This window comes from Macrosteles quadrilineatus, unplaced genomic scaffold, assembly GCF_028750875.1.
Source record: "Macrosteles quadrilineatus isolate MER2022 unplaced genomic scaffold, UCM_ALF_1.0 Scaffold_3__2_contigs__length_128488019, whole genome shotgun sequence".
Taxonomy (NCBI): domain Eukaryota; kingdom Metazoa; phylum Arthropoda; class Insecta; order Hemiptera; family Cicadellidae; genus Macrosteles; species Macrosteles quadrilineatus.
In genome coordinates, this window is record NW_026542596.1 from 125389135 (window position 1) to 125461223 (window position 72089).

Consider the following 72089-nt stretch of genomic DNA (forward strand, 5'->3'; position numbering starts at 1 on the left):
TTGATAGCAACAAGTCTAGACGTTGGACCGCTAAGTTACTCAACACAAAACGTAAAATATTTCAACTACCCAAAATACAGTATAGACGAATAAAAATACTATAAAAACATGTCTGAAGTGCATTTATATGTAAAAAAATTGCCACACCTAACGATAACTTTAAACTATCTACTGCTCTTATCTATAAGGATTATAACAAATCCATAAGAAATCGTATGTTTGGTATAAAATCACACTAAATTTAAACCAGATGTATTCTACAATAATTAAGTGTGTTTCCGATTTGAAACTAGTTGCTTTACCCATAGATAAAACAAAGGCCTACTACTCAAGCTTTTAGCTTACTAACTCTATAAAAGACCACCGATTATTAAAACTATAATCAAAGGTTCAAACTACTTTTCTATTTCACTCAACTACCAAGAGTCCTGAGTCCATAACATTTCGAATCGAATTTGAAATTTGATTTGAGGTTAAGTAAAAGTAAAAGTAAGATTGTTTCGTTTTGTTTTTATGGTACTTGGTGAAGTTGAAGTTAAGTTAACATTAAACTGTGACTAATAATTATAATTACATATCTATAGCGTTTTAAGTTAGCTGCAACACATTCTATAATGAAGGACATTCCCAAAGATTTTGCAACACCTGAGAAACAAGAAGCTCGAGCTTTCTTGCGAGAAAGATTCCTTAGAGTTATCACCGGTATAACAGGTGCGTACCATATTTAACCTAACACTTATGATTTCAACACCTCTAATTTTAGGTAAAAGGTTATCTAAGGCCTAAGTTAGTTATGAGTATTTCTTATAACGTTTCGGTACTTTGGTTTTATTATACGGAGGCTGGATTTACACTGTGTAGCAACTACAAACTAACTTAAAATGGTTTACAATACCTACATAGTAATCCCTTGTTGCTGATTTATGCAACTAGGCCTAGTTTCAGTTCTTCTTTTGAACCATCATCAGGTTCAGGCCTCAATGTGTCAGGTAATCACTTCATTCGAAGGTTGTTAACAAACAGAGTTCAATAAATAAATCATATACAAAACACGATAGGCCTAACACGGAACGGACACACATGACAAAACACACGAAGGGTCATCAACAATCGATTGTGGCCGGGCTGAGGTAAAGTCTAGACTATAGGTGAGTCTAGACTTTACCTCAGCCCGGGCAAGGGAGTATGTTTAAGCCCAGGCGCATATTGAGCTACGCGGCACGGTCCAGGCAGTGCAGCATAGCACAGGACAGAATTGGGCAAAAAGTCTGTGTTGCACAGTTGACATCGCATATTGGGAAGCAGTGTCATACAGTTCTCGTATAGGAGTGATAACAGTTTCTTGTGCGAATATGTTGTTAAATATTAGGATTTGAGTTTGAGTCAGATTCAGGCGCTGATCTAGATTTATTGTTACTTCTTCACCAGAGAACAAGAAAGAAAGGGCGTAAAAATTTGCAATGTTAAGTGATTTTTGTATTTTCTCCCAGATTTCATTCTTGTAATTACTCTTTATATATGTACCGTACTTAGGTACTATGACTGGTAATGTAAAATCTGGATAAAAACACACAATTTCTATTAATTTTCTTCTAGATTAGTCACAAAACACTAGTCAACCCGGCCCAGATGAGCAATGCGGCACAGACACATGCGGGACTGCACTGCACTGCCCTGCGCTGCGCCATATGCGCGTGTTCTAGCGAACATGTGGTTTACAAAACACTGCCCTCCGCTGCACTACGCTGCGCTGCTCCGACTGCGTCTCAATATGCACCTGTCCTAATCTATGGCTAGGCCCTAAATCGAATGAAAACTATCAGCATTTTCAATTGTATCAATCTATAACTTTTTCAGTTGAAACCTTAAGTTAGTTGTTCTGTTCAAAAATTTAGCAACCTCAATTGCATTTGCCTGGATATTAATACCTAAGTTTATCTAGGGTTCAGCCTAAGTTTAGGAGTTTGGATGTATAGTGCTTGAGAAGGCTATGTTGCACCTGGGATCAAAAGGTGACAACCCCCCGTGCTTGAGAAGGCTATGTTGCACCTGGGATCAAAAGGTGACAACCCCCCCCCCCCTTAACACAACCTTCTTAGTTGCCTTGTTCTCATAACTTAATCAGTATGATTCCCTTCTTTCCCTTTTTGTTTAGCCTATGTTTGTGTGTTCATCTAAACTTAAAATGCAACTCAAGTCAAAAATCATGTCATTGTCAATATGCGTGATTCGATCAACTCAATATCACGGACGATCAGTTAATATAAAATATCAGAAATGACAAAAATAAATGTGAACAAAAACCATCTTCTTTATTTCATTCCACACAACAACACACTAAAACTATTATTTGTTTTTAACAAAAACAATTGAAAAACATGTGACTGTTTATTTACATATATCAGGAAACAGTCTTTTAGCAAACAAATAAGAAAGATCTATTGAGGCGTTTTCTTTATCAATGATTGATCATCCTACGTCAATCACAACATTCAATCAACAAATAACCTTACTTAAACTTTGTATACTTACTTTATATAGGCCTACCTGTTACTCTGAATCCTTTTTGGTTGTCCGACACCTATTACTTTAAGCTAGCAGCCATTTTTGATTTGGCCTATCTATATGAGCCTTGAAAGACTGTGAGTGGATTGCATCTAGTGATCACATTGTGAGCCAGTCCACAACAATGAACAGCATTAGTAGATTTTTAAGTAGGCCTAACGGTACCTACAACTTCGCTTCCTTGGTTCCACACGTCCCAACATTCGTGCCGGCCACTCACCATAAATTGCTATCGTGCCAATATACAGCCACTTAGCTTAATTCTTTTTATGATTTTCTTGATAGGATTTTTTTCAGTGATGTCTCAATGACTACAAAATCAATTAGGAGTTTTTCTAGTAGGCCTACTTTGGTGTTATACGACAGCCGACAGCCACATTTATTTTAGGCCTACAGCACGCTGCGGTGGTCATGTTAGGTTGAGTTATCATATGTTTGTAGAACTTTTCTTGTTTCGTTATGAATCGAACGATACCAGATGAGTCATATCTTCTATTTATTATAACTCAACCTAACATATCCGCCGCAGCACGTATAAAGGAGCTCTCCGTATAATACCAAAGTAGGCCTACCGTTTTTATTGGTTGAATTAGCATACAAAAATTGATTCATCTAAACTTAGTGTCTGTTTGCTTATGTTTCCTCTAACAATGTAATATTCAATTTCAGACAAGGACTGCGAAATTCAACTCTTTGATAACACAACGGCGTCAGCTAAGTTTGGTGGCTGTGACTTGGATGCATTCCAGATTTTTGTTAAGGACTTGACCCAACCTTCTTCACAGACCGCTCCTCATGCACTAATAAGGACTACTGACATTCTAAGTATTGAGGTACCAAACGCAACATATCAGAAGTTGATAGACCCTACTAAAGAACAGAATGGAACAGCAATGGAAGTTGAAGCTGTGTGAATTGGAATAGAATACCTGAATGTCATTTATTTGAATTGTGAGCGTTCCTTTAGGTTATTGATGTTTAATGTGTAAATGTGATTCCAAAAATACAATCTTTTATATACTTAAAATATTTTACAGATTTTTTTCCATAAGATAATCTACTACACGAGATATGTTTGACAAAAAGTTTAAAATTCCGATACCAACAAGTCAACAGTCACACATTTAGGTTTGCTTATTCATTTTTTGTGTGTTTTTACGCCAGTGGTATTTTTTAATGTTTTGATAGGGAACGGTCTGAACCCTGGTCTTGTTTAACGTCGACCTTTGGTTAGATTGCATCATTAATTCATAGCCCAATGACAAATGTCATCTGGGTCTAGAAAGGCGAGCACTATAACCACTCGGCTACCCAGACAATTGACATGTATAGTTAAAAGAAAAGAACACCAAGACTTAGGATTATCAATAGGTCAGGTTTTGTTGCATAATATTTGACAGCGATTAACCCTTCTTTCGTGACATTTCTCACATTAAACCAACCCATATGTTATAAAATTAGAGTGGACACTCTGCTTGTGACACATGCCAAGACATCATCTGTGTATCGGACATGTGTTGTACAGAACCAATAGGTTGGTGTTTGGTCAGATGTCTTGTACATTTTGTTCATTTTCATTCTGAAATATTCTTCAATCATCTGTGATTGTTGGTTCGGTCGTTGGATTGTAACAAACTTGTTTGATGTGTGAGCTTTTACATTAGAGAATGGGTTAACCGTCAACCATCCTTAAAACCCTGCATCATCAACGTAGTTTTTCTGCCAAGGGAAATCCTAACAACATTTTGTACTCAATTGATTTACAGTAAAGTACATGTGAAATGTCTCAAACATGCAAAAGACATAAGACATGTCAATTTCATCAGACACCAACCAGGTCTTAAAACACAATGTCTACAACACCAGTGTGTAAACTGCCTTCATGTGTTTTATACATGGCTAAGTAGGTACAAAAGAGATTTTAAAACTTTAAGTCATATGTCTATTGTCTATTTGAGTTTCAAAAAAAGCAGGGAAAAAATAAAAATAAAATTATTACTAAACTTATTTAATTTTACGATTCTTGAACTACAGCTAAATACTAGTCTACATAAATCAACAAATATTTACAGATAATTATTTACAGGTTAACACAGTTATCTTAAGTACATTTTTAAAACAGTTAAATTATTGTACATGGAATGTGTCGAGATGGTTGTTAAAAACAAGTTTTTAATTTTGGTAATTGTTAATTATCTACAAATAGATGATAGATAGATAGATATGACCCTTTATTGTGATTTTAATATCCCAATAAAGAGTTTTTGCTATTTAGCCTTGAATGTCAAACTTCTAAAAAGTAGTAAAACCTACATGTAAAGGCAAATCCATTTTTTAAGTCCAGGTACAATCATACAAATACAGTAAAAAAAAATATCACAGTTACGCCTTTTCAGGCTTATCATTGGGTGGTAAAACTTCATGCTTTCCATTTACTGTTGAGTTTAATGAGTTTTTGTTTGAATCTTCCTCATCTTCGTACAGCTTCAGGTCTCCACCGAGATAGCACACCAACGCATCAAACAGGACCCCAATCAGTGTTAAACCTGAAAGTTAACAGTTATATTGTCTCTCATTGTCATATGTCAGATTTCAAACAGTGTGAATATTACAAATCACAAATTCAAACCCTAATTTTTTTAACCTTTTTAGGTGTACTATATTTTTCCAGCCATCGTTTAGAAACTTTGAAATAATCCAAGTTGTGAAAAAACTTTTAGGGAAATGCACTACTTGTATTGATGTCTCAGCAGAAACTCCAAGAAAAACCTGCAAAGGTAAAACCACTGGGCTAAGGCATTGAACTTCATATAGGCTAGTTACTGGGAAATCCACTAAGAAGACTCTTAAAAGGGCAATGATTGATTATGTGCTTTATAGTCTTGCACTAGACCGCTGCTGTATGGTGGATTGTCTGGATTGTCTGACCTTCCCCGTTTCATCTTCCAATTGCTACATACATCTGATGTCAGAATGGGGTTGAGCGGTGTCCACTGTATAGCGTGGTAGATTCATTCCACCCAAATAGTTAAAGGTTCACCCTTTCTTGTGTTACTAAGGCCAGGCGCACACAGGCGATTTTGAGTCGCGCAACAGTTGCCCGACTAATCGGGGGACTGTTGCGCGACTCACTCGGAGACTCTAAAGTCTAGCAACAGTTGAGCAAGAGTGCGCACACAGGCAACTTTTTAGTCGTGAATCTAATCTTGAGACGTGTTGGAAATACATTCGTTACAGCGTTCCGAATGGATTTCAATGATACAGCTGTAGTATGTGCTTTGTTGCTGAAGTTTCGCGCGCGAAAGAAAAAGAGAAGATACTGGGTTCATCGGTTCATCCCATATATAGTGAGCGACTTGTGAAAGGACAGTTCCATTTTGTACAATGACTTAAGAGAACACCCAGAGAAGTTTTTCAAATATTCAAGAATGAGTGTCGGGAGTTTTGATGAACTGTTAACACTTGTGAGACCAGCAATTTCGTATCAACCTCTTCTCAACTTCATCAATAAATTGTTCGACATCCTCATCACGCACACTCATACTTGTAATTTTCTAAAAACTTCACACACACAACAATTAAGTGAGCAAACACTAGTGACAGTTCTGGCCACGAGTAGTTGAACTCCTGGGGTGAGACTGAGCGGCACAGCGACTATTTAGTCGCATGTGTGCGCATCTACACTCGTTTCAATGGATACCAAACCTGGAGCGATAGTCCCGCAACAATTCAGTCGCAGAGCAGTCGCTGGCAAATTGGGTCCGGGAACATCGGTTGCAACAGTTGCGCGACTGTCCCCAGACTGTTTTCTTCGTGTGCGCACTCCAATTTAAAACAATGTTGAACATTTTAGTCGGGCAACTGTTGCGCGACTCAAAATCGCCTGTGTGCGCCTGGCCTAAAATGGTACATAATGCTGCATTTGATATAACTAATATAAATACACTAACAAAACATGGTTTTCAGAGAAAGAATTAAGTGCCACAGTTATTTTTCAATTGTTGAAACAATATTTTTAAAAAAGCCGTCCCACCTCCAAAGAGCGGATGAAATGCATCTTAATTTAACTCCAATGCATAACGGTTTGGAACACCACTGAAATTGATTTCAGAAACTGTAAAGATAAAACATGTCAATGCTACTCACAAGCTGAAGTCACGTTTAGTGAGTAACGTAGCCTGTATTTGTCGTAGAGCCAACAGTTGCCTCTTCTGCCACAAGTCTCGTCCCAAACCAGACAAGTAGAATCTGCAGCAATCATACATTGAGGGTGTCAGGAAATAGAATTTAGCTTAATACATTTTCACCACACTATGATTTTTTTAGCCATTTTACAAAACGCTTATTGGAGGCTGAAAGCTACGTATTGCTGTCGTGGTGATTTGGGGACCGAGCAGGTTTTTACATCCCTAGGGCCGAAAGTCAGCTGTTTGCTCACTTTCTTACACAATCAGTACTGTATCCATAAAATTGCAGCAGACTTGTTCTGATGATTTATTGATGTATTTCCCAGTGGCAAGAGCTAGAATATTTAATTATTGAACGTTTGTTACCTTATAGTCTTTGTTCTTGCAGAAAGATGTTAAAATCCTCCTACAGGTGTCCGTTGCACGTCCGCGCCCGCCCTCCCGTTCGCGAAGTCGCCGCGACGTAAACGTACGGTCTTGTGATGTGGGTATAAACTGTATATAAAATGTGTAAATAGTTCTTCTCGTCTTCCCGAGGATGCCACACACTGTGGCGAAATACATTGGAGGATTTTAACATCATTCTGCAAGAACAAAGGCTATAAGGTAACAAACGATCAATAATTAAAGACTTGTTTTATTGCCATCGCTGCTTAGCAAATATTTATTATTATTTTCTCTGATTCCTCAAATTATTTAAAAAAAAAAAACTTAAAGGTGTAGTTGTGTTGACTGTTAGTGTGTATTATTATTGTGGTGAATAGTGGTAATAGGGTATAGTGTGGTGAAAAATATCATACGTACCACAGACCAAAATGGTTTTGCAGCTCTCGATCTTTTAAGTTCTCGACTTCTTCTTGAACTTAAAAACTATCTCGAGCCGGCAAAACATTTTCGCCCCTAGATACGAAATATATTATTGAAGTAAACAACTTTTGTGGATTCAGTTTCTCATATTTTATTATTTCAAAAAATCATAAATGTATGGCAAATTTATAGGTGACAGAAACTACTGTGGCGTTATAAACTAACAAATTTAGTCCACACTTCATAAGGCCACTCACTATAATGCACTGTAAGGCCAATTTTGTCTGGTAATTAGGCTAATTTCCAGCAACTACACTCCTAATGCTTGTACAGTATTTTAAGTACTTTTAAAAGTCACAATCACCTATCATCGCTCCGTAAAGTATTGGGCCTGGGATGAAGGCGAACAGACTGACCATCAGCAGGCCGAGCCCTTGAGCGAAGGACTTGTCTACTGCAGCCACCGCTCTGAAACATAAGACAAATCAAACATTGTAAAAAAACAAATTAACTACATGAAAACAATGAATTGAAACTCATTAATGCTAAGCTTAAAAGTCAACTTATTTCAACAAAGCTTTGTTGAAATAAGTTGACTTTTCTTTTGCTTCTCTTGTATTTCTTCATTGTTCTCTAGCACTCTTATATTTGTTTAACAAGTAGTCATGCATGTACCATATTAATATGATGTTAAAATATACATCACATAGAAATACCTCTTAAACCATCAATTAATTGATCATATTTGATAACTTGGATGGATATAAAAATATCGTGATTTGAAACTTTTAATTAAAACTTAGGACTTAAAATCTGACTATGAGATGCAAATCATCTAAAAATATCTGACTAGAACAGAAGACCATATCAACCTGATTCACGATAGTATCATATTTCCAACACTTTCAAGGTTTTTAGTTCAAAACCACTGGGTCTTTGCATTGTGGCATTGACCAAACACACATTTGACATACACAAGATTTGAAGGCTCTCAAGTTTATGAGCCCTATACTCTAACCACGCCAGTCTCATTCCTATTCATCCTACTGTAAATGAGTTAAATGCTATCTTCATCCTCTGATTATCTTAACTTATTTTGTTTTCCAACCTATGTATCCAGCGTATGATGGAAGTTCCCACTGTAAACGCCTCTAGACAAAAAATCTCTTCAAAAGTGTTCAGAAGTAAAAAAAAATATTTCCAAAAACAACTATAGGTAATTATTTATTCCTTGTTCCCATTTGAGATATTACATACAAAATATCAGTGAGCGGAATAATTTAATTAGTAAGGATCTCCACATACCTGTAATTGACTAGAACGTTCCCAATCTTCCCTGAACTACCGAGACTGTGCATGACCATGGTGATGCCTATGAATATGACAAAGTTGTAGTAGCAGTTGGTTCTACAAGCTCCTGTCTTGAGCACAATCTCATCCTTTCTGGCAGACACTGATGACAAGACGTCATCCGGGATACAGGAGCAGTTGGTGAATGTCTGTAACAAACATAAAAAAGATGGGTTTAGAAACAGTAGGTCTAAGCTTGTCTTGATCACTTACAAATGTAAGCTGAATGAGTGCAAAATAAGTTAAAGCGGAGTTTGACGACTTGTGTAACCTTGTAACTGACTAAAACCAGCTGTTTCATTAGCCAGTACCATTTATTAAAAGCATAGATAAAACATACTCCCTTAGTAGATATGCCATCCTTATGGAACAGCTGAAGCCAATTTTATTGTTAGTTCTGTACCCAACTGTAGAGGTTGTGTTTTTTTACAATTTGTATCTTGGTATTTCAGCCATTTAAAACCTCATTTACCCAAATAAAATGATATAATCATAAACAATAACTGGTCTCGTACATAAATAACCAAATAGTAAAGCACAAATCATGAAAATAACCCTAAAATAATAGAAACAAAATTTCGTCTACCCCAGCGATCATTGTGGACGTACATGAACTAGACACAAAAAACAAACTTCAAAATTTACAACGGGATGAGGAGTCTACTTGTGTTGCTTAGTCTATGTTAAAAGCCCAACAGTAGAGGTTAACTATTAGAAAGGTCTATGCGGTATTCAGTTTGCCTCAATAAAGAAGAATTTTAATTCCATTTCATTTAAAGAACAATCAAGATGGGTCCAGTTTAAAATTGAACTCTAATGAAATTCTTTAGTTGAAACGATTCTAGCTGTGCGGTTTGTACAAAAATATTAAAGTTTTACATGGGTAATAGAGCAGAAATTATAAGAACTTGTAAGGTGTACCTGCCTAAAACTGTGACAAGTTTTAAGATTTTGTGATTCTTTCAAAGTACCGTTACAGAAACACAAATTGAAAATTATAAAAGTACATCTGCGGCCAGACATAGGGGATACTAAACCACATTAGAATGAATATGACAGTTTCCAGTCGTGCTACTCACAATGGGTGAAGCTGAGTAGTCTGCTTGCTGACAGCCTGCGTGACACGCTGTGTAGAAACTCAGCTGAGCCTGCTCTAGACACACGGGACTGAACTTGAGACTGTTACAGCCACAGTTGTTATTGCACTCGTTTATCAGGGGCAGCCTTTAGGAGCAGAATGACATTTGAGTTTACAACTACAGTAATTACTTGTATGTTAACTATACGTTTTTTGGAAGTGGATTCACTAAATGTTATATTTCTTTCATAGGTTATTAAGGTACCATGGAATCCGTGCGGCTCAATGAGTATGAAACATAACGTTGAGGAAAACTTTGTGCTTAGAGTAACTGTATTATTCTTAGAGTTATTATAAAGCTTGTTATAAATTGATTTTTAACATCTCTGATTGCATCGTGAACTTCACATAAAATTTTGCTCTCAGTTTGTTTTACATGATTACTTCTAATGAATGCTAAACGCTCTCCTTAATTTTGAGTGAACATGTATAAAATATGTGCAGCAAAGTTTTTCCTGCATGGAGAAATGAAGACACTGTTGCCTCACTGATAATCTGTGTGAATTAAATTCAAGTTGGGTCATTTTATTCCTTTGATTTGAGACATCCCTCTAGTCCAAACCAACGGATTTTCTTCATAGGGGATTCCTGAAATGTTGGGTGATATCAACCATTGAATGTGGTACCATTCTCTAACGTCTTTTAATGTGTTTGTATGGTGACCATGACAGACCATAATATAATTCCAGAAATGTACCGACATTGTCTGATAACAAAGTACTGTAGCGTCAGATTACGGATCTTGTAAAAATATTGAGTGTCAATTGATTTTCTAATTGATTTCCTATGTTTCCATAGCACATGGAGGAAGATCCTGTAATAACTGCAGACTTGTTTGTGTAAAGCAGTTAACTTGTATACAGAATGCCAAAAATGATACTCAAGTTTAAACCATATAAGCAAATGTAGGAAGAATTTGTTCAGTTGTACAGTATTGGAAAATATAAAATAACCAAATTAATAAGTTTAATTACTCGTTCTCTCCCCTGAAGCCAACCATACTGCTGTCCTCACAACTGAGAAAGATGAAGGACAGTTCTCCGATGACGAAGGAAATGCCGACAAGTACATTCCATCCTAATAGGTACGTGGGTCTGGGTTTAAACTTTGAAATCACTGCTCCTGATATGAGGAATCCTGAGGTCATCGACAAAATTGCTGTTGGCCCTGGAAAATAACATTGGTTGAGTCAGTAACAAACGGTGGATACAAGAAATGGCTGGCGACCTCTACATCGCGAAAAAAGGTTAATGGTTTCTACCCAAATTCATCTTCCCCCCAAGCTTTAAGGTCAAAGTAGATTGTCAAACTTGTTTGATTGCTGTATTGCAGTAATCCATCTTGAACAGTTAAACTAAAATTTTTGCCACTATGAGTACCTAATTGCTGCTATGCATACAAATCGTCAGAGATTCCCTATATTTTGCCAGTTCAACAACCTAGCCATAGATACAACCAGTGAAACCAAGATAAGAAAATGATAAAAGAAGATTAAAATGATGAAGAAGATGATGATGGCGATGATAGGAAATGATATTTGTTTATTGAACTTATGTTACCTTATTGCCTTTGTTCTTGTAGAAAGATGTTAAATCCTCCAATATATTTCGCCACAGTGTGTGGCATCATCAGGGAGATGAGAAGATCTATTTACACATTTTATATATACACAGTTTATATACACATCACCAGACCTGCTACGATGTACAATGTACGCTTACGTCGCGACGGCTTCGCGGACGCGCGATGGACACTTGTAGGGGATCACACTAGTACCGTCACCGTCTTTGTTCACTGACCTACTGCTGAGAAGGGTTGGTTTTGCGGGTTGAGAGTCTATGCTTTGTTGGCAATAAGGTAACATACGTTCAATAAACAAATATTCTAGTTCTTGACACTGGGAAATACATCAAATAGGAAATGATAGATGGATCAAGTAAGGAAATGGTATCTACCACTTACCTATGATGAAGCTGGCCCCGGCAGCCGATTGGTGGAACTGAATCTCCATGTATTTAGTGATGTATGTGATGTAGGCTGAGCCTCCCAGAATGTAGAACACTCCAGACAGGATGTTGGCCATCAGCAACTTGTTCCTCAGCAATCTAGCGAGTGCTGCTGGGAACTCTAAAATTTGAAAATCATACAAGTCTAGATTATTTATGGTAATTTTTGTGGGTATAGCACTAGCAGCATTTTTAAGAGGAAACTGTTGCTTGTAATTTCATAGACAATTTCATAGACAGAGGAGCATGGCTAGATTAGAGCATTGGACTCATGTTTTGGAGGTACTGGGTTCAAATCCTGCCAATCTTCTCAACTTTTAGCTATATGTGATAATGATGTCATCTAGTGGGACAAAGCTTACCTTAAGATTAGGCCCACAAGGGAAAAAAATAGTGTGGCCTATACATTAATCACAAGCACAATTTTTTGTCAGGATTATGTTAAGGATTATTTTGGTTGTGGCGGAAAAGTTTAAACTCACTAGTCTGCCGAGTGACAAGCTAAACATCAGTTCCTTCAAAAATCTGCGACGCCTCTACAGAATCAGAATATTATAAAGAAGAAAAGAAAACAACCATAAATAATTTGGAGTGGATAAATAAAGTGTTCCAAAAGGTAAAGATAATTATTTGATTAAAAAGAAATCACCATTATTTGCATCCCAGTATCAATTTGTATTACTTGTTGGTAGGTCTTCTTTTAATTGATGACGATAGCCAAAGATATCTCTGCAATAAATCTCATAAAAAAGTGTATGCCCTAATTGTTGTTTTCTTTTAAGACTAGCTTTAAAAAAAAAATGTTACGTTTTCCTAAAATTTCTATTTTTTTGCAATAGAAATATACAACAACAAAATAAAACATTTCAGCACAAGAAAGTATACCTTTCAAGGTTGGAGGTGCTTCGCTTTCCACTTCAGTCACCAGTTTCTCTCTGGAGACTCCGTTTTTGAACTCTACTTCTTTTTCTGTCTTGCGGACAGTTTCTAAGGTGATGTCTGCAGGTTTAATCACTCCCACTTTGCTCTTGCTTGGAGGCATCTTCTTGGGGAACATTGCAATGAGAAATGAAAACAGCAACATTGCAGTTCCCAGGATAAGCCAACCTGAGTTGAAGAAACAAATAATGTCATATACTTAATGAAAATACTGTTTTTAAAATTGAAAACATGTTTTGTTACTTGTACTTAATTCTAGAGAAATGTAGCAACCAGTCACTACACTGTTCTCATTTTCTCCTGTAAAAAATATAACTATTCCTTCAAAGGTGCATTTATAGACAGTATAAACTCACAAATCGACTAATTTACAGTATCAAGTATTGTTCAACTCTAAGACTTGTCACGTTTTTAATTATTTTTTTATGTTTGAACACTCACACTTAGCTTATCTTCATTCTTGTTACTTAAAAAAATTTCAAAATCAAAATGAATACAACAATTTATGATACCAAAGAAAAAATCCTGAATTTAGGATTTGAGTTGGAAGAATTAAAAAGTACAAGTAAAGTTTCAAGGAAATAAAAAGGCAGTGTTACAACCATACTGATGAGTCATAACAAGAAACTGTCATACAACCGATCTTATAGAATGTGGCTTTTTGGTGCTCTTCATTATGAGTTCAGTTACTATAGTTCGGCCGCTTAGAAAACAACCTGCGCGCTAATGCTAAACCAATGCTGGAGGAGGTCGCTTTCTAAGCGGCCGAACTATAGTACATCATACAGTATACTGCAGTCCTATGAACACACTATTGGAAAATAAACAAAAATGAAAAATGTGGATCTATGAACCTTCAATCTCTAATTATTCTGACTCATAACATGTCAAACTGACCCAGCCACCAAGCTCCTAGCCATCGAGGATCTTTGTTGGTTATGATGGGAGTTAGAGTCGGTGCTATGTAGAGTCTGAGGCATCCGTAACCTACGATGAACCCAATTGCTGGTCCAATCGTTCTCAGGGACATTGTGAGACCTGTAGAAACAAGATAACATGTTCAGTAAAAAACTGAATCTTGTAGTTTTAATATTTATTTATGGTGTGTGGTCACCTGCAGAAACCAGATCAGCATGATAAGTTTGAAATTAAAAATTAATTATCATGTCCGTTTGAACATTCATTTAGGTGTTAAAATAGGCATAGAATATTAACTTATAACACTTCTAAACTTTGTGTAGATGCAATTCAGTTTAAGTTTAGATGTATTGGAATACCAGCAGGAGTGTAAAAATGTTGTTTTTTCAGTAGCACACTTACTTTAATGTTCATTTTTTTATTTTGCTTAGGACAAATCCTATTTGTATGCATTCCAAGCCACGCATTAACTATTTTTTCATACGATACCAAATGGCTCAAAAAGTTACTGATAGATGATTAGTTCAATTTCTCTGTCTAATATGCATATACTCGTGTAGTAGAAAACTCGTTGAACTCAAACCTATATTTAACTGGCAACCTAAAAAGAACAGAAGACTTTGTGTAGAACAAAACACTCTAACCCAATCTCTAATCCAATGCAGTGATTTTTATTTGTCTAGCTAGATGACAAATTTGTTGAGTTTTCATACATTCTGTCCCTATTGCTCCAGTTCCCTTATGTTCTCATTTCATTTCATTTCAACAGTTATTGAACACAATGCAAACATTTTTCCTTATTTTGCCAAGTGCTAAATTAAAATTGTTTCAAAGGTGTGCTTTGTTTAACACTGGATACTCACTTAAAAGCAAAGGAGTTTTTGACTTCTTGGTGTTGTCATCAAGGTAGGTTTGTCCCAAAGCGTAGTAGAGCGTTGTTCCGATTCCCAGAACGAATTGAGAGAAAAATACCAGCAGTGCAGGGATATTTGAGAACTCTCCACCAACGGGTAATTCACAATGTGATCCGCCTTCCTCCCCTCTCACGCACAGGGATGCCTGATCCTCTTGGAACAAATACAAAATGTTTCATCATCTTTGCCATCTTTTGGAAAACTCCTGAAATAATTAATTAGTTGAAACCCTAAGAAAAGTAGTTGAAACTGATAAAAAAAGATGTGGCTGTTTAGATGATGCTAAAATTGTAATTTGAGCTTTTCAAAATCATACCTAGAAACTACAGAAAACTGTTTGCAATGAAATCATACGGTAAGTATATTTTGCATAAAAAATTCTAAAATAAGCTTGTAATCTTGATTAGAGACTTCTTCGGTGTAAATGACATTTGATTAATGTATATTTAAGTTAGTCGTTGTTAGGAGCAAAACAGTTTGTTGTTATGATTACATTTTAAAAGTTCTCCAATAAAACATATAAATTACTAAATTGTATACAGATATATACCCATGAACAAGCAGTCAATAGCATTTAATTCATTCTCTGTCAGTGTATAACACGGGTAGATGTTAAATATTAACAAATCTTTAAAAAAAAAGCTAGACAATTCAAAATAGCAGGACGTATGGTAAGCACCAGACGTATTACCTGGATCTTTAAACCAGATCCTAGTATTCCTAGTATCCATTAAATCAAGTATATGTTCGGCCATGAATAAACACCTTAAGTATTACCCTTCTACAATTGGCCTTAATGGAAGAATTGACCTTGGCAGCTATTTGTGTGAGGCTGCAGAATCCTTTGACAGAGAGCTATTGTGGCGACTGGTGACCATTAGCGACTGATTGTCGGTGAAATGAGAATCGCCTCACACGTGACTTCAACAGTCTTTCATTTCTTTCAATCGATTTTCCTTGCAATTCACACGTGTATGAGATCGTATGTGCAGGAACTTTATATTTGTAATTTATTGTAACGATGTTACTCAAATGAACTATGTAGGGATTATATCATCATTCAACTCAAACTCAAACCTATACATGTTAAACATGTTCAGTAAAAAACTGAATCTTGTAGTTTTAATATTTATTTATGGTGTGTGGTCACCTGCAGAAACCAGATCAATCTAGAGAATAATTCTAGAGAAATGTAGCAACCAGTCACTACACTGTTCTCATTTTCTCCTGTAAAAAATATAACTATTCCTTCAAAGGTGCATACAGCACCTAATAACACCCTAAGCATACAAAAGTTTTCTTTAAGACAAATAATTTGTAATGAGCTTAGACGTTTTAAAATAATTAATTACATTAAACTTTAATCTATTAGCTGTGAAATGTAACACTATCAAGTGTCAAATCAGCATTAAAATTGTTATTGGTGTATACCTAAACAATATGGAATGAAGAATCATTTGAAATCGGATTCACCAACATCAATCGCTTTCATTAGAACTTCTAGCTGCCATCTAGACTTCAACTTTAAATTCTAACTATACTACCTTTTATGATTTTTAATAAAAATACTTTTCCGTACTAGATGATGAAGATGAGTTAAATGTGTTGGTGTACTCCTTGGTGAGGGCTAGGGCGTCCTCCCCTGGGCCGTAGAGGAGGTGAGGCATAGCGAGGATGTAGCAGGAGGCTGCAGAGAAGGCGACACCCCACGCGATCCACAGCGGACGGTTCCTCTGGCCTCCGTAGTAGGAGAGGATGAGAGACAGAAGCACCTGACTGATCTCATTACCTGACATCATCAGACCTGGACACAAAATAGATGAATAGCAACAATTAATTAGAAGTACACACATTTGTTTTGTGTTATGTAACGAATCTGTATAAACCATAGACTTAGGTGTACTCTATAGTGTTAAAATTTCGATAGATAGCACCGCTAACTGTTTGCCTCCCGAAATTGGCTATTGGTTCAGTAAACCACCCCAATTGGAATCAAAGCCTTCAAATTTGAATGCAAGCACTATAAACAACCTGCTATTTTTTCAACCATAAGGATTAATCTAGTTCTAGCGGTTCATCTAGTTTCTGCAATGGGAAATGGCGAAAACAATTCAAGGGGGATTTTATCCCTGTATTGATTGCATCTTCAGTCATCACATTAGAGAGATACAATTGAGATGCTACGATGGGACTTTGAGAAATTGTTTATTTGTCTGCTGATTACTTGCAGACACCAGTTGTGAAACCCATGTAAAGATTGAATAAAAAATAAATTTACATATTATAAAATCAGGAAAAATTGAAACTATGAATTGAACAAATTGAATATAGTTTAAATTATGTTTTTTTCAAAACAGTATATAACTATTGATGCCAATGAAGACAAACTAAAATTAATCTCAGTTTCAAAGAATCTTGAATTATATCATCAGAAATAATTTGAGGTTTAAAGACACCAAAAGATAATAAAAGTAATGAACCAAATAGAACCTCTGAGAACATTTTCAATTGTTTTGTTTTTGTGGATATATAATCTCCCTTCATCCACTTTTTTCAACCTCTAAGCATGTAAAAGATTATCAATTCACCCTTGATCTTATTTCCAAGAACCGTGATCATCTTGACCTTACAGCAGATAGTGTATCTTGACCAATATACTCAAACTACGAGAATGAGGCTTAATTACTATTGGCTTTGCTCTTGTTCAGGTGTACTCACTAATAATATAAAAAAACTAAAATCTTGCTCAATTTTTTTTTTACAGAGAATTTGTTTTGGGCTAGTTTTTAGTTTGTGAAACTCATCACATTGTTATTGTACTCTGAGTTATAATATGGAAAAAGCATACATGAGTGTAGACGAACACTTAAGTTTTTTGGGGGTTAATTATGTTACATAAGACACAAGTGTGTCATGAGTGAAAATTTAAAAACGTACGTTTTCATGTCCCTGGCCTTTTACTTCGTAGATACTGGATTTGTAGTTTATTATTATATGTTTTAATATTTTTTGGGACGGGGGCAACATGTTACACACATTTATTTGGTTTTAAATAGGTTCTAGGTATTTTTTTCGTATTTTTAAAGTCTCGAAATTCACGACCATGGCGTGTCCCTAGGATACATTTTCCAACTTTCACGCTGTTTTTATGTAATTATTCATGCCGAAATATATAAAGCCATATTTTTACGTCATCAATGGTTATTAAACATACAAAAAAGGAGCATATTATAATTTTATTGTCATTGCAGACTGACTACCATGACAAAATAAGTCTGTCCCTCGATTTGGCTTCACGACCATTTGGGAAAAATATTCAACTTTGGAGCACGACAGTGGCAAGCCTGGCGTCGATGGAGTCAGTTGGTTTTAGAGACTAGTTCGGGGTGGACGTCAGGATTGTAGTGCCGGTCGTTTTGAGTTGAAAGGAGGAATTACAAGATTAATAAAGGAAAGATTGTGTTTTTTGTAATTTTGGTGTGTCCATGACCATACGTAGTCATTCGATGAAGTAGACATGGTGTTAATTTTTGTTTATAAGATATTTCAATTGCTAGATTAACCTAGAAGTCCACTTTGTATCCTCGAACATGAGGTGCAGGGCTACCGCCAGAACAGAGCCAAATAACACGTAATTTCACAACCAAAGTTTCACGACCATCGCGGTTTTTTTCACGACCAATCCAGCCTTATGGATTATAGTGTGTTTGGTCGTGACAATAACTTTAATATAATTGTAAATTGAACAGTTTAGTTCAATTGAAACACATAGTTTTATTATAACTAACAGTATAATTGAAGGATTGTTTGGAAAGATTTAGATTATTCCAGACAATTCACGACCGTACCGCTTGTCCCTGACCATCACGTTTATGATTTCTATCATAAAATTTTCAAAAATTAAAATATTGTCATATTTCAATGTTTTATACACAAAAGAAGCACACCTCTATACAAACATAACGATTTTTCGGGTCTCAGGTAAGTTTTTTCGGAGTTATACAAACTTAAAAAGATTTTACTGGCTTTTTTCTATTTTTTGAGTTTTTTAAATTTTTTTTTAGAAAGACCAAATATACCAAAAGCTCAGTGACCTTTTTATTGTATAATGGCCATAAAAGTAAATTAGTTTATAGCAAAACATAGTTATAAAAATAATATTAACTATTTTTAATATTCATTTAAACGTTATGGTCGTGACAGGATTTTGTGTTTTTCTACTAAAGATGCTCTTTAAAAAGAAAACTACCAAAGATATTGCGTTACCATGGACATTTTATGAAACTTCAAATGTTAATAAAATAAAAAAAATAATAAAAGTTTTGAAAAAAGGGGAAAAAATTTGCAAAGTGCTTTTCCTGAAAACGTACGTTTTTAAATTTTCACTCTCATGTGAACCTGTATTACCTGTTTAAATGTTTATTGTTTTCCATTCAACTAATTTCATTCAATGTTTATTGTTCTTCCCAACAACAAATTTATTTGAGTTTTGAATACCTAAATAATAGCTTATACAAGAACAGGAACCAAAACTTATCATGTTTTATTCTATCAACTGTGTTTTGTTCTATCCACCAACTATACTGCAATGTTACCTGTGGTTTTACTGGAGATCTTGAACCTCTTCTCGAGTGTAGTGAGAGTGGCCACGAAGTAGATGTAGGACATGGCCTGGATGGTGCCCAGGAGTCCGTACACCACCAGGAAGCCTTTGGAAGAGTTGAACTTCTGTAACCAGGATGGCCTCCAAGGTCCAAGACCACACAGCAGCCCGGCATCTCCTTTCATTCTGCAAGGAATCCAAAGTTTTAGAAATATTAGGATTTGAAAAAGATTACATTTTGAAAAATATTATACCTGTTAATCCGTTTACAAAATGTTTTTAAACAGGCTTATCCAATGCCTTTTATCTTACTGAATGAACTCTTCAGTTTGAATGAACTATGTAATTTTTACAAGAATATTTCCCAGATAGCAAGGACCCTTGATTCAAGGTAAACTTTTCCCTACAATTTGCATTCACAATTCAAGGTTGCAAATATTAGGAACATTGTGGCTGGATTCAAGGACAACAAAATACTGCCCTTTTTGAGTTCATAGATTCCGCCCTGAAACAGAGTCAACAAAACAACAGCGCGAATTCCCATGATGCAGTTCGACCAAGCGACGCCAGCCAGACGCCAGGATCCACCCCTAAACAATCCTAACCTCTTTGCAGTGTTTCCATTTGAGGGATAAAAATCCCTTTCTAGGGATATTTAGGGCCTTCGAGGGATTGAAAAGGGATTGAGGGATAACTAGGGATAATCAGCGAAATTGAAGGATTTTTTAGATTTTCTAGGGAATTCAGGCCTTTGACATTATAAAATTGAAATATTGATAAAATAATACATTATGGCTGTATTTCAACAACGTTAAGGACCTATTTTGGCTAATTTTGCAAGGTATTGATAACACATTGATCATACTACTTTTTCCCTAGGTTTTGGTAACAAATCGATTGTAGCATAGATAAAAGATACTCCTCAAGGAGTATGTTTTATCTATGGTTGTAGGTAGTGGTAGTGACGTAGTGTTTCAAAGTCGGAACACGAACACACAAGGGGAAGAGTAACAGCCAACACTGCAAGAAACAAGCAAAGGGCTGGAGTCGGCCGGTGGAATGGAATGGCGGATCTAGATTACTGTAATTTGTTACTTTCTTAGAAGCCCTGTGCTATGGTATGGTGTCAATGTCGAATGTTTGTTTTCGTTTTGATTTTGTTTGCCCGTGATTTCTGTGGTGTTTTTTGGTTAGTAAGTAACTTGGTGTAGGTGTAACCTTTTCACCAAGGCATGGTGGCCATGTTTGAAAAAGACAATTAAGTTTGAAATTTGGACACTTGAGTAATATTTTTGAAACAATTGTAAATACTTATAAATAAAAATTATTAGTTTATAACATTTTAAAAATAACTATTTGTTTCATTTTTTTAGTTAATTAATCTTGTTTTGTACAACATAGACAGTTTTAAATCATGGCTACCTTTAATTCCAGGCTGGAGGCCGCGGCCTTCGAAGTGGCAACGTTGTTATATTGCTTTGGTTTTCGATTCTATAATATTATGTTTTATTTCCATGTTAACTTATAGGGCGTCTTGCGCTAAACAATACTACGGTACTTGCAGCGTTGCCAATTCTACTGGGCCGCGGCCTGCCTGGAGTTAAAGATGGCTGTGGTTTTAATGGTACAAAAATGTTTTTTATATAGTATTACTTTATAAATAATATGGGATATTGAAGAATACTATCACCAGTTACCATATTTTAGGTGGCTATGCATGATATCCATTGGTTTGCTGCAAAAATAAAGTTATCTAGATTTGATGAAGAGGGATAATTGGAGGGATTATTAGAACACGGACTAGGGATAACTAGGGATTTTTTGACGTTGGCTCAGGGATATTTTTTTCTTGCGGATGGAAACACTGCCTCTTTGTCTTTGTCTTTGTGTGTCTTGTCAGTTTGTCTTTTTGCGACGTTTGTTTCTCGCGTTATTACTATATCAGAGTTTTTAGACATAAAGTATTCATATTGAAGTTAGTTTTTGTCAATTTTCAATTTCTTTGTTCATAGTTAATTCCATAGTGTTCGATTTTAGAAGACTAACTGCAACAAAAGTGCTTGTGAGCCAACGAAACATAAAGGTGAGTCAGCTAATCTTCTCATTGTATTCATAATATTTTTTCCATTCTTATGATAAGATATGTGTGTTAGAATGCTAATCATACTGACATTAGAACCTCAAGTTACAAATGCTCTGAAAATTATCTTACAACAATAAACTGCCAAATTTGGACTAGGATCCAGAATAATTCTAGGCCTGTGCTTGCCCTAGGCCTCATGACTGGTGAATTGTTTTATAGTTGGCCTAGAAAGTATTGTGATCCGTTGGAATATTGTATCTGGAATTGTTCAAGACCTAGTTACTTATTTTTGCCAAATCCGGTGGGCTACAATATTATGAACACACAAGCCAATATGTAACTTAACACGTTCGCTGCTGAGCGCTAGATGCCGGGACGGCGCCAGTTGCTGAACTAACGCTCGGCCGCTGCGTGACATTGCCACCGATACACTGAATTACAATAAAAACAACAGTAGTTATACTGGATGGCAATGTTCTGCAATAAAACTGGCTTTGGACATAGTACTAAGTGATTCTGATAGATAGCAGCACTACCCAGGTTACAGTCGTTAAAGTAGTGTCGCTATCTAGCAGGAAAGAGGTAAAACAAAGCCCTGTTCCAAACGACCCTGGTGGTGATTTGGGAAACTATATTTTTTATTGTCAGAAAAGTACGTCCCCACGAGCTGCAAAGAAATATAGAACGCTTGTGACGTGCTGGCTTATCCATAGCAACGTTAAACAACAATGAACGGTGACGTTCTGGAACGTTCTTAGCTCCTGGCGCCGTGGCCCGGCTGACGTTCCGGAACGTCCGTAGCAGCGAACGTGTTAATGATGCAGTTTTTTTATCAGCTTAGATTGTCTTAAGTTATCATAGGCCGAAGTTATGAAGTTTCATTTAAGAATGAAGAAATGATTTTCGATGGATTGGTTAAATAGACCTAGGCCTATAGAAAAATATTTTAATTTAGCTTAGGCCTATGTCTTAAGTTATAGACTTGGTACTGTAGCCTAGGTCTAAGGGCTTATCCTAGTCCTATGTCCTGATGCTAGGGTTTTTCGGCAAACGTTTAGATGGGTTAAGATTAGCATCTCTCAAAGATTTTAAGTTTTGTACGCCATACCCATTGATTAAACTAAGTAAAGGTAGGCTACCGTAATGAACTAATTTAAAACAACCTTCTAAAAAATGTCACTTGACTGGAGACCTGCCATTTTGGTTTTATGTAGCTGTTAACTTTAAATCATATCCTGGTAACTTGTGCCTATTTAAGTTACTAAAGATGTATATTGCCCATGCTGTAAGTTGTAAAGTTATTGTAACAAGGTTACCTAGGCTGCTGTGTTATTTTTCAAATTAACTAATTAGCTTCAGCGAACACAGATTTAAAACAAGTGGCTTGCCGTTTGAACAAACGTTACAAGATGAGTTGCCATCTTGCTTTGCATCGAAATTTGCAGAATTTAGAACTGTAATTTAGACATTATTATGAATAACTTTGTCTGTGTGCTGCAATTTAACTTACGGTACCGGTATTAACAATTTTGGAAAAATTCTGAAATTTTCTGCTTTAAATAAACCTTACCATTTGTAGGCCTATAGTTTTTAAATTTTATTGATGATTTGTAATTTAAAACAAAAAATATTAATAGCCTAAATCATAACTTAATATTATTAAAACCTTAGAGTAAGAAAGTTAGTAGGTTAAACTTACTAAAACTTTCGTTTGTTGGTCAAACAAAAATTCACTTGGAAGAAAGTTGTTTAAAAAAAAATTAATGCCAGACTTATGGTTTACTTCTTTTTCCATCTTGCTTAATTTAGCCAGAATTTCAGGTTGAACAGAGAGGCAAGACCATTGAACGAGTCTAAACTAAATTTTTTGTACTTGATTCATTTGGTAAATCCCACTGTACACCCCTGAAAACACACACTGACCAATTATGTCTATTCTGTACTTTACTACAGAAGTGAGATTGTCAAAGCTAGTTTGTTAAATACAAATACATGGCATATTCTCTCTAAAAGCTGATTGTTTTGTATTTTTCTTCCAATACTAGCTGTAAGCCGCGGGCTTTGCCCCGTTTAACTTCTTAATTTTCAAGATGATCTCGTTCGCATGGCTCAATCACGTCCTGGTTGAAGTTTGTTCGCTACGCTCACTCACCTTTAGATTGGAGCTCGTTCGCTACGCTCACTCACCTTAAGGTTAGAGCTCGTTCGCTACGCTAACTCGCCTCCAGGTTGAAGTTCGTTCGCTACGCTCACTCACCTTTTGGTTGCAAATTAGCTGTTGTCATAAATGTAAAAGAAATAATAGTGCTGCACCCTGTTGGTAATCCTTGTAACTTTAATGCTATTAAACATCATAGAACAGAACCAACTTGTTTAATTGAAACAGCTGTTAAGATTCATTAATTCCATTTCTCATAAGGTTAACATGGGAAACTCCAGAGCCACTGGGGCGGAGCCCAGAGGTCGGAGGGTAAAATCCTTTCTTAGTGATCGTCTACTACCCAAAAGGATGATGCCTGCCAAGATTCAGGTTCCTAGGTCTTATGGTTTCTGAGATTTCGTGATGAGTGAGTGAATGAATGAGTCAGTGGTATTTGAGCTTTATAGATTTGCATAACAAATTCTTTTGTTATTGTTATCTATTATGAGGCGTTTCACTTAAACTGTTTCAGTTGTAGCCAAGAGACTGTTGGCTGAAGCCACTGAATTGAAAGTAAAAAAAAACTGCATCCGTGCATGGCTGTGACAAGCCAAATTTAGGGCCAGTACCTAAAAGGTTTGTAGAGCATATTAGTTATAGAACTGTTTATTTCATAAGGTTTACTTTTGTTGTTACAGTAGAACCTCGATAGTTCGACACTCCCTGTAGTTCGACACAGGCCGTGATGACAAGACATGGCATCAGTGGCCGATGACGGGTTCACCAAGGTTAAAAACTAGAGCATTCTTAGTGTTTTCGTGCATGGAAAAACTCAATAGGTAGCCTACTTAAAATATCCCATTAACTTACATTTTTTCTAAGATCCAAAGTGTAAAAAGCATGTGACGTAAATTATGAGGGGCGAATAAGATTGTATTTACTGAGCAGCCTAACCCTAGTACCAGCCACGCTCAAATTTCTTCCCCCGGGTGCTGAGAAGGATTCACGGTTTTGACTGATTAATTATTTTAATTTAATCTAAGGTTCAGAGCTCTAGAAGCGCAAAAAAGATCCTGCAGACGTCCAGGAGGAGAGCAATATCATCCTCGCCTTTGTTAAAATGTTATTGCAAATTTTGCCTAACTTTTAGAATAACTGTAGGACAGACGAGTACTCTACCCTGGCCAATTCGATAAAACTACCTACTCGTTTAAACTGTTGCAACAACGGGTTTTAGAATTCTAATAACAAGTCTCGGGTTTGTTAATTTGGTTTATTAGTATAAGGAACATACAAGGGTGGTTTTTCAAGTAAGAGCCAGTTTCTGCGTATAAATCCATAATTCGCTTAAGTACGCTGCAGCAAGGCTCCTCGCCACTTGCTGGTATCATTTGTGAACAGAATGACACAATTTGCAGCTCTGTAGCTGACATGTACCTACATTTCGCTGTGTGTTTCAACAATTTTTTAGACTTTTTGTCCCCGTACGCTAGGCTGGAGCCCGGGATTGTTTTTCACATTACTTCAGGCTAGACCTAGGGGTTACGGCATTACCACTTAGTTAAAATCCATTGGTGATTTGGCGGGATTTGAACCCTGGACCCCAGGAACCGGAATGACCGCGCTCTAACCACTAGACCTGCTCGCTCCCCAATTTTTTAGACTATTGATAATGTCAATGATAATCAGGGCCGGAGAGAGCCATCATGGGCCCCTGGGCTCAGCTATCCCGGGCCCCCTATTTACTTGATTTAGTGTCCAGCCGTCTCCGTGCCGTTTTGTCACACAAATAACTATATTAATAAATGTTTGCTCACAGTTTCAGCTTTAATCACAGTCAAAACAATTCAAGTAAAAAATTACTTAGTGAACTGGAAAACCATGCTGAAATTTTTAACTCAAGCAGATTACATGTACAGAAAAAATTAAAAAAAAAATTAGATAAAACATACTCCCTTAGTCGATACTTTATGATTTTTTTTTGTTGCAGGAAAAGAGGAGTTATTGGTGCACAGAATAGGAACATCAGGCTGAGGTTATGCGACAGTAAATAATGTATAAGTAAAATGTCACTTAATTTAACTCATGTTCTAATTTTCAAGTTTGTTTTATACTTTATATTTTCATAAAATAAATTTACTATAACCAATGTCACTTGCTACATTTTATTTATACCCCCACAAATAGTGATATTTTGGCTATGTTTGAAGAACTGTTTTGAACTTTTAAACTTTTTGTTGATCACTGAGATGTCTTTTCTAAAGCAGGGTCTGGTGTAATTTGATGAGGCCTTATTAAAAATTAAATGCTCTCACCCTTCACTCACAAGCTTGGCAGAATAGGCTTATTATTTTTAACCTAACTCAGTTATCCTATACAACATTTAAATAAAGTGTTATAGCATCATTAAAAAAAATGATTAAAAAAATGGGGGGGTTTCTAGCTGCCCCTTCCCTTGGGCTTCACAACAGAATTGAAAAATTTTCTTTGCTACAAACAGTTGTTTTGCATTGGTTTTGCTTAGAATTTTCCTAACAGCGGTTTGGTAGCTAATACAATTAAACGAAAGTTCTGTCAAAAGAAAAATATGTTAACATTGTAATTTTAAAGCCAGTGAGCCAGAGCCCTGATGGAATCTCTCAAAGCTACTTCTTGTACATATTAAGTGAAACCTATTATGGAGGTTAAGTGAAACCTCCATGCCACCAAGTTCTGAGTACATATGCATGGTAGTTTTTGAGGAATAGTGATCAATGAGTGAGTGAGTGGTAACTGTATTATAATATAGATTATAAGGTCAAATTATGTATCCACCCAAAGTTTTCTGCGTAGATTAAAGCTTAAGGTAATGTACCTTGCGTTTAATATTTTAAGGCTTAAATTACTGCCATAAAGCAACCAATATTTTGATGTCCTAATAGATAGCTGTCCCCGCGCTTAGTAGGCATCATTAAAGTTCTTGAGTTCACAAAGACAAAACAGCTAGGCTATCCACTAGGACATTAAAATATTGGACTACTTTAAGACCGTAAGAATGCCGTAAGTCAAGTAAAATTCCTTGTCAGTCAATCACTTGTTACTGTATGTACTGAGTTGATCATGATTATGCTTTTATTTAACCCGAATTCAACAATATATTTTGATTTCAGCCAAAAATCTTTACCTTGAATTAACCTTAAATTTTCAGGTTATGAGTCCTGAATTGACCATGATTTTACCTTAATTTAAACATACTTATACCTTAATTCAACCTCAATTCAGCCTTGATTATGCATTACTGCCAGAAACGTTTACCTTGAATCAACCTAAAATTTTCAGGGTTGATTCAGGTTTCACAAGTGTTCAGTAGGACCCTTGAATTAGCCCTGAATTAGGCTTGATGGCTTGATATTTTAAGATTAATTCAGGCTTGCATCTTTGAAAGTTTAACCTTGATTTAATACTGAATCAGGAAAAAATTGCTATCTGGGTTGGAAACACAGAACACAAGTACTAGGTCCTAATTAGTTGAAACTTCCTCAACAAATCATTTTGGATATTAGTAAACGATTTTATCAGCCACTCTTTGATACTATTTATCAGTTCCAAACACATTTGTTTACAACCAAGAACCAATAGTAGCATTTCATATAAGATTGATGACGTGTACTTTATCTTAAAAACAAGATCAAAAGACTGCATATGACAAGCATTGTATACTGTTTAGCAACTCAGTACAATTTACAGTTAGTGTTGACATTCTTGCATTGCCTTATCACCAGTACCAACACCTCAGAACTGACTGTTAAGAGCTTGCTTTATCTTGGTTAACATTTATTGTTGCCTAATATTAAATGCAGTTGAGTTTTAAATTTGTCCTTCTTGTTCTACAAAATCTTTGGATGTTTTTGAATCTTTTAGTTTATTTTATTGCGATCTTCACTTTCATGTTAATCATGTACAGTGAATTTACTTTGTACTGTATGTGACATGTGCTGGAATTAGTTGAGACAATTCTTGATAAATAAATAAATCAACATTTATTTGCCTATTGAATTGATTGAACATTTAGGATGTATAGAGTAACCTCAACAGTGGAGGGATGGAGTGAATAAAATAGCTATTTTAATTATTTGTTCAGTTTATTATCTTTTAAGTTTTTATTAGTCTACAATTGTATCTATTTTGATGTGCATATAGAGATAATATGTATACTCATGATAGGGGATGATAGCGGATAGAGCGTGATACTTCAACCATAGAATAAAAAATGAATTAGTAATAACTATAGTTGTTATGAGCATCAAAGAAAATGTATTACAATATAAAAGAAAACAATTTAAATATGGTCCTGGAGAAATAAAGTAGAATGAATAACTTGGAATATAATGTGAAACTTAGACCTACAACAGGAGTAGTTAATTTTCATTGTATTTTTAAATTACTTAACGTGTTATCCTCATTGTTATCCTCATGAGCAAAAGACAAGCCGGTTGTAGCTTATCAGCAATATTGAATCAAATAAATTGGCTTTAATTGAATTAGATATCTCTCCTGGAGGTCCAATTACCAATGTTGCCTATGTTGTGACTTGTAGTAGGTTGCCGAGAGCATTTTTTTACGATATACAATCTTGGGTTGCACGGAATTTTATCCCCCTGGAATTTTACCCCTGGGCAAAGCTGATGTCACTATGAGGTAGTAACCTGAGTGCTCTAAATTAGTTTGCGGGCAGAATTTTACCCTCCGGAATTTTACCCATGATTTTCTACCCCCCGGAATTTTACCCATGGGTTTCTTCCCCCCAGAATTTTGCCCCCGAATTTTTACCCCCCGGAATTTTACCACCTGGCAGATATAGAAATTATTGAGAGTGATTATTTTTCTTCCTTCAATTTAATTTAATAGTAAACACTTTATTATTAAGTAGCCTATGTTTAATTAACTTAATTTTTATATTTGGGAATCAGGTTTGAGTCTAACTGCTGGTTAATATGTATGTAAAATGTTTACTAATAAATTACTGAAAGAAGAAAAATAATCATTCTCACTTATTTCTATATTTAGCCAGGGGGTAAAATGCCGGGTAAAAATCCGGGCCATACATTTTGAGCTGAGCTCATGAAGGGGGTAAAAGTCAAGAGGTAAAATTCCGGCCCATACACTCTAGGTTTTATAATTTGATGTGTTCTGACTAATTACAAAACAGTGAAAATGTACGTTTAATAATTTGACATGTTAACCTATTGAACTGATGTTGTGCAACTCAAAAGTTCGTGGCCAGAATTTTACCCCCTGGTTTGTGATGTCAGTTACGCCCAGGGGGTAAAATTACAGGGGGATAAAATTCCGCTACCCCAAAATCTTATCTCCACCAATAAAGTAAAATTAATGGTCTCTAAAAGTGGGGAGGTCTGTCAATTGAAAATCTCCCTCCACAAAAAAAACCACGATAGTTCCAATGTGTAGGCATATAAACTAACAAACTTATAAACTAATTTACACAATTTTATTAATCATTTTAGCCTCTGGAATGCTTGTATATAATTAATTGATAGTAAGATCTTGCCTTAGCAATCCTATTTTGTTGATCCGAAATTAGTTTCGGACCCGAAGGTCCATCATCAGTCGGAGTCTAGGTTGACCAAAGGTGGATTCTACTAGGCCTATAGAAATTTGGTCAACCTAGACTCCGACTGATGATGGACCTTGGGGTTCAAAATTAATTTTGGATCAACAACATAGGATTGCTAAAAGACCTTACTATCAATTAACAATTTTATTGTTGGTCTCATAGGTGTAACTAGAATGCCCCTAAGAGGGGAGGGGATACACCAGGAGTTTGGGGGGTATGGATGGAATACCCCCCGGTAAAGGGGGTCTCGAAAAATGTTAGAAACTTAGACCTGTAGACTCGCGATTTTAGGCTATTAGAGACACATACAAGATATTTCTTAAAATTTTAGAAAAACGTTTTGCTTGCATAAAATCACGTTTTAAGGTCGGGGGATTCAAATCCTTAACCCGCCCTGGACGATACGAATTAGAGCAACCCACAAAATCTGATCTAATTTTCAAATTTGGTGTCTTTCATTCAACTGGTATTTACTCAGGGGAGGTATAGAAGAGGCTACAGATGACAGCTGTGGGCTTCTTATTAGCTGAGGGAACGCCATTACCGTAACAAAACGATCCGTTGTCATCTGCCTCGGTGGTCTAACGGTTAGCGTGCCGGGCTAATATGCTAAAGGGCCCGGGTTCAAATTCCGCTGGTGACATTAACTTTTTGTCCAAGATTTTTTTATTATCAGCAAGTTTGGTTGGTTTGGTTCGGTTATGACGGTTTAATTTTATTATTAAGTCATTATAAAATTTTAATTGAGCAATTTCTAGTTTTATTTAATAAACAGAATTATTTTTTCTATTACTAAACTTTTGTTATATTATTTCATTATCAGCAAGTTTGGTTAGTTCGGTTAGGTTATGATGGTTTAATTTTATAATTAAAAAATAATAAAATTGAATTTGAGGCATTTATAATTTTATTTTATGAACAGAACTATTTTTGAGATTAGTAAACCTTCTTTGCCAAAGTACTCTCTAAGTTTACTACAGCGCTGTTCACGGAGGAATTTTGAACTAATGCCTCATTCGTACCTCCCCTAAGTCAGACCCCATTCAACTGTACTCGTATTTAGTACTGTACTAGTTTCTACAAAACTATTCATTCTGGCTGAGTGTTTTGTACACCAAATTTCAGCAAGCATCTTGATGAGCTAATTAAAGCATATTAGTGATCTAAACGCCTAGCTTATATTACGTAATGAGTCGCGTCACCTGACGTTATTTTAAAGGTCGTTGAACTTGTAAAGACTCCTACGTCTACGTGTGATAAATTGATTTGGAGGTCTTTGTTGTGTCAAGACGTCTTCCGAGGTGTCTGTCGATCCTCTGGTTACGCTTCTGAAGTATTGTATTTTGCGAGTGATATATCACAGAATATAGATATAACCTTTGCTAGATTCACAGACTGAAAATGCTATAAAATCGGTCTTCACTCTATAATTCCACTGTCCTTAAATAGCGTCCTATAGAAACTAGAGGTGTAGTGTTCAAAATCTTCAGCTTTAACCCAAAAGTACAATATGTCTTCAATATGTTTTTTATACAATATGATTTTACTTCAAAACCAGTGGAAGACTTTTACTGTATTTAGTACCTTCGTCACTGTGTATTATTTCAGTTACAGAACGATAAATATAAAAAACAATATTGTCAGTTGAAAAAAACATGAAGGTGTTTATTCTTGGGAAATTCATAAGACATGTCAGAATGCGGCTCGACTACAGTATTGTTATTATGTTCACGATAAACATTACAGTGAATGCAGCAATCTTCACACAGTCCAATGCTCAATGCTCAATGCTCATACTGCAGATTCCCGAGCATACAAGGTTACATTGAGTAACCATGCGTGACTTCTCTTCACATCATGCACGTTTCTTATCTTATTGCAATCACAATCCTCTTCTTATGATACTAAAATAAATTTACAAGGTTCTTAAACCTCAAAGCGATGTTGAAAGAAGAATTTTGCATACGATAACTAGCTTAGGTGATGCATTTTTGACTAAACTAACATTCGACTAGGCACAGCATTGAATGTGTTATACATTCAATGCTGTATTTATTGAGTGTATAAGTATATTTTTTTCTATGACATGAGAACTTTTCTAGAATAGGAACTTATAATTTCAATCATAATTTATATAATTCATATAATTCATCATGGTGATGGCCCCTAAACATACGAGCGGTCCACTAAGTACTGAAGTACCGGGAGGTGTTCACATAGGGTTGGTTACTTACGATAAAAATATAAAACTGATTAGGATTGCACATTTACGCCCGATTAGGTCTATGCCTACACCTTGCTATCAAGTTTCTCCAAAATAATGAAATGGATAGTTTATTTCTTAATTTTCATTATTTAACTAAATATTAACTATTTCGAAGATTTCGAAACAGATTTTTTTAACAATGCCTTCAGACGATGTTAGACATGGACAACTAACTTTTGTAATGTTTTTCGCAATTAAATTCAGTAATCTGTTGTTTTGCTAAACTTGTTAACATTATAACGGACAAAAAATCTCACAACTAACACCTTACTCTTACATATAAGCAGACATAGGCTACTAACGGAATGTAAAATATTTTTTGATTCATTTGATCCAAGCACCTGCAAGGTGTTGCCTTACCTATCCACAACTTGTTTGGTTACTAAATAATGGTCGGGTTCATTGTCTCATTCCTTATTTTTTTCTTCAACTTATTCCTACTGTCTGTGTTGGTCCATTAAAATTTCTTTTATAAGGGCTTGAAATGTATTGGGAAGAAACGTTTTAAATTAGACATTATTAAATACATGAATAGTTATACCATTGACTATTGGATACTGAAGGTTAAACATACCAACTTGTTTATAAAACAAAATCTATGTTGATCGTGGATCTCGTATTATTTGACCACTATATTTACAGCAATTTTTTATAAATAAAGTTGTAAGATTAAGTAATTCTATCCAGCAATAAAATAAGGGGGCGTGAGATTCTGGCAAACGTAATGCAACCAATTTGTTGACCTTCACATTGAACTTTGCAAAACCGGTCCCCGAAGCTGCGGACTCCTCTGCTATATAGCCTCACGACATGCAATCTCCCTTGGGGAACAACTTGTCGAACTCAAGGATACGTCTATACGAAGCCTCTTTAAACCCATACAATTTGTATACAAACATAAATATTTCCTATCTTTTTTCGTATATCGTCTGTCTGTCTACAAGTGTTTTTTTTATACACGCATTCATAACTCCTTAAAAGTTTAAGCAACAGCGTTGAAAATAGGCAAAATCTTTATTGTATTAGCTGTCGTTGTGCAATATAAGAATACAAATGTCAAAACAATTTATAAATAACGGCTATTCAAAATATTTGAAATCAAATTCCACAAAAGCCATTATATACCAAAATAAATTGCAAGATACATAAGTTTACAAATTTTACTATTTGGTAAATTTTATAGTAATAGACTAATGCGTTTATGACCAATTCATCTTACTTCCTATAAAACCGAGAAAAACATATTACAATGAGCTATTTTGACAAGTGTTTTTTCTTAGTCCAACGGTTTAATTACAATAATAATATTCTTACATAAACTATGAGCATTGAACACGACCACAGCAGATACAAACACAAGAAAACACAAACACAAAACAGCCACAAACCGAACCAACAACAACCACGACCACAGTAGCAGCTGATAGACCGGCAGCGGAGAAGATCGAGAAAGTGGGTTGCAGAACTCTCGTTCTGGGTCACGAACCTGCGGGACGACAGTCGCAAGAAAACGGAATATACACCTTACAAATCTCAACATTATACTGCCACTGCCACCATCACACACTTGAATGGGGAAAGCTGAATAGAACAGGCAGTGAATACGAGTGTATTTAGAGTTAAGTACCAGAGCTTTGTCAATGAGCTAAGTTTATAAGTAAATTTTAGTTTCGAAGTTCATGAGCTAAGTAAAGTCGTATAAGCTAAATCTATGACCGAAGCACAACAGCTACGTTCCAGAACTAAGTGTAAGGTCTGTCGAAGAGTAAGTATAAGCTAACTCCAAGATAGGACAAAAGCTATGTCTATGGCTTAAGTATAAGAGTTGTACCAGAAATCTAAGTTGTTATCCATTAAAATGTCTAGGTTTTCCGGCTTGCCGAGCGCGTAAGAATTTAAAATAACCAAAACGTAAATACTGTATAACTTTAGAACGAAGTTAGACTTACGAGACGATTAATTTATTGACAAAACATGATAATGTAAGGACGTCATGGCTTTATTTATATAAGATACGAAGAAATAGTCAATAACAGCTCATTTCAAGGCTTTAGGTTTATTGACTGTTGATTGTAGCCTAAGCTGTCGTGATCATTTAGACACTGGAACAGAAACTGATTCATTTGGCTCATTTGGTTCAAAGCTGGGGGAGTGTGCTATTATAGCAGATGGTAAGTTCTTTGCGGCGGATGTTAACCTCTTATTCAAGTGATTTGGTAAATATTATACGAAAACATTTCCAGGTTATCAAACATCCTAATTTTGTGTTAGTTGAGCCCTCCGAAGTTTAGGCTCACGGGGACATCATCATTGTCAGCCGCGATCGCAGCAAATTGACAATAAAAAAATATTTTTGTAAAAAAAACTATTGTCAATCCATTGCGGCCCCTTTTCCTTGCGGCCCTAGGCCACGGCGTAGTCGGCGTAGTGGTAAAACCGGCACTGCTTCCTGACACCAACAATACATGAACTTTGTTAAAGTTTTCAATTAGCAATAAAAAAATTGTTGGGGAGGTGTAGTGGTTAGAGCGCGGGACTTCGGTGCCTGAGGTCCCAGGTTCAAATTCCGCCAAATCACCAATGGATTTTATCTAAGCGATAATGCCGCAACCCCTAGGTCTAGCCTGAAGTTATGCCCAAAAAAAACCCGGGCTCGTGTCTAACGTCCTAGAAAAAAACTGTACTTTGTTAGAAGTTGTCAGTTTATTATTTATTTATTTATACAAATAATACAGTAATTTGAAACAGCTGTTTAATATTTTATAGTATATTTATTGTTGTTTTAATTGCTAAGCTTGATCTATGATTTAAATGTTCATTGTTGTAATGTTATAAGTTAAAATTGAAATATGTGTGTGTTGAAAAAGCTCTCTGATATATCGTTTTAAAGCTTTTACCAACTTATACTGAATTTAATCTACATGTTGATGTGATTCCTACAGTACTCAATTATTATCTAACCAGTTTCATACAAAGTTGTTTCTTTTCTACATCGAATAAAAATGTACATAAGTAAAATAGTATCCAAATCTGCATAAATAATGTCTTTGAAAACAACATTGCATAGTAGAGGTCAGAGGTTGTGTGCAAATCCATAATATTGCACACATACAGGGTGACACGTAATCGAGATGATTTATAGTCCCACTGCAAGAAGACTATTTCGCAAAGAAAACTAATAGTCTACTTTAGCATCAACGTAAAGCTATTTAAATACAAACAAAGTAAGGATTGCAGTTTAATCTATGCTAATGAAGAACGTATTATTCAGTGATTTGATACAACAAAGACAATTTTAGTAAACAATTTAAATTGTTCTGACAGTGTTACCAATACCATTGACTATGTGGTGCCACAGACAATATTCTCTGTGGTGGTACCAGGGTGGTACTCATGGTAGCATTATACAGACAATCGGCTCTTACTGATGAAAGTGCGGAATATAGATAACTTATGTTATTTAAAACAAAAAAAAGCATTATTTTTTATTAGGTTTACAATTTTAAAGATTTTATGAAAAATAAATTTATAACTCTTAACTTTCTCTCAATCATCTTTATATTACATCTTCAATAATCCAGTAATATAATATATTTCTCAGTAATACTGTAATATATATTCTACATACTATCTCAACATCATATGTCTCTATATTTTACATGTATGTGTTCGTAGAGACGACAACGACGTTCGCATTCACTAAATTTAAATATAACTTGTAAATCTCACTTATTTGTATACAATTGCTAGCCTACATAAAATGAGCCATGAAAAGAGTAGGCCTATTGATCTGATATTAAAGTGCGGAATATAGATAACTTATGTTATTTAAAACAAAAAAAAGCATTATTTTTATTAGGTTTACAATTTTAAAGATTTTATGAAAAATAAATTTATAACTCTTAACTTTCTCTCAATCATCTTTATATTACATCTTCAATAATCCAGTAATATAATATATTTCTCAGTAATACTGTAATATATATTCTACATACCATCTCAACATCATATGTCTCTATATTTTACATGTATGTGTTCGTAGAGACGACAACGACGTTCGCATTTACTAAATTTAAATATAACTTGTAAATCTTCACTTATTTGTATACAATTGCTAGCCTACATAAAATGAGCCATGAAAAGAGTAGGCCTATTGATCTGCTTGGAAGACGTTATTTAACTTTATTGTCAAAATTCTATCACTATAAAAATAATTAAATAGTTAAAAGGACGGTATATATAATTTTCCTTTTATTTTTAACTAGTTCGAGGATCAATAATGCAACCACACATTCGCTTATTCTACAAGGCTACTACAACGAGAATATTTTTCAACAAAACATGTTCGTGAAAGTTCGGCTTTTACGTATGAATGTGGCATTCAGAATTTCACCTTTAATGATCCCAAATGACCTTTGCGAAGAATCTTCACGTCCCTAATAGAAGCATGGCCTTCAATTACTGTATTGCCTTGGGTGAATCTAGGATTACAGACGTTACAACTGTTGTTTACTATCGAGGGTTCTTCCCTGGTGTTGAGAACAGCAGTATTCAATAATGAGCGAGGAGGTTAAGTGTATGTTTGCAGTATCCTGGATCCTTCCTTTGATTATTTAGCAGGTATACAATCACGTACATACCAGATTTTACGATACATACACATTTTTTATTTTATTATTATATACAATATTAATATGAATATATGATAATGAATATAATAGCAAGTGATTGGTAAAATGTTAATGAATGAAATAAACAAGATTGAATATTCAGAATCGACAACAAACATGTTTTGAGCTATGCTAAAAGTTTGATAAAAAAAATATAAAAAGGACAAAATCGGTATTTCAAGTAAAAGTAGAGGATTTATAAATAAATAATAACAATTAAATACTCTGAAATGTGTACATAAATTATTGTAATATTTCTGTAATATTGATTCCACACTTTTCAAAAGATAGTAAAATCAAAATCTGTCAAACCCATTGTGGTTGAACATTTTTAGCGACAAAGAAGGGATTTTACAAGGAAGTTGGCATCGGAAATTGAGTCACTGACGGTAGTAAAAGCGGAAATCATATTTTTCCGCTTCTTTCCTTTTAAGATTACACCTTTGAAGCGGCCTTTTAATTCAGATCAGCTGTTTTCCTTTGTGCTTGATGATTGGGACACTCCCCGGACATCCGGAGACACAGTGTAGCCAATACTACAGCTTTGCAAGGAAATCTTTTATGGATTAAAATTTTATATAGGAGTGGTGCTTTAAAATCTGGAATAACATTCATCTTTAGGACCCAATATGGTATTTGAAATACTTAACTGCTGCAAAGAGGCGTCCTCCATGTTCAGGCACTATGATCATATTTAATTGTGAATTTTTAGAAACAAGCATAAACGTAGATGCCATGAAACACACATAGCGTATACAGCTGATCTGTACATGTTAACTTTTCTTATCTCTCGACTCCTGTTGGTTCAAGACATAGCAAGGTGCGGTTATTTTTTTTTGTTATTTCACCTTGAAAAATTTTGCTACATTCAAACCGTAAGATGTTGAGCCGTTGCTTGACCTCTGGTATCATGAACAAACGGTGAAACGGACACTGAAATATTAAACAAATCAAAAATAATCGGAATTTGAGATTATAATTCTACTTGTAGTACTTTGAAAACAACACACTCATGTTTTGTTGTATCATTCGAAGGTTTGTATTTCCCCGTACCATATAGCGAGTATAGAGAGAGGATACGGTAATTGTGCATCAATTTGGACCCCAATGACAAAATTGCTACAATGATAGAATCAGCTGCCGTGCACTGTACAGCGGGGTTTGTGGACTTCTCACATTTAAACAACTCTACTGGCTGAAGGTGTACTTTAAATCTATGATTTATTTGGAATACTTGTCATTGTCGATTTGCAAACTAGCGTAGAATAACTGAGTTAAAAATACAGAAAACCAATAGTGTATTTCGTACTTAGGGCCAAAAATGAGGTTTTGCCGGCTCGAGATAGTTACGAACGCTATTTTTCACCACACTATACCCTTTTACCACTATTCACCACAATAATAATGCACACTGTTAGTCAACACAACTACAACTTTAAGAAGAAAAAAACTATTAGGGGTTTAATCAGGTTTTATTTACTTTAAGTTTGTTGGAATTAATAGGCAAGCATGTTTATTTAAAACCTTTTTTTCTCAGCTCGTGTATATCACAAGGAAAATCTACTCATACTGTTAGAAAGATATTTTTCTGTAGATGTGCAGAACCCCTTTAAAAATTCAAATAGGCTCAAAAACAAGCAAAAAGATGAATACAAAAAAATAAATTTAGCCTTATGGGTTGCCATGCTGGTGACGAAATAACAACAAAACATATAAAATCAAAACAAATGGAAGAAATTCCAAACACTTGTTTTATTTACAGCGTGGGGGAAAATAGAGAAGTCTGTTCATTACATATTTTTGGTCGAGTTTTCGACCTCTGGACGACCTTTAGTTTTAATAGAAATCTTATGTTGACATCGAACTTGTCTAACATTTATAGCGCTTCAATTAGAACCACAAGCATGTGAGTTTAACACAGAAGAAACAACAATTTTGAAGGATGTTTCCCAGTAGGCCTACAGTATTGTTCATGACACAACCAATATGTTGTCACGAGTCAGCAATACAACACAATAATCAAGCCAACAATAGCAAGACTATGTCAACGACTCTCACAGAGAGGTTTGAAGACTCTGAAGGCTATCTTCCACTTCAGACCTACTTAGCCGAAGAAGAATCTGCGCAAACCGGTTGACCGTCACCTCAGCGAAACCTTCCATACAGGTATTATCTTTGCATCAAGCAGTTAGTTGCTGTCCACACGTCCATATGCGTCGTGTTAATGTGAGCAGGATAGGTGTCTTTAAACTCCGAATTTTTATGGGTAAATAACATTAAATACTATAGCATTGTTTCAATGTGCAAGTGTTTTGAATAGCTAATCACTACAATATACGCTCTTACAAGACATTTTGACACAAGACGTTGTATACATACACTTTATTGAACTGCTGCATAGTAAAACGGCGAGACATAACATAACGACTTCGAACGTTTATTTTTTCACTGCTGCTTTACAAACAATACAGATTTCCATGCATACTATTTGGTGAAAGTATATTTTAGTCAAGAAGGATTACTTCCCCATTGCCTGTGATTTAACTGAATAACCTTCTCAATCTTAGAGCCATTCTGTTTCCTCATCAAGTGAGAACTTGGGAGGCCTTTGAGGAAGAAGGTAGACGATATACTCATCGAAGTGGGAAATGGCGTGGTAATATGATGACTATAAAGAAAATGGAATAAAATAAAAATAAAAAGAAGGATAAGGAAGAGGAGGAAGAGTAGAAGAAGAAAAATAGAAGAGGACGGAGCTGAGGTGGACGTCAAGATAAGATATCGAAGACTCTTCTACTCTAGGATGCATGGCTGATGAAAATAGGCTAATCCATGATTTTACAAGTAAAAACTTGATTGGTAATCCATCCGTCGTATCCATAAAGCAAAGTGATTGGGGAATACTGTATAAGGTATCAAAAGTTGTATAAATGATAGTGGTGCCATTTGTAAGACAAATTACATTATTATAATTAAATAGGATGAAAAATACGAAAAACCACTTTGACAAGCTATTTTATTGAGAATCATGTGTTCGTCATATATGATAGTAGATTAAAGAGGGCTGACACCATGATGACAGTCAAGGCACTACAGTGGTTTTGACGTAACATTGCTGACTCTCGACACCACAGCAGCCACTACCAGTGTGGCAACTACAGCTGTGCTGATCAGCTGGTCCGTGACGTTACCTAACCCTAGAAAAGGTGCCACTGAAAATCGTCTTCCTCTAGCACCCAGCTTCCGTCGGACCAACGCCGGGTGCTAAAACCCAAAACCCAAGCACTATGTTAAGGGAAAAGTTATATTTATTTGGCTCAGTGTGTCATTTGTTTAGCAACTGGTCTTCTTCATATTCAAGTTAAACTTGGTAGTTGTTTGTTTGGTTAATGATAACGTAAGTTGTCACACGTCATACAACTCATTCACGCACTGAGTAAGAAATTACGAATCGCTGGTTCACTGGTGACATGGTCTCATACGATAAGATTATTTCGTTCTATATGAAGTTCGTAATCATGTACAAACAGAAACGATCTTTATACAGCGACATCCTGTCCGTAATGTTAACACGAGTTGCGCCACCTCAGAACAGAGTTAGATTAGCATGCATCACCATTTAGCATACTACCATTCATTCATAGTTACAGCATTCCCGTGATCGTCAGACCTCCGTACACTGATAAACAGTTCGTCATATCAAAACGGTGTATTAAGAGTTATATTCCATTCGTGTCGTTTCGTATTCCTAGTTAAACTAGTATTGAACGTGTATCAATGGATGTATGAATCTTTTATCAAACGTTTTTATTTACCTGTTTGTACATATATAGCACAGATTACTTAAAAAACAATTAACCAGTAAAGTCTCAGAGAGGGATTTCATCAATTTAAATAGTCCTTGACACATTTGAGGCATATTTTAGTGACACTATCATGCAGCGAACTTGAAGATTGACAGAATTCGAACCCAGGTCTTCAGGACAGAAGGCCTGTGCTAAACCATGAGACCAATCGCATGCAATCTTAGCACTACAGAGAAGAAAACAAAACGACTCAACACACAAAATAATAAAATTTTAAGTTCTTATTTTATGAATATAGTCTAAGTAGTGGTTACAAGAACAACAATAGATACTGCCATTAGTTATTACTGTATTCTCATCCCATTGTATGTGAGCTCATTTATTAGTTTTAAGTTCTCAAGTTACTTACTTCTTTAACAATTTGTACAGCTACTTGTTTCCAACACACTTTTCAATTTTTAAAATCAGTTAAATGAACCCGATTAAATAAATCTCTTCTCGAAACAATAACGCTATCGCACGATCGAACAGATTGTAGTGGACAATGGATGATTTCCGGTTCCAGATCAGCTGGTAGTAATTGTTGTAATCAGCTGATATATAATGGCCGACACTGACAGCACCGTTAACAGACGAGTTAGCAAGGAGCAGCTAGCATGCAGCCATTGACCCAGATGTACCGTGGGCTAGGCTCGCCATTGGCAGGATACCAAGAGAAGTGTTGATAGCAACAGGACTTTGACTCTGTGAACTCTAGTGCAGTGACAATGACAACGCTACGAGGAGGTTACTGCAAATTTACCAACTGATCTTAGATATGATACGGTTTTTATCAGCGCTATGGGGTATTGCGCGGGGATAACATATAGGATACTATTAGAGCCAGCGTGGTATGTGTAACTAACAGCTGATATTCTTACAAAGACATGTTATGTGTGTTTTCATCATAAGTTTTAACAATATTTTTCGTCATACTGCCAAAACTTTAGGTTTAAATAAAATCAAAAGTATAATTACGTACTGTGTCTTCATAACCTCAAATGTTTCTTTCAACTTGTCTTTTGAAACAATCAGCTGTTGCACATGCTTTCGGTTCATTCATAACTATTCAAACCAATAATTGTGGTCCAAATCAATCGGTTGTTCTTCAAAATAAACATTCGATTTGGACTAGATTAGATTTGGATCAAAACATTATGTTATTATCCAATGACTAAAAAGATGAACTTAATCTCAACGCATGTGTCAAAAACAGTAGTTGTTTTTAAAGCAGTATGACGAAAAACTTATTAAGAGTCAATTAATATGAAAACAAATAAATTGTACAAAAGAAATTTCTTAGGGGAACTTTAATAGCATCCTTATAGCAATTGATTACAAAGGGTTAATTACATCCTATGATTTAAACATTTTAAAGCAACTTTTTTTTTAGCCAAGAAAGATTCTTGACGTGATGTAAGAGTGTATTCACATACACACAATATATAGAATTGCCTTATTGGAGGTATGCAGCAAATGATACAAACTCATTAAAAATCTTGCGTATCGTTTGTGTATTTTTTCTATAGATTATAGTCGTGGTATTGGGTATATTAGAATGTATTTAGTTTCTTTGTAAGATCAGAGGAATGGTTAATCTGAATTGCCATTTTAAGACTTTTTATAACTTTTTGTGATCCTTTAAGTTGTTTTTAAATATTGCTGAATACAACAACCGGGAAATGGCAACCGCACAGACATAAATAATAAATAAATAAAAGGTTATAAGCGCAAACGACTAAACAAATACATAGAAACAAGGTAGGTGCAGTGTTAGGTCTTTCAAATTAAGTATTGTTGTTATATACACACTCTGGTTTATTAAGTCGAAGGGTTTTTAATTATGTTTTACTGTGGGTCGATTATAAAAATTAGTTGGAGATGTCAGTAGAACGCTTAAATGAGCTACTTTCAACCCGTTTAAAACCTAAAGAACGATTTTTTTGTTTAGTTTGTTCTAAAATTTATTTCACAAGTCTTAAAATCTGATATATTACAAAACTTTTGCAAAACTTATGACAGCTTTGCCTGACTATTCTACTGGACCGATTTACACGCGTTTTATTTGTGTTTTGAGAGTATTCATGTTAATTGGGTCAAAAATGGAAATTCCACTTTTCTTATGGAGATTTAACATGGGGCTAATTCTATATATTAATAGACAAGCGTGTTTATTGAAAACCTTTTTTCTCAGCTCGTGTGCATCGCAGGGAAAATCTACGCATACTGTTGGAAAGATATTATGCCTGTATATGTGAAGAATCCCTTATAAATCAAAATAGGCTCAAAAATATGCACAAAATGAATTTAAAATAAAACAAAAATAACATGGGCCAGTTTGCAAAATACATACTTTTGGTCGAGTTTTCGACCACGGATGAGCTATAGTATAATGTAATTTTATTAATTGGTATGAAATTCCCATAAGATTGAAATATAAGCTACTACTAATAAAGTAACGTAAAGTAACTCTACACCTGACGTTGTAACTTCAACATAAACACTCACCTGTTTCCAATGTTTACAGTAGCCTAGTGTTGAATGTGTTAATGTCCCCAGCACATGACACTCGCGACCAGACCTGACTGACTGACTAGTGACTACTGACTCTGACTGACTGACTGCTAGTGCTAAACTGACTAGTGTAGGACCACGCCGAGAGTTGCTGTGGTGTGGAGGGGGTCTGGTTGTAGAGTGGTCCACACCAAAACAATGACTTTTGGATACTGAAGTATACTCTACAGTATATTGATGGACCTGCTGATGCTAAATGTTCATTAAAAAGCATAGTTAATTAATCACTCACAAAATATGCTACATTCAGAAGTTCCATTTCCTTAGTTTTTGTTTCTCAGAATGTTGAACTTGGCATAAAAGATGCAATGGTTTACTGAGAGTTGTCATTGGCTTATATTAATCTTCATTGATGTCTACGCCGGTTGCATTTTTCAGAAGAGATGTTGGAAAGAGTTCACAAACGCTTTTTGGGAGAGTGGTACAAATCCACATTTTTTGTGGATGTGCCGGGAATCGAACCCATTTCTCCCACAATGAAGTCCGAGACGCTAACCACTAGGAGCAACACACCCTCAACTTTAACATGAGATTGCATTATCTAATTCTACCATCGAAAGGTAACATTCTCTTAAAAAATTTACCATGGTCATGGATCAGCTGAAGACAATTTTTATGATTGGTTTACCGGTTTGGATACATTAATGTATATTATTTCTTGTAATTTTACTGTTTTAAAGCTAAATTAACAAAACACATACATTAATAGGTTATCAATTACCCTATAGCAATAAAAAAACGTACAATCCACCTTAAATGAAGAGAAAAGTACACTCAAACGAAACACATATAAAGGCCTTCCATTTTATCCTAGGATGAGAAGTCTACTTTTCCTATTCAAAGTCGATGCACACACTTCTTAGATTTAAATGGACCAGCAGATACAATACATGTTTGTGCTGTGGTGTCTTTGAGTGCGTGTGTCTTCTTTATTAAGTTTACTAACTTTAAATTACGATTATAGAATCATTATGGATTTAGTGGGTGGCTAATTCCCTAATAGCTAAGCACAGTAATTTTCAAGTGTGTTTCAACTAGAAATATTAGTTATTGTGTAAACTTTTCAAGTTCAATCGTCATTCCAGTAACTAAGCAAGTCTAATCTACCATGCATCGACACTCAAGTTCGTGCCAGAATCAACATCGCTTATCAAGAACATTAAAGCTTATCCAGCAGTTTCTTATTCGTGAGTCACTAGCGATAATGTGACGAAGTTGAGCTAAGCAAAAAAGATCAAGAAATTCGTTAATAAGTGATTCACATTGTAACATTTTGCTATTATCTACAATAGGCAAGCTTGTTCCTTGACAACCTTTTTTTCTCAGCTCGCGTATTAGGAGGGAATATCTACGTATAATGTTGGAAAGATAATTTACCTGTATAATATGTGCAGAATTATTAAGGGATTATGAAAGAAAATAGGCTCAAAAAAAAACACCAAAAAAAAATTTAAAAAATTAACATTGGCCTTATTGGTTGCCATACTGGTGACGAAATAACAACGAAATATAAATAGAAAATAAAAGCAAATTGATGAATTTCCAATCATATGTTTGATTTACAGGGTGGGGCTGAAAACAGAAAACTGTACATTAAGTATTTTTGGTCGAGTTTCCGACCACTGGACGACCTCTAGTTACTAATTATTTTGTGGGTTACAACAATAAATTTTTGACTTTCAATTTTATTTTTTACGTAATTAGATTATGTTGGCAGTAGTTTTAACTACAGCAAACACGTTTTTAGGCCAGAAATAAGTTATTTACAAAATTTGAAAAAAATCGTCGAAGCAGTTTATGAGATCTTTGTGCAAGCACATACATATTACTGTACCAGCAAACATTGCTCATATAATAGTTAAGGATTGTTTGGTGGGTTGCAACAATATAAATGTTTGTTAAATGCCTGAAGACATTCGAATGGAATATAATGATTAAGGGGTTGCAGTCTTAGTTTTTCAGAAAGATTAGTAGAAGAGAGAATTACTTTGGTTTATTTCAACATCCCCACAGCTCGTAGCAATCCCAAGAATTCTCTGCAGTTTCTATACTTTCCTAATTGTCTTTTGTTCTACGACGTCTTCAGTAGAATACTAATGCGTTGTACTCCACTAGTTCTGACTGATGTCTCTAGAAAAAATAGTGCTATGGACCTGAAAATTAAAACGAAACACTTCCTTGCCCTATTTCTTACCATAATGACTCAGTCATAGATGTCATAAAGGGAAAATTGCCAAAGGATGAAATAATAATCCCAAGTATAACATCTACGATTTTTAACAATCATCTGACATTCACTAGGTAGGTTTTCGTGCATGGAATTCTCCATCAACTAAATACATATTGTATTTAGTTTGTATTGTAAATAAGTGTATATACGGTTCCGAGATAGACTTTGATGTAAAGTTCAAAGTTTTGTTTCATACGGTATTAATAGTGTAAAAACAAACCTAGATTTGGCATTCTAGTTATTACTACTCAAAATTACATATTTAAATTCCCGTACTTCTAACACCATTATCCATTGGTCCTGTACATGGACATTAGGAAAGAACACATAACAAAAATAATGAAAAATATGAATCTATAGTTCGGCCGCTTAGAAAACGACCTGCGCGCTAATGCTAAACCAATGCTGGAGGAGGTCGCTTTCTAAGCGGCCGAACTATAGCTGACGAAATCTACCTATCTATATACATAATACGCTAAGCCGATTTTTGTGAACAGAACTCCTCCCTCATTTTTGGACCGATTTTGATGATTAAAATGTCAAAAGAATTGCCCTGATCTGTAGTTTTGCAAAGTGTTTTTTGTTTTTTGATATCTTTATTAGTTTGGGCAGGATCTTCCATAAAAGTTGGATTTCCTCCCATAAGGGGGAATCTAAAAATTTAATTGGAAACTTTGTCTCCACTAATTTGAGAGAACAGCTGGGCGTAGAAACTTGGTAGGGGTGTCAAAAGAAAGGTCTTGGTCTGTAGATGGGTTATCAAAAGAAAAACTAAGTAAATTCCCTTAGGGCTCTGCCCCAGAAGCCTTTAAAGATCCCTCTACAGATTTTTTTACATTTTGGCCATGTGGATAATACTTTTTAATGAAACAGCTGTTAATTTGTAAATTGTATTTTAAACAATACACATTAATTGGAAGTTACTGAATTGTCCAAAAGAAGCATTTGCAATGTTATTTTCTGATTTTAAAATTAATTTTTTTCTGTATCATGTTATGTTTTGCAATATATACCATGACGAAATCAGTTGAAAATCCTTTTATCACAGTAACTCTTAAAATTATTTCTTATTGACCTTATATCTATTTTACGGGTTGGTGACTGCCCTTTTCACCATTTTTGTCTTTATTTTTATCATATTGTTCTAGACAGATCATCATAGGTTCATGGGATTATTGTCATACATGTTTTCAATCATTGGAAAAATATTAAATTGTGTAATACAATACAAAATAATAGCCTACAAGTGCAGAAGGGCACGGTGCCTATTTGAGCCGTGTCCATATTTTGTTAAATTAATAGTAGTTAACAGCAACTGGATAAACATTTTACAATGTTTATGTAGAAATATTTGCATGATAAATAAAGTTATTAAGCTGGAAAACTGCAATATACTGCCGACTTTTCAGAGAGGTTACTTCGATGTATTCATTCAGCTTATAGTGAAAACATAATATAGATATGTACCTATACAAATAAGAACTTGAATTCTTAGAGAGCCTTTGAATGTTATTAGACTAACGAAAAGGGTTGCGCATGTTTACTAGCGCTACTCTGCAACAAAAACCATTTAATTTATCTCCAAAATATATATTCTTAAAGTGCACTGATCAGCAGCAAAAAAATCTATGTAACTTACCCATATGTTATTGAAAATAACACAACATTTTGGCTGTAAATATGGCCCAATGAGTAAATAATATTTAAGCAGCTACTGTCATGACAGAAAGGTCATATTCCTTTTAAACTAGATCACATCATCCTTTATAAGATACGTTGATTAACAATGCATGTAAACGTCAATATTTACGTAACAGCAAATTTACAGTATTTTTGCTTTTTGGAAATGTCCCATTTCTATGTCATTTGCATTATTTGTTGTCAATGAAGCCGCATATAAATGAGGAGGCCCCTAACAGTTTAAGAATAAAAGCCAACTTCACTTCAAGTATATTCCACTACACCTCACATTTCATAGAGAGATTATATTGACAACTTTTTGACGTAATTGATATGGCTGAGACAACTAACTGACATCCCCCATGTCAAGGAATTCCAGCTTTAACAGTAACCCCTCAACAAATTTCTCAAAACTGTGCTAGAGGGTTATTCATTGGCACAGAAGTACGATATGAACTGACGCGACGTGACGAAGGAAAAATAAAACTTACACTGTAATAGATATACCTCCCTTTGAAGTTAGAACGTGTCTTCCCAACAAACAGATATTTTTTTCAAATAAAATCATAGATTAATCTGCATTACACTGATGAAATCACGGAAGTGTTTAACTACCAAAGATCCACCAATACGATTTTAATACTATTTAAAGTTTAATCCAAACGATGAGATACCAGATAATATACTAATAACTCCGATGACGTACAGTATGGGAGATATTTTATTCATTGAATGATCAACCATATTTGGTAACTATCATTATTTTTTTTACACTTATTAATCTTTAAACAATGCTAAATGCTCAAAATATGAACAATTTCACTCAATTTATCGCAGTTAGATGAATTAGCGTAATCCTTGAAAATAACCGTCGATTTCGACGGGTTTCACCTAGTACATAATATTACTCAATGTAATTTGAACGCTGTAAAACATCATGAGGTAAAAACTGTTAACTCCTTGACCGAATAGTAACTAGTAATAGTCGTTGTGTTTTTCCCTCTTATTTGTAGATAGCAATACGTAACATCTCTATTAAGTGATAATTATGCATGGTCAAGTCGATTTCAATGAACGAATAACCCTGTTTTTGCAATTGTTTTTTTGACCTTGACATGTATTTGAAATTACTGTGATAAGTAGGCTACAATCGCATATATACTGTATAAAGTTTGTACAAGAAAAATAAAGTTTGCAAATTCTTAGAATTTATTTTAGCTACATTTTACAAGTGCGGAAAATAAATGGAAAATTGTTTCATACACACAAGTCATCGTGCCCTAAAACGATACCAAATCATACAAAATATATTGTCCTGTGTAAACTGACATAAAAATGATAAAATGCATTTATTTTCGATTTGACAGGAAAATAATGAACTTGATTGGATAAAGCCGAAAAAAAAATCTTTTCGTCGATTTGTGTATGATTACGACACAAACAACATCGTTTAAACTCTCCTTCTACAAACATTTTTCAATTTAAAACAAAAGAGTACAATTGATAATAATTCCTAATACTTTGTCGAGTAAAAGTACCATAGTGATAACAACAAAATCCAAACATGTAATCAATTATCGTTTTTAAAACCAGCATAGTAAATATTTAGCGACTGAAATGTTTGCAAGCCTGATGAACAACTGGATTTTATGTTAGTTCCGCATTTAGGTTATTAGTTTCGGAACGGAAGAGAAGAAAACAATGGAGTGAATGATAACTTGCAGCTCTGACATTATGTCATGAGGACATTGTCAATGTCACTGGACATCCTGTGTAACATCATGTGGAGTGGCGACAGAAAACTCATAATTTGGCGACAATTATAATAACTCATTCACGAAGACATTTGTTAGTGGAATATTCAGTAGTCCAAACTCACGGGTTAATATCTTAGGTTATAGGACAATCAGTTCCGAAGGGTAAACAAATAGTAAATCTCATGTTTTACATAACATACATCATTATAAAATTATGTTTATAATTAAGGATTAATTGAACAACCATCAACGTTATCCAGACTTTTATTTTTTATGTCCCACCTTCGCTAGTTCTAGCCCGGGACTGTTTACACATTACTTCAGGCTAGTCCTAGAGAGTGGTGGCATTATCATATAGATAAAATCCATTGGTGATTGGCGGTATTTGAACCCTGGACCTCTGACACCGAAGCCCCGCGCTCTACCATTAAAAAAGCTCGTTCCTCTTTATCAATGTAATCCAGACTTAAAATGCTTTAAATACAAATAAAATCTTACTTGTACATTTAGATGAGAAGTATGCCTATAATGTTATAGGTCTTGATCGTCAATTTTTAGGGCCGGAGATGACTGAAGCTGTTCTAAGGCAAATTGCAGATTCTAAGACCCTTTTCAACATGTGTTTATTATTCAGTTGGTCACCAGTGTTTAACCGTGCACGTGCGTGTAAATGTTTTCGTCGTGTCTTGTGTCTATCATAATTTTTATATTTAATATTCATTAAATGACTAACGCAATTCAAAAGAAGACAATCCATGCTTTAGTTTTGTGTACCGCTACGCACCCGACGATGACGTAATCTCAGCAACGGTCATAGTGCAGCTTTTTGGCATTTTTGGGGTTTAGCCTCTGGATTGTAAAACTGTACGTGCTGTCTAAGGAAGACGTTGACCTTAGTCAGTAGCAAGACTACAAGATCGCTCCACTTATCCTACACTCATCTCTATCCATACTTGGCTTAAAACACCTACCTCCTATAATAGTTCCTATGGTCGCCATTTGAATGTATTAAAAGTATTGTGAGGACGGTAAGAACCTATACGAGTTATCCACACTTAATTAATCCACACACATTCAGCCACACTCAAGAATCATCAATGTAAGTTTGTAATTAAATAGCGTCTAATATGTTTTACTGAAATGCAATAATTATGAACAAATTAACATTTTTCAAACTAAAGTAGGACGGAAGACGAACAGCTGATTTCTGGACGAACAGTTGTCATCGTCGAGCGTGACCGACTTGGCCTTGGTTCTGGTCCCATCACAATTTTCCCATTGTTGCATAACCACAGATTGTCCAAGCTTGTTACATGATTTAAATTTTATCCAATGACAATAGAAAATATATAATTGTTGTATGACTGTGAAAATGCTTACATACTCCAATAATATCTTGGCTAGAAATGCAAAATATTAATTTAATGCCCGATTACGTTACACTGCTTAGTATTTTGATATATTCGTCGAATTTGCTATTAATTACATTTTGCACTACCAACAGTATTAACAATTAATCTATGTACTGACATATAAGCGTAAAATGTTATTTAATTTACCAAAACACAACACTCGTAAGTCTTCTTGAGTTGTTGTACTTTTTTCCTCAAACGGGAGGAGAACTTTCGTTGTTAACATTTAATTGACGTCCAACAAAATTCAGTATGGATCTCTGGTTTCTCCTCAGTCAGTGCAGATACAAACCCAAACACCGTCTTGGGACTTATTGCTTAAGCATTACAACCCGTTTAAGAGTAGCCTCATTATTTACCAAGTGGAACACAGATACATTATTTTATTTCATCGTGTCTTTACATTTTTAAAGTTAGGCCGATAAACAGTTGTTTTAACATTTAAATAGGTACCCCCAAGGGTCAAATGGGTAAATAGGCGCGTCTATGTCTGTACAAGATTTTCATAGATTTAACAGTAGACACTTTAATCTACACTTGTCTACTAATTTAATCTATGCGATGTACAGACAGATTAAAATCAACCAATAACATGATCTTTTTACAGCTCTGAGTTATTGGTATTCTCTTGTATATTTAATTAATTATGGATATTTACTGGAAGAAGAGTCTGTAAGAATCAGTAATATAAGTGGTTACGCCAGACCAGACTTATCAGATTTTGTGTGATTAACAACTATATCGTGGTGATTAAGCATGTGAAGGGGGAGAGCCATTGCTACAATGATATTCAAACTATGATTTTCTTATTAGTTTGGAATATTGAGTTTACGAGTATGTCAATGATGCAGATACTGAGGTCGTTTTAAAAATCTCTAAGCATCTCTTGCTCTCTGAATCTCTGAACTTGAAAAAAATTACAGAACATAGAGTGAAAAATTGCAAAATTCTGAGAAGTAACCTTCATCATTACACTGTTTTTTTTATAACGACACGTAGAGTCCAATGCTGGGCTTTCTCATCCCAATAAATACTTAATCATTTTACCAAGGTCAAGAAGATGCCCGCTTATACAAATGTTGGATTTGCAAACAATTACACGGGTGCTATTGACTGGTATACAATGTACGATACTGTTAAAACTAAACTAGCACATTTGAAAAACTAATAAAATTTTTGTCTGGTAAGTCGTTTGAATCTTATAAACCCAAATTCAAACCAAGAGATTGTAAAAAAAATTATTTCAGTTATTATCGATTTACTGTATTAATATCTTGAAAGTATTTGATCCCAAAGACCAAAGAATCAGGCTGTTGAATACTCACTGTAAATTCTAAAAAGGTTAAATATAATATTTGATTCAACAAAAAGAAACAGTCAAATATAACGCTGTTTTTACTTCATCCTTCGACAAAATCCTAACGAAATGATTCAGTTAAGAGGGTTAAGTTCTTATTTTCACAAATACGGTAGTTTCTGTATCTTTTCGCGTTTTAGAGTTTTAATTCCGCTTTCTAAAGATGTAAACCGATTATAAAAAATTCGCGATGAGTTGAGATCTCAAGCGCTGAGTTGAGGGTTCAACTAGAAGTTTATGAGCGAAAGAAGGTGTGCTTATGTCCAATTAAAAGTTGTTAAAACACAAAAGCTACTTAAGTCGCGCACGGCCGGGGTAAGTGGGTTTAAAAAGAAGTAAAGTATTATGAAACGTACGAGAATCGCTCTGCTGAATCAACTTAAACCTTGTCTACTGAAGGGTAAGTAACGCTGTATCGTTTTAAGGCTTCATACCGTTAACACTTCAAGTGATGTTTAAGGCATATCCTTATAAAAACCTTTTCGAAATAAGGAACCAATATTTTAAAGGTTTGTTTGAACATTTAACAATATATTATTTCTTTTTCTGTTGCTTGGTTAATAGAATTTATCCAAACCAAAAGAATACATTTTCAATATCACACGTTTAAACTCTCGATTCTAAGAAAAAAGTCCAAATGGAGTGTTTAAAATTCCTGCTCAACCAAAGCTAGGTTATTGTCCTAAAAGCTAATGAAGTTTTTGTTGTGCCATAATAAATACAAATCCAAATATAGCCCATTTAGCTTCCAAGTCCTTAATGAATATAATTAGTGCCTTTAGAATAAAAATACCTAATCAACAACAGAAATAAGTTAATTATTAACCCCTTTTCAGCATGTTGTATAAAGGTTAGTCAGTAGTATAGGTCAGAAAATGTCCTTGTCCTAGATGTTATACTTAATTTATTTTTAAGCTACAAAGTAACACATTAAGTATGCATATTGTAATTGTAACAATTGTTTGATTGATATCATCATCTGTTTCTCAATTGGAGTATTTTTTCCAAAACGTTATTTTCTTTGCGTTTTCTGTCTCTGGGGTGCAATTTCCAGTTCAACTTCCTCATCAAAGATCTTCAAGTGTTTGACGTAGTACCAGACTCCAAAATCAAACATTGTTCCAATCGTGACAAAACCTGAAATCATTTAGAAAAAAAAAAAAAAATAATTACTTATTAATAAAAAAATTTCTGGTGAGAGGTATTTTTGTGTGATGATGTAGTTTCCCGACAAATTTGTTAATTTATTTACTTGAAATACACTCAAAGGACAGTTGACATACTTTAATAAAAGTATTATTCTCAATTAGTTGTTGTCAGGACCAAAATCTATATTTAAAGAACTTGTAAATATATTGTTCTTGTATTTTTACGTTATAATTAATTTACCTCAAATTACCTACTTCATTAATCAAAACTCGAGAAAAATGTATTACTTAAAGTTGAACATATTTAACTGAGATTCCAGTGAAATATTTTATGTACACAATTTCACTACAAAACAAATAGAGGTATATAAGAAACCTCTATGTATAGTTTAAAATAACATTTATATAATATCAAGGATTTCAAAACTGTAACAGATCAAGAGTAGGCAAAATTTTTAGCTATTAAATTAAGTTGAAATGTTATTTAAAAAAACAAGTTATTTGTTGATCTACAAATAAGTTCTATGAATGTATGTATAATGTATGTAGCATAATGTTCAATAGAACTGTCTATACAAACCTGCAGCAGTGAAGTTCATGAGATACCTCAACATCTCAGCATTGTATAACCAACAATTGCCGGTACCAGAGCATGTCTTACCCCACACCATGCAGCACAAGTCTACAACATTGAACATTTCAATTCACACAATCAATTACAAACACTAAATATTGGTTTAGGATGTATTATAGAGCACAAGGATGTAGGTTTTACAGATTTTTGTGAAGACATCAGGCTTGCCTGATGGGGAAGAGTCCGATTTGGCACAAGAAAGTGAGCTTTATATTACCCATACCGGTAATGTATAAACAAACTATTGCTATACTGACAGCATTTTCAACAAAGGAAAGGTTAAGCATCCAAGACACTTGTGTATTGACCATGACTCATTTAATGATAGCAATTGATATTGATCTAAATAAGGTGGATCATAGTCTATATTTGTCGTATGGTTTCTTCAGCCACCCACCAAAAGATGATTTGAGGCATAGAACATTAACAGAATACAATGTACCTACTTCAATTAATTTGGCTTGAAATTAAACACAAAAGTGTACCACCTTTCACAAACCTAGTCATACTTGAAATCTGGAAACCAACCAGAATGAACCATCATCGACAACGGAGGTCATTGACAGTGTAATAAACTGTAAACTGTTTCCACAGCTACAATGATCAGAATGATGATGTCTGTGGTCATTCAAACCAGAGATCAAAATATGTCAATGACAGTAATTGGGAGAATTTTGTTATGCCACCCTGTCTTCCCCAGTGGTTTTTGGTGTGATATAGGTGTCAAAAAATAGTCTTAGTATTTTGTTGACCAATATACCGAACAAAATCTTACCAATGAAGTAGCCAAACAGGATTGGTGAAGGAATGAAAGCAAACAAGCTGAGAAATGCCAAACCCAGCCCCATAGCTACTGTCTTGTCCTTTTCATCAACACATCTGAAAAATAAGACAAATTTAAACTGAAATTGTTAGATCTAAAATGATAAGTATGAAGTAAGCTAACTATGAAACACTATGATTGTAAATAAAACCAGGAATTAAAATCACAACTAATCCCACACATAGTGAATTGTTCTCATAAATATGTACAGAATTAGAAATAAGTGGCAAACTCACAAACAACACAAAAGAAACGGCCGAACACTTCAACACATTCTTCTCAAATATAGCAGAAAATACTCTTGACCAAAACAGAGCAATCATTATAGACCCTGAAACAGTGCTGAATGGAGAGGAACCAGTCTGCCCAATACACCTTACCCTAACTTCAACATCCTATAAAGAAGTTAAAACGACAATAAACTCCCAAAAAGCCAAAACATCAAGTGGAATAGATGAGTTTTCCTCTAAGATGATAAAGCACTGCTCTCAAGAACTCATCTCTCCTCTGGTTTATCTTATAAATAAATCATTTAAAGAAGGAAAATTCCCATCCGCCATAAAAGTCTGTAAAATATACCCCAAACATAAAAAAGGACCAACTGAAAATGCTCAAAACTACAGGCCCATCTCTCTCATCTCCAGTTTCTCTAAAATCATAGAAAAAATTGCTCTGGCTAGATTAATGGCACATCTTAATCATAACAAACTCTTAACTGACAACCAACATGGCTTTCGGAAGAATAAATCTACATCCTCAGCTATAACAGCACTAATTGAGTACGTCCTAGACCAGATAGAAAACGAACAATACATTTCCGCCATCTTCCTTGATTACAGTAAGGCTTTTGACTGCCTGGGCCACGACCTGATATGCAAGAAACTTGAAAGACTCGGTATAAGAAACTCTGCGCTAGAATGGTTCAAAAGCTACCTAACGGGACGTTCACAAGTCGTGGAACTGAAAAACTCATCAAATGAAGTCACAGAAAGTTTCAAATCTTCAAAAAGCAAGCTGACGAGAGGAGTTCCACAAGGCTCTGTATTAGGCCCGATTCTATTCATCTTATTGACTAATGACTTCCCCAAACAAATTGAGAGTGAAAATGCTGTTGCAATCATGTATGCAGATGACACAACCATTTTGATCAAGGACAACACAGCCCAAAGCCTTTACCTTAATTCAAAATCGATCTTAAATAAAGCTATCCTCTACTCAAAGAACAATGACTTAGCAATAAACCCCAGCACAAAAACTACAACTCTGAATTTCAGTAAGAAAAAAGACATAGTCCCTCAATTAGAGGATGTAACAATAGAAAACCACACAAAATTTCTCGGTGTTATCCTTGATAACAAACTAACATGGAAAGAGCACATCAACCACCTAAGCAAAAAAATCAGTACTGGAATATATGTCGTCAGAAGAATAAACTACATAGGTGGACTCTCTGTGGCCAAAACAGCTTGCTTCGCACTGGTAGAGTCGCATTTTAGACATGGCTTGACAGTGTGGGGAGAAACTTCAACAAAAAATATTAATCGAATTCTTGTCCTCCAAAGAAAGCCATAAGAGCCCTCGCCAACCTTGTCCCACCACAGACTTGCAGACTAGCATTCGCAAACCTAGGAATCCTCACAGTGGTGTCTCTATACATACTTGAAACCATAAAGTATGTGAATGAAATAAACCTTCCAAGAAACCAAGACCTGCACCACTACAACACCCGTCATGGCTCCAAATTTGCACTACCAGTTCACTGAACAACTCTTTGGGAGAAAAAACCTTCCTACACTGGCTGCAAGCTGAAGAACCATCTCCCTGACTACCTGAGAGACCTGACTGGCAACAAGCTACACCAGGAGTTGAAGAAGTGGCTAGTCGCAAGACCCTTCTACTCAAAAATAAAGGAATTTTATGAAAATTATGGAAATTGACAATTCACTATTGTATTGACACTATTGTAATTCTTAACGAATTAACAATAAAGAATATTGTATTGTATTGTATTGTTAGAGCGGAGGCTGGCGTTTACCCCCCCTCCCCCCCCCGGTGGGAATTTTCGACATATACATTTTTTGGTTTGTATTGACATGTACTTTAAGGTTTTAGGTGTTTGCCACTTGTGAATTACAGCATGTTCTGGAAAACACGAAAATATCATGAATATATATATTTAAAAAAATGGTTTTTCTTTAGCGAGTTCGTTTGGCTCTACAACCCGACCCATTTTCATGATTGAGGTCTCAAATTGAAGGTATTAACGCACAGATTTCACATCAAGCATCGGCATATAGTTGCCTACAGTCCCACTCGGCTTATATGTAAACAACATTTTTTCCCATGTATTTCTTATGGGAGTTAAATTTGGTTTTTTTTTCTGAGTTCGTTTGGCGCTTCTACCCACCCGATTTTCATTATTGAGGTCTCAAATTGAAGGTATGCACGCACAGATTTCACATCAAGCATCAGTATATATTTATCGACAGTCCCACTCGGCTTATACGTAAATTACATTTACCCCCCATGTATTTCTAAAGGGAGTTAAATTTGTTTTTTTTCTTTTCCGAGTTTCTTTGGCTCTTCTACACGTCCGATCTTCATGATTGAGGTCTTAAATTGGTAGTATGCACACATATATTTCACATCAAGCATCATCGTATATTTAACTACTTTATTACTCGACCAAAAAACATAGGTTTGATATATTTTTTTATTCGTATTTCAATTTAAATTGTACAGTATTTTACCATTTGTAATTATATAACCCTATATATTTTGGTCTAAGAACCTTCAGTGATATACCGGCTTGCATTTAAGATATTAGTTATTCAAATCGGACGGTTTTCAAGCAAACGCAAGGTGAACATCCAACATAAAAAAAATTGTAAGGTTTTTCTATGATTGAATATCAATAGCTCCAGTATTGTTTACGTTTTTTTATATGTTTTAGACTCAAAATAATCAGTCAATTATAGGCTTTAATTTGAGCTATTGATCGTTTGAATCAGTTAAGTTTAAGATACTGTATTACACAATCAAAAATAATAAATTTGATTATTTCTCGGATATGATATTTATTTTAACGCCGCAGTGCAGCATGGGTCCTTTAGTATAGATTTTTTAGTTTGATTTGATTTAATTAGTTGATTCCTGTGCGTAGGACGGGCTCACAGCAAGTTAGAATTTTAAAATGCAAGTATGGTGAAGTCATCAGATTGTTCTCAGTGACATGCAAGCAAATGAAATGAAACGAAGTGAGCAAAGTATTTTGCAAGTACTGTACTTGATGCTTTTGAACAATGCATTATTCTGCTTGAAGTTGAAAACCGTGATCAGAATTCCTAGATGGTCTGTTTATCAGCTGGAAGACCTGTACCCGAATCGGTGGAAGACAATTTACTCAATGTAGATAATCTAGAGAAAGCTGCATGCAAACAGATTAGTTGAGATAAGAGCAATAAGAAATATTTTTCTGGAGTTTTACTGCTGTCCCAGGAACGTGATATTAACCTTGAGAAGCTGATGACATACCCATTAGATCCAGTACCATGGGCATCAGCCACTGTCGATAGATGCCCAATTAAAACAGAAAAGGCCAAACTGCTCCATGCTTTGGAGAACAAGGGTATAGACGAACCTCTCAATATTGAAGAATGTATGTATGTAATTGACGGTATGGCTTACTTTTAGGTTCTTACTAATATTCCAGAAACCTCTGGTGAACTAGCACAGATTGCCTTCAGCCGTTTTCCGAAATTCAGCAGGATATACTTTATTACGGATACCAATTTAGATGTATCTATTAAAAACATTGAAAGAGAGAAGGGGATTTGGAGAAACGTTTTTAATGAGAGGTCCAAAATCAAGATCCCACGGGATTGGAAAAAAATCCTAGCTAATGGTAAAAATAAGGAACAACGGGTTAACCTGCTAAATAATGAATGGTCTCAGCACAAATATGCATAAATTCAAACAAGCTTCAATACACGTTTCTAGGGTAATGTAAGGTTCTTTTTGGTGATATTTTGAAATTCACCCCCCACCCACAAACAGGGTTGCTAAGAGTAACTTAAATTTTTTTAAACGCAACCCATATCAATCAGCACAATATTTTAAAGAGATTTAAACAAGAAAATTACTGTCGCAAATCCGATTTTGATATGAGGAAAACGAAGTTTTAGACGTTAATTTTACTGGAACTTTACATTCCAGTAAAATTTACGTCTAAAATTTCTCAATAAAATTTATTTAATTTAAATAGAATCTCTTAAAATCTCTTTCCTAGAGGTACTCGTCAAATCTAATGTTATTTAAATAGATTTAATTGAAAATCAATTCAGGCCAATTTGAAATCCGCATTGTCTGCAGGTTTGCTGCAGCGAGGGTATTTTATTAACTTTTTTATTTTCATTTAAAGCCTTTGAATACATACTAAAGAAGTCCATAAAAAATATTGCACCAGTAATTAACGCAGGCTACCCTTTTGTAATTTAAATAAAACAGTTTTTAAATTTAACAGTTTTTATTTATTTTCCGGAATACGCTGTAATTTAAAAGAGGCAAACAACTTAATTCTTAATCTGGTAGGTAATACCAAAAAAAAAAGTATAAGTCATAAATTCCCACGGGGGGGGGGGGGGGAGGGTTTCATATTGGTGGCTCATGGTCTATGTATATAATATAGTATCAACATAAATGGTATCAGAAATCTGACTCATACTTTCTCCCATTAGCTTCTCAACAAACTTGTTCATAGGTAATCGATGAGAGTAACTATGCTACAGGTAAAATCACAAATGTTGAATTAAATTTTGAACCATAATTTTAACAGGAGTGGGGGTTGCACTATTTTGTTTATAATAAAAGACCATTACAAACAAATTTCAATCAGAACCAGTTTTTTTTTTCAAAAAGTTACATAAGTTACAATAACTTTTGAACCATACTTTTTATCCTGTTGTAGGCCTAGTTCAAACCAAGTAAGTTACCTGACGGAAACTAGAAAATTTGATGTTCGACCGGTGCCTCCGCTGAATTTCAGGATACACATGACTACCAGGAATATGAGGAAGTGTGAGGAGCAGTCCACAGGGCAGAGACCCTCTGTGAGCACCCAGGGTTCCTCTGGGTCCTCCAGGGCTCCACCCAGGACCTGCAGAGAGTCAAGGGTCAGGTTGGAGTCAGAGTCTAGGAGAGATCTTGGGGGTCGAGGTACACAGGCACAGTTAGTGTACACCTGAAACACCACCATAGTGTGTTATTTCAGCCATAACATTCACAATAATAATCCCAAAAACACAACGAAAATAAAATCCGATTCAGCCATTGGTAGAGTGTAAATAGTATTTTTATCGACTTAATAGAAAGAGTTGGAGTTGGAAAGGAAAAGCTGATTGAGCATAGAATGAAACTACAGTATTATGTATCTTTACAAATCTAAGTTCATGATCTAACAAACTAGGAATAATTTCAAGGCAATCAAACTATTCTAAACCTGGACTTCATCTTCTCAGAAAAAATAATATTTTGTGAAAATCTTTAGATTAAAATTTGTATGGCTTGCATGAAGGTGATGTTTTTAGTGATAAGCTCTTCTTGGTTAAGAAACTTCCTGTCCAAGCAAGAACTTACCTACCAGTTTCTTCAAAAACAATAACTGAATTAAATTTACTTTCTCAACCTAAAATAAATGTCACCTTTGACCCATTGGCAGTGATTTCATAGTCCTTACAGCCTGCGTGACATGGAGAGATGAAGGTTCTTCCGTCAGGAGAGCAAACTGGGGAATACTTGACATACTCACAGTTGCAGTCTGCGTTGCAAGGTGTTGTTGTGTCCATTCTACAACAGAAAATAATAGAATGACAACCAGTATCAAATTATTGATAATCAATACCAATTACAAATTGTGTTTCTGTGCATAGTTTTAGAATCCACAAAACCAGTTGGTGAATAGCTTCGGTTTCTTCTTCGGTTTCACTGTAAATTTATGTTTTTTTTTTTTCAAAAAGGTGCCTGCATGTTCAATTTGAAAAATTCTTGTTACATAATTCAATCCTACCCATCTAGTGGTTTTTAAATGTTCACGTTTGGAACGTAAGGAAACTTGTGGTCCTTTTTAGTATTTTTAAACCTTTTGGTTATATGAATGTCCTATGATAGCAGTAGTCTTTACATTTTATAGTAAACAAAATGTTACTTATGTGCAAGTTTGGCCCAGCAACATGAGAAAACATTCTGAAGAGGACTTGGGTCCATTACCAGTACGAAAGGACTCATTATCATTACCCACCAAAAGTAAAATGTCCCAATCATGTCATGTCTTTTGTCACTTACTGTCCAGAAGCTAAGATGGCTCCTTGACGGTCATTGACTGGACAACCCAGAAAGGCGTAAGAGATGATGCCTAATACACTGATGGCTCCAACAACCACGTTCCACCCAGCCAAGAACCTTGCACTTGGTCTAACTTTGGAGATGAAAGCACCAGCAAACAATATTCCTAGGGCTGAGCACACAAGTCCGATGGCACCTGGAATTTGTATTACTTATGTTAGTGTAAAAGTTAATGCTTGTTGTGATTTATCTGGGTTTTATGAAAGAAGATTGCTAAATATAGTCCAAACAGTGGGAGTAAAAAGCATAATGCTGCAATCAATAAAGGGGAATTTCAGGAGCAAATATTCAGGAAGACAAATTTGTTTGTTGAGAAGTAGACACCTCTTTTATATATCATTAAATACTACTCTATAAAATAACTTTAAAGTTGAATGTAATACATCCTACCTGTAATAAAAGAAGCAAAGGCAGCAGTCTGTTTGTAAATGGTCTCTATGTACTTGGGCATGAAGATCCAATAAGGCATGTATCCCATAAAGTAGAAAACAGAAGCAAAATTGTTGCACATTAAAGTCTTGTTTTTCAGGAGCCTGAGATATGTATTTATCATATCTGAAATCATAGATATCGTAATCAGCTCTCGATTTGTTAATACAAACCACAATTCAAAACTACCAATAATTTTTGACATTAGTAAAGGATCGTTACATTCTTTTTAATCACAATTATAGTATAAAAGACATTATTTTTACAATGTTTCGGGATCTAAAATCTGATCCCGTTCTCAGAGAAGAAAATACCTTAAATAGGTATAAGAAGATTAGAGTACATATCTAGTTAAAATTTTAAAAGGAGAACCCATTAAATTGAGGAATGTGCAGTATAGTGAAAACACGAACAATAAATAAAAAAAATCTGTACAAATAGACGGCTATGTTTTAGCATCCTCAACCTCAACTATTAATTATCAAAACTGGAAATAAGTAAGAGGATGGAGGTTTATTGATTTCATTTAACTACACTATTTAATATGTTTCACTTTATTTTATATCCATTCAAACTAACAAATGTTTTGATTTAAATTCCACATAGCAATACTTGATTTATTGCATTGATGTTGAGGTGATGAGGAGTTAAACTGATGCTTATTTTTCCTTCAAACATTAATACAATGGATTTATTGAAGTATTGCTACGTTGAATTTAAATAAAACACCAAATTGGAGTATCAAGAGACTTGACTTTGGTTGGGTTTGTGGACTAATCTTGCTCTTGCTAAGCTTCACGTACCTGAGGACAAGAGCAGTTTTTTCGCCCTGAATTGTCGTAATATTTGATTTTTTACTAAACGTGATGGAAAATATGGGGTGAGCCAATACAGTACAAGGTTGAAGTGTACTGGGTGGTGAGTAGTGGTAGGTACTAGGATCAAAACCCACGACTTTGCTGGGCGTTACTAACTGAGCCACTGAATTACTAACAACTGAATATAGATTATGTTCAATCTGTACCTTTGAATGATGAGTGTGTTTCCTCCAGAGTGTCGTCAGGGTCTGCGGTGAAGCCTGCTTTGCGACGCTCGGAAGCCTGTATTCTCCGAGCGGCGGCCCGTGGCAGAGACTTGGGGAATAGTGCGAGTATTGATGCGAAGAGTAACAGAGCTGCGCTGATGACCAACCAACCTACATATATGTAAGATTATATAAATTGAATGATTGCATGTTTATACATTTTGGTAAGTTTCAAACACTTCCCGCTTACGGAAATATCTGGAATTATACATTTAAATCAACTTTACTTATTTTTCCACTTCAAATCAGTGATGAGAAAATAATTTATGAACCATCCGTTTTTGCACAAAACAATAAAAACATAATTTGACTCAAGTAAAAGTGTATGCTGTATTTTTACAAGTGTGTGTACCTAATTAAAGTTTTCTGAAAGGATACGATCTACATTAACTGAAATTTATTAGAGGAAATTTGGAAAAATAATTTACCTAACCCGCCATGTAAAACTTCCCTATCCCAAGCGTGATGTATACAACTTCTTTACTTCTCGAGTGATATAAAGACGAAAAAACTCACTCGGTGAGGTAATGAAACCCATTTAAATAGCATTGAGTGCTTAACTGAAAAAATATACCTCTATGAAGCCAACAACGTTCAACGCTAGAAATCAGATGTGCGCTTGACTTATATTGTTATGTTTTGAAGAATTTTTCTAACCTAGCCTTTGTTGGTAAATGAACGTTACTGTTAGAAGATAAGTGAAATGGATAATGAAAAAAAATGTTCGTAACCTCCTGTATTGTCGGGTCAGGTAAAATCTTGTACGTTACACGTTACGCAAAAGCGTGTTTACATCACTTAGGTAAATTATGCAACTCGCTTCTGCTCGTTGCACAACATTCACCTGCGTGATGTAAAAACGCTCTTACTACACTTGTAAGGTAAAAAGCTATTACATTTATATGTAATTTTTTAATTTTTAGTAGCAATTCTTAAAAATAATGTGTATCCCCATTGCTTGAAACAAAACATTATAAGAAATTATCTATATATATAAAGCTCAAATACCACTGACTCATTCATTCATTCACTCACTCATCACAAAATCTCAGAAGCCATAAGACCTAGGAACCTGAAACTTGGCAGGCATCTTCCTTTTGGGTAGTAGACGTTCACTAAGAAAGGATTTTACCCTCAGACAACTGGGCTCCGCCCCAGTGGCTCTGGAGTTTCCCATGTTAACCTTATGAGAAATTGAATTAATGAATCTTAACAGCTGTTTCAATTAAACAAGTTGGTTCTGTTCTATGATGTTCAATAGCATTAAAGTTACAAGGATTACCAACAGGGTGCAGCACTATTATTTCTTTTACATTTATGACAACAGCTAATTTGCAACCAAAAGGTGAGTGAGCGTAGCGAACAAACTTCAACCAGGAGGCGAGTTAGCATAGCGAACGAGCTAACCTGAAGGCAAGTGAGCGCAACAAACGAGCTCCAACCTAAAGGTGAGTGAGCGTAGCGAACTAACTTCAACCAGGACGTGATTGAGCCATGCGAACGAGATCATCTAGAAAATTAAGAAGTTAAACGGGGCAAAGCCCGCGGGTTACAGCTAGTATTAAATATTTGTAATTGTGATTCGGTTTAGAAGCAATGTAGTCATATTATATTATATGTAGTCATATACCAGCCCACCACGCTCCCAGCCAGCGAGGGTCGGACGGAGTGATGGTGGGGGTGAGAGAAGGGGAGATGTACGTGGTAAGACAAGCGGAGGCTAAGGAGTAGCCGATAGCTGGACCCAACATGCGCAAGAAGTAGGAGAGACCTGTAACACAAATACACGTGAAACATATGCACAAGGGGTAAAATACAGAGCCTAAATTCACATTGTGAATACAATAACTGTCACTTGCATTTTATTTTTATCAGCTTTTTAAAATCTCAAGGAATTGTCCAATCAGACATAGTCTCTAAAGCTAATTAAAACCAAAGCAGGTGTTAAATCAATTATGTGAAATGAAAAAGAACCGAGATGTTTTTATATTTGTTCCTTTCCCAGTTTTAAGAATATAAAACATTGAAATACAGCAACAAACCGGCAACACTACATAGAACAAAGCACCTGTCCCACCATAAACAAGGAGGAATGAAAGTACCCTCAACTGTGGTTCTAAATCCCCCAGTCAAAGAAATAAAACAGAAAAGAAAGACCTGTCCTGTCGCGAGCCAGCAGACAGGCTGCCTTCTGTCTTCTCGTTGTCCGATCGACCGATTGGAAATAGTGTATAGAACAAGTGATAGTGATTAGGAAATAAAGTGAGAAGACCCCTACAGAAGCAACACAAATGCTGGTGAAATGCATAGGGTGACATTAACATCTTACCTACTCAAGAACTACAGGCTAAAACAAAGGTAATGGGTACTTTCCTATTAAAGGGAACATTCATTATTATCGATGATTTTTTCTCGATATATCGATATTTTTATTTTCCGATCCATTACAAATTGACAACAACTAACTGATCATCTTTAGGCTAAAATAGTCTATTATATGGATTAAGAAATAAAACTGTTCTAAGCTAACCTAAAATAACCAACCAAACTTGCTGGACCATTTAAAAATTCCGTTTGGGTTTGATAATAGAAAAGGCAAGTTAAACACAGAATTTTTAAATGTTATAGCAAGTTTGGTTAGTTATGTTAGGTAATTTTTTTAGAACAGTATTTCATTATTGTTTGTTGATACTGAACCATATTTATCGCGTAGTTGTCAGCTGATATGTTTCAATTTGTTAATATTGGTATATCGAGAAAAAATCATCGATAATAATGAATGTTCCCTTTAACAGGAAAGTACCAGGTAATGTAATATGATATGTATTGTAACTAAAATATGAAAGGAGGTAAGGTGTTGAATGAATGATATGCTTTTTGTAGCTTTATACTGACTATAATCCGTTCACAAAATTTATGGGGAGCAATTTTCATCCCATCCACCTCGCCCTAACATAGAAATAACAGCCGACAGGTGATCCTGCTTCTGCTGATTCATTTATACCTATAAAAGTGGTGGGAAACCCAGGAAACCTTACCCTAAAACCGCCTAAATTTTGTGAACTAAATATAAGATCAGCTGTGTCTTTAGTTAGGGATATTTTTGTTTACTAAATGGCCCATGATCCACTGATCCAGGATAGTTTCAAACCATGAAAAACCAATGACTCAAGATCAAAACAGGCAAGCAATATTACCAGATGCTCAGCCATTTATACATATCATATCCAAATCCTCATTCATATATCCTTCTCCATATTCCTTTCTAATAAAATTTGTGACTCAATAGATTAAAAAATAATCAAAATCTTATCAAGTTCAGAATCTAAATCTATGCCAGATTCACTAGGATGATTCCAAAGCCTTTACTGTTCACATCATAAACTCACAACAATTTGTACAATCTTAATCTTCAACAACTTACTGACAAGTGCAGGGGTCTTTGACCTCTTGGTGTTGTCGTCCATGTAAGACACTCCGAGAGAGTGGTACAGAGAATCACCAATTCCACTTATCAGCTGTGCCAGGAAGAGTATCGCTTGTGGGGCCAGATTACCTGAGTTGTCATCACATTCCGGACCAAGGGAGTCACTTTGACAAACCAACTTGCGGTTCTGTTTATCTAAGTGGAACAATTTTAACAAAATTACAAACTAAGAATTTCAAAATAGAAAACATGATCTTAGTAATAAGGTTTTTTGTGAGGATAGCAGGTTTGTTTGGGTAAAAGGAATATAATTTGTGTGTATAGTGTAAAGTTTTGTGTTTTTTACACCCGAGTGGATTCTTGTTCTTGAGTGAAAATTTAAAAACGTACGTTTTCAGGAAAAGCACTTTGCAACATTTTTTCCCCTTTTTTCAAAACTTTTATTATTTTTTTATTTCATTAACATTTTAAGTTTCATAAAATGTCCATGGTAACGCATTATCTTTGGTAGTTTTTTTTTTTTTTTAAGAGCATCTTTAGTGGAAAAACACAACATCTTGTCACGACCATAACAGACGTTTAAATGAATATTAAAAATAGTTAATATTATTTTTATAACTATGTTCTGCTATAAACTAATTTACTTTTATGACCATTATACAATAAAAAGGTCACTGAGCTCTTGGTATATTTGGTCTTTCTAAAAAAAATAAAAAAATAAAAAAATTGAAAAAAGCCAAAAAAATCTTTTTTAGTTTGTATAACTCTGAAAAAACTTACCTGAGACCCGAAAAATCGTTATGTTTGTATAGAGGTGTGCTTCTTTTGTGTATAAAACATTGAAATATGACGATATTTTAATTTTTGAAATTTTTATGATAGAAATCATAAACGATATGGTCAGGGACAAGCGGTACGGTCGTGAATTTTCTGAAATAATCTGAATCTTTCTAAACAATCCTTCAATTATACTGTTAGTTATAATAAAAATATGTGTTTCAATTGAACTAAACTGTTCAATTTACAATTATATTAAAGTTATTGTCACGACCAAACACACTATAATCCATAAGGCTGGATTGGTCGTGATAAAACCCGCGATGGTCGTGAAACTTTGGTCGTGAAATTACGTGTTATTTGGCTCTGTTCTGGCGGTAGCCCTGCACCTCATGTTCGAGGATACAAAGTGGACTTCTAGAGTAATCTAGCAATTGAAATATTTTATAAACAAAAATTAACACCATGTCTACTTCATCGAATGACTACGTACGGTTATGGACACACCAAAATTACAAAAAACACAATCTTTCCTTTATTAATCTTGTAATTCCTCCTTTCAACTCGAAACGACCGGCACTACAATCCTGACGTACACCCCAAACTAGTCTCTAAAACCAACTGAACCAGAAATTAATGCTGTCAATGCATTTGTAATTAAGCGTATTGAGCTACTCCTACTTTCTAAGCATACCGATTGGGATGGATACTTCTTCTAATAATTATTGTAAGCTGTTCATCATTTTGTCACATGACATAGTGAAAAATCAAAGATAAAAAAGACTTTTGATAATAGCAAACTTGATGAGAATAATATTGTTCAACCATCTAAATCTTAAATCCTTTATTTCTATCTAAAAATATTTATAAATATCATCCATGTACAGGCTATGTTCTCCTTGAGCAAACTTTGGCTACAGCCAGTCAACGTAAGTTAGATGGGGTGTATACTCTAGTATACAGCCAGTAGTATAGTATACACAAAAAGCAGCTACATGTGTACATGTTACCTATGAGGAACGCAGTCGTATTGGCATCATGGTTGGATCCATATTCCTCTGTAAGAGTGAGTGCGTTCTCTCCGGGACCGTACAAGAAGTGTGGAAGTGCGCTTACCAAACAGTACGCCGCTAATGTGTATACTCCAAATGCCATCCACCGTGGTCTGTGGCCCTTGCCTCCGTAGTAGTTGAGGAATAGACATAGACACAGCTGACTTATGTCACAACCCACCATGATGATGCCTGGAGACATAGCAGATGAGATACATTAATTAAGACGGGAAACTTTTAAACTTTTCTGCGAGGAATAATCTGGATATGGCAAGAAATCATGGTTGCCCCCATTATATACACACATTATAGAAATAGTAGGTATAGCGAGCCATTGGATAAGTAACCAGGGCATAAAATAAAATGTTAACTGGGCGACACAAGCACAAGTGTCGCCCAGTGACAATGGGTGTGGCATATTTTCTTATGTTTCACATTTATAATGTATCGGAATTAAAAAAATTACATTATGTAAATATTTTAGAGTATTGAGCTATGATTTTGGCCCAAGGTTGTGAAGGGTTGTGAAGGGAGCCTTGGCCTGTTACAACGTTCTAGAATACCGTACGTAATTAAGTGAGATTATATGGACTATTTAAAAGCAAATATAATTGAAAAAAATCATTAAAAGATACTTAGAAATGTTTTAATTTCACTTTAACGTATGCATAATTTCCGGAGGGAAACTCCGGACCCCCCTTTTTGATGGGTGGTATTCCATACACCACAGACCCCCGGTAAGTCCGGTGCCACTGTCGCCCAGTGGAAATCCCTTAGTATATGCTCAGTAAGTAACTATTGTACATTACCTTTTAGTACCTACACTATTTGGAAAATTAGTAGTGCAGGTAGTTTTGATATTTTCTTTAAACAGTTTATTATTCATTGCTCAAACTTAAATATCATGTAATAGCAGCATTAAAATGTAATATAAATGACTAATACTCATTTGTATAATAATTTGGATATCAACTTATGAGTATTTGGTTTATATTTTAGTTTGACAATGGATTTTGCATTCTTACATAGCTGGAGACTATATATTTTAAGGAATTTTTAATCCTGGTAAAACTTGAATAGGTACTCATTTTTTGTTGATGGTTATTTTACAAACTTTTACAAACAATTGTTTATGACTAAATAGAATCACCTTTTTAAACTTGTACATGTTCTCTATTATTATAATGAAAGAGGCATTCACTCCTGTTGGATGGTAACATCAGCATATTCAAAGGGTATATCAGTATCTGAAATGGAATACACACACACACTAAGCTAATTTAACAGTGGGATGACAAATCTACTTGAAGTTTCCAAAGATAATAGTTTAGTGGATAAATAAAGACTAATAAGAACTAAATAAAGAGCTTTGTTGAAGGTAACCTGGCTCTAGTTTTTAATGGTAACCACCTTACAAAAAGTACCCCCTCTGCAGCAAACCTGAAGACTAAGCGAATTTCCATTTACCTGGCTGGAATTCCACTAAATTATACCCTTAAAATTGTCAGATTTAGTTCCTATTTAAATATCATTTATTTTAATGAGTACCTAGGTTTGCTGCCACAGGGAAGGTATTGAAGTGTGTTTTTATTGAAATGTTGATAGCTTATTATGAAATAAACAAAATTGCCAAATTTGATTAAAATATATCCATAAACAACCAAACTGCAAAGGTTTATTTATTCTCCATAAGAATAACATGGGAATTTTAAATTTACAATTTTTTAAATTATCTCCGTAACCGTCAGGCATACAACAACGCTTCTATATACAAAGTTATTTCTTTTTTTAAGATCTACAAAATAGTTGCAAATAAATTGTAAAATTTTATGTTTTCAGGGTGAAAATTGGGATTTTTACCCCATAAACCCGTGTTCCCATACTCTGATCATGCTGGTTCGCAAACTTGTTCGAATAAATGTAGGTTTACACGTTTATACCAAATGTCATCAAAATCGGATCAATTTTGCTCGAGTTATCGTGCTATAACTATATATACCTATATGAATTTGAACGGATGGTGTTTTGGGTATCTGGGGACCTCAAAACGACAAAGTAATTCGGTCCCAGGTCTAACCATGAGAACTACAGTAATTAATAGCATATACTCTAAATGGGAAATTCGCTAACAAGTAGTTGTCAAATATTGCTTGCTGTCCATATTGAATTTTACATTTTTGATAGGGTTGGAAAATGTAAAATAGTATACAATCTATTCAAAATATTTCAATTCAGTTGAACCTTATAACACCTATGGAGCACTTAATAATCAATTGAAAAATATCTTTTGGACAAAAACTAAACACACAATATCATATAAAAACTCACCAGTATTTGTGGATGGAATTTTAAACCGCTTTTCAATTGTGGTGATGGTTCCATTTAAGTAGGCAAAAGATGAAGATATGATACACCCCACGAATCCATATGAGAACACGTACACCTTCTTGTTTGCAAACACCTGCATTAAGGAACCCTTTAAGCACCATATTCCACAAGATATCTCGTCTGATCCCTGCAGTTCCAGAGCGATATCACTGAGTCTTCTAACCTTTGCGTGGGGAGTTCCACCTCCGTAGTCTGGTTTTATGTTTCCATTCTCCCCTTCAAGAGGTCCTTTTCCATTCGGAACATCTGTCTCTTTCGGAGTTTCATCCAGAAGGGGTTCCTCCTCTGGAAGGATTGGTGTTCCATTTTTGTCAACTTTTTCATTACTTTCCTCAGATGCCACCATAATTTTAAAGTCTATGAAAACGTTTGATAAAAATAATTGAATGGCTTAGAGAGTTTTACGAACAAAGTTGTTACTGAAAATTAAAAACCTTTTGTTACAATTACAAATGTAAAAAAACAAAACAGTTTAATGACCAGTTGTGAAGCTTATCTTTCTCTATTGCATACAAAAAGAGAGACGTAATTTTGATATTTTTATTAGCTTTGAAAAATCCAATTTTTTTTCTTTTATCACCTCTGTTTAATCAAGGATCTCTTTAAGACCTGGGGCAAGACTATTAGGTTTGTTCCACAAGTTTGGCTTTTTCTCTTATCTTATCATAGTCATATATTTTGGAGGATTAAACATCGTGAGTAAAGTGTAATTCAACAGGAAGAGGGGTTATTTTAACGGCGAAAATTGGATATTTTCAAAACACTCGGGACAAATTCTCTAAATTGGGATAAAGTCCCTATTTATTACGGGACAAAATCTTAATTTAGGGAAATTATGTGACTACCAACCTAAACTTTTGTTATTGTGGCGCTGCAAAGTCACTTGGTTTGTTGGGCTTCGCTATTGGTCACTGCAATGGCTGATGAGTGGAAAAAGAGGCAGGAAAGAGTAATAATCTTAACAATCCAAGTGGGTTGTTGATTACTGTATCATCCTACTGACTTTATTCAGGTGGAGTCGGGGTTATGCGGTTTGTGGCTGCATTAAGTGTTTTGAATTTAGGTTGGACTATCAAGGTAAAGGTCCTTATAGTTAACGGGGTTGTTTATTTATGTTACATCCACAAAGTTTTATCACTTTTGGAACATTGGCTTAAACAAAGAGGTTTGAAATTGTATCGTGCAATGTGTAGGCAAATAGCATTAGAATACAGTGTTAGCAAAATAGATAAAAAGTATAAAGATAATAGATAATAAATAGATAAAATGCATTAATTATAAAGAAAAGTTTATTCCATGACTATTATTGGATCAAATTCCTAAAAGGTTGAAAATTTTTAATATATACGCTTAAAATAAATGCCTCAACACCTTTTAATAAAATTATGTAACTCTGATGAAATATCCACCCCTCGTTGTAAAAACTCACATATTCAGTGTATACAGTAGATATAGCGTTGAATGTGTTAACGTCCCCAACACATAACATAACACTATTGAACAGGCCAGTGACTGGATGACTGACTACTGACTAGTCTGACTGACTACTACTGACTGATTGCTGAACTGAACTAAAGTGACTAGTGTGTACGTCTCCGGGTGATGGTGCGGTGTGGAGGGGGTCTGGTCGTAGAGGGATACCACGTAGCACACCAAAACAATCACTTTTAGATCCTGAAGTAGACATCCCTTCGTATATGGACCTGCTGATGCTATATTTTCATTAAAAAGAACACAGTTTAATTAACTTGTCTTTTTAATTGGAGGTATGCCTTTTATTTAGAGGCATGTCTTTTATTTAGAGGGATGAATTTTTGTTAAGAGGGATGTCTTTTAATTTAGAGGGATATCTTTTTGTTCAGAGGGATATCTTTTTATTTGGAGGGATGTCTTTTCATCTGGAAGGGTGACAGTTTTTGGAATTTTCTCTATGACATTTAATTTTACAACGACCCTTCAGTAGGTATATAAAATTATTTGCGTTTTTTTTTAGCTCTACCTACACGATGGATATATTGTAAATCAAATATGTGAAAACCCCAATTTTTTAACATTTCAAAACCCTAACATCAACTAATAGATCTTGTGGACATACCAAAAATGATTAGCAGATTCTAGAAAATAATTTTCTAATTATTGTCTTTTGTTATATGACGTTTTTTCGGTTATGTCTAATTAAAGTTTGTTGAAACACAAACGCCAATTAAGTCGCGCACGTCGGGCTAAGTGGGTTTGAAAAGAACTAAATAAGGATCATGAAACATAGGAGAATACAGGGCCGGATTTAGCATTTTGGCGCCCCTAGGCCCAAATAATTTTCCGCCCCCTAGTCTGGTCACAGATAACATGCCCATAGGCCTAAGTTAATTGCTTGAATAACTTACCACTCCTCGTCGGAATTTTATCATTGCAAGTTTTTTGAAGAATTGACTCGTTTAGCCTTAACAAAATGCCGTCTTTAAACACTTTTAGCAATTTTATGCTTTTAGTAAATGCTCACGTTTGTGGGACTGAAACAAAACAACTCAACCCACCGAGCATTCCTGCAAAAAACATGGCCATTTATTCCAATTTCAGGCCATGATACCATAGATTAAACATACTCCTTTAGTAGATTTGTCTCATTATTGATTAGCTGAAAACAATCCTTGTTATTTAAACTTAGTTTATCCAAAAATAAAACGATATAATCATAAACAATAGGTGATATGATTATATTCTCCTGGTAATATTACAAGAAATGAAAACACACATCATAGAACTAACTCTAAAATAATAGAAACAACGTCAAAACTAACGTCCAGTGTCATTAACAACTAGACATAAAAAAAATTGAATTTACAATGTGATAGGAAGCCGACTTGAGTTATATT

At 35.0% G+C, this 72089-nt stretch overlaps 3 protein-coding genes and 1 long non-coding RNA gene across 6 annotated transcripts; 2 read left to right on the forward strand and 2 right to left on the reverse strand.

Moving 5' to 3' along the window:
- Positions 1-489: 489 nt before the first annotated feature.
- Positions 490-3594, forward strand: LOC128990949 (gem-associated protein 7-like). Its single transcript, XM_054413625.1, has 2 exons — positions 490-711; positions 3235-3594. Exons 1-2 carry the CDS (start codon positions 615-617, stop codon positions 3477-3479), a joined length of 342 nt encoding a protein of 113 aa, XP_054269600.1. The 5' UTR covers positions 490-614; the 3' UTR covers positions 3480-3594.
- A 994-nt stretch (positions 3595-4588) lies between these two features.
- LOC128990278 (solute carrier organic anion transporter family member 74D-like) lies at positions 4589-42657 on the reverse strand. Its single transcript, XM_054412598.1, has 13 exons — positions 42554-42657; positions 19420-19613; positions 16404-16628; positions 14774-14977; positions 13890-14030; positions 12939-13160; positions 12010-12174; positions 11022-11214; positions 9989-10133; positions 8865-9058; positions 7924-8027; positions 6712-6813; positions 4589-5111 (listed from the first exon to the last, which is right to left on the reverse strand). The coding sequence occupies exons 2-13, from the start codon at positions 19610-19612 to the stop codon at positions 4948-4950; spliced, it is 2052 nt and encodes a 683-aa protein (XP_054268573.1). The 5' UTR covers position 19613; positions 42554-42657; the 3' UTR covers positions 4589-4947.
- LOC128990279 (uncharacterized) lies at positions 21301-25959 on the forward strand. The gene is made up of 3 exons (XR_008490509.1): positions 21301-21510; positions 24349-24489; positions 25641-25959. It is a non-coding gene; the product is annotated as an uncharacterized LOC128990279 (long non-coding RNA).
- Positions 42658-51958: 9301 nt separating the features above from the next.
- On the reverse strand, positions 51959-70751 carry LOC128990637 (solute carrier organic anion transporter family member 74D-like). Of its 3 annotated transcripts, none has more exons than XM_054413116.1 (13): positions 70646-70751; positions 69157-69635; positions 66787-67020; positions 64997-65194; positions 63203-63343; positions 61513-61683; positions 60450-60614; positions 60000-60195; positions 59360-59504; positions 58652-58899; positions 53613-53716; positions 52784-52885; positions 51959-52192 (listed from the first exon to the last, which is right to left on the reverse strand). In XM_054413116.1, exons 2-13 carry the CDS (start codon positions 69560-69562, stop codon positions 52068-52070), a joined length of 2235 nt encoding a protein of 744 aa, XP_054269091.1. In that variant the 5' UTR covers positions 69563-69635; positions 70646-70751; the 3' UTR covers positions 51959-52067. The 3 variants fall into 3 exon arrangements, with proteins under 3 accessions (XP_054269091.1, XP_054269092.1, XP_054269093.1); XM_054413117.1 differs by lacking the exon at positions 70646-70751 and adding an exon at positions 70066-70132; XM_054413118.1 differs by lacking the exon at positions 63203-63343.
- Between the last annotated feature and the right edge of the window lie 1338 nt (positions 70752-72089).

What these genes read in the sequence shown, in the direction of transcription:
- LOC128990949 (XM_054413625.1), top strand. Translation starts at nt 615, where the DNA reads ATGAAGGACATTCCCAAAGATTTTGCAACACCTGAGAAACAAGAAGCT. An exon ending in AGTTATCACCGGTATAACAG is followed by an intron (nt 712 to 3,234) that starts GTGCGTACCATA and finishes ATTCAATTTCAG; the next exon opens with ACAAGGACTGCGAAATTCAA.
- LOC128990278 (XM_054412598.1), bottom strand. Translation starts at nt 19,612, where the DNA reads ATGAAAGGAGATGCCGGGCTGCTGTGTGGTCTTGGACCTTGGAGGCCA. An exon ending in CGGGGCCAGCTTCATCATAG is followed by an intron (nt 11,215 to 12,009) that starts GTAAGTGGTAGA and finishes GTTATTTTCCAG; the next exon opens with GGCCAACAGCAATTTTGTCG. An exon ending in ACTTTACGGAGCGATGATAG is followed by an intron (nt 6,814 to 7,923) that starts GTGATTGTGACT and finishes TGATTGCTGCAG; the next exon opens with ATTCTACTTGTCTGGTTTGG.
- LOC128990637 (XM_054413116.1), bottom strand. Translation starts at nt 69,562, where the DNA reads ATGGTGGCATCTGAGGAAAGTAATGAAAAAGTTGACAAAAATGGAACA. An exon ending in TACGACTGCGTTCCTCATAG is followed by an intron (nt 65,195 to 66,786) that starts GTAACATGTACA and finishes TGTTCCACTTAG; the next exon opens with ATAAACAGAACCGCAAGTTG. An exon ending in TCACTGCCAATGGGTCAAAG is followed by an intron (nt 58,900 to 59,359) that starts GTGACATTTATT and finishes GTGGTGTTTCAG; the next exon opens with GTGTACACTAACTGTGCCTG.